The sequence below is a fragment of the Mesoplodon densirostris genome, chromosome 1 (assembly GCF_025265405.1).
Source record: "Mesoplodon densirostris isolate mMesDen1 chromosome 1, mMesDen1 primary haplotype, whole genome shotgun sequence".
Taxonomy (NCBI): Eukaryota; Metazoa; Chordata; class Mammalia; order Artiodactyla; family Ziphiidae; genus Mesoplodon; species Mesoplodon densirostris.
The window spans coordinates 143,135,236-143,207,324 of NC_082661.1; the positions used below are offsets into that span (position 1 = coordinate 143,135,236).

At 40.6% G+C, this 72,089-nt stretch overlaps 2 protein-coding genes, 1 long non-coding RNA gene and 1 pseudogene across 3 annotated transcripts in view; 1 reads left to right on the top strand and 3 right to left on the bottom strand.

Moving 5' to 3' along the window:
- LOC132484397 (uncharacterized) overlaps positions 1-7,849 on the bottom strand; it is an 8,486-nt gene extending 637 nt beyond the window's left edge. Inside the window, exons 1-2 of the long non-coding RNA XR_009531173.1 lie at positions 7,663-7,849; positions 947-1,111 (exon numbers count right to left, since the gene is read on the bottom strand). This is a non-coding gene — a long non-coding RNA (uncharacterized LOC132484397). The remainder of the gene's footprint in view (positions 1-946; positions 1,112-7,662) is intronic.
- Positions 7,850-19,274: 11,425 nt separating this feature from the next.
- SPMAP2L (sperm microtubule associated protein 2 like) lies at positions 19,275-54,836 on the bottom strand. The gene is made up of 6 exons (XM_060097051.1): positions 54,829-54,836; positions 54,043-54,734; positions 36,482-36,512; positions 25,507-25,572; positions 23,029-23,157; positions 19,275-19,648 (listed from the first exon to the last, which is right to left on the bottom strand). Exons 1-6 carry the CDS (start codon positions 54,834-54,836, stop codon positions 19,507-19,509), a joined length of 1,068 nt encoding a protein of 355 aa, XP_059953034.1. The 3' UTR covers positions 19,275-19,506.
- LOC132484402 (small ribosomal subunit protein uS17-like) lies at positions 44,035-44,508 on the top strand (annotated as a pseudogene).
- Positions 54,837-59,594: 4,758 nt separating the features above from the next.
- Positions 59,595-72,089, bottom strand: part of ARL9 (ADP ribosylation factor like GTPase 9) — an 18,323-nt gene continuing 5,828 nt past the window's right edge. The window contains 3 exon segments of the mRNA XM_060097065.1: positions 59,595-59,774; positions 61,069-61,072; positions 71,448-71,619. Of these exon segments, the coding sequence (XP_059953048.1) occupies positions 59,595-59,774; positions 61,069-61,072; positions 71,448-71,619 (356 nt within the window).

The following is a 72,089-nucleotide window of genomic DNA, read 5'->3' on the forward strand; positions in this document are numbered from 1 at the left end:
CTGTGAGGGGCAGCGGGGCATAGAGAACCCCATCAGCCCTGGGCAGCGGAAGCAGGCAAGGAGAAGTGCTTGGAGCAAAGAAGAGCTTATTCCCCCTTCTCCATCAGCGTGGTGCCCTCCACGTGGTGAGCCACCAGGGCCCTGGGACTCCAGCCCACACAATGGAAACCCGGGGGGAGCTAAATACCACAGCTGCAGGCTCCCTGCGGAGTTGAGGGGAGAATGAATAAAGTGCTCATTGGACAACTCACAAAAAAGAAAGTTGATGGGCTCACACACCCCCCTTACCACAGATGCAGGGCCTTACCCATCTTGGACAAAATTACAAACCTTTGGGTTGGTTTCTGAGACCCTTTCATATTCCATTTCTCACCCCAGTCTGCCATGGGAGGCTGTGGTCTTCTCCTTTCCCCCTCCCACCTTGTTTCATCAAAACTTACCTGTCCTGTGTCTCATTCCTTCAGGGTTTGCTCTTTACTGAGTAACCAAGGTCATCTAAGAGCTTCACCAAAGAGCACGTTTACATTTTTTTTTTTTTTTTTTTTGCGGTACGCGGGCCTCCCACCGTTGTGGCGCACAGGCTCCGGACGCGCAGGCACAGCGGCCATGGCTCACGGGCCCAGCCGCTCCGCGGCATATGGGATCCTCCCAGACCGGGGCACAAACCCGTGTCCACTGCATCGGCAGGCGGACTCTCAACCACTGCGCCACCAAGGAAGCCCACGTTTACATTTTAAGACAGGCCTTCAGTGCTTCAGCCTAGAGGAGCATCTGATGTGAGGATTCTGGAGAAGCACTGTGGCATTTTGGGGTAGGAGACTCAATGTATGAAGGTTTCTATCCTTTCCCTCCCCCTGCCATAGTAATATGGTGATAACATTCACCCTCCTCTTAATGATTTGGACCAAACCTTTTCTATTTGATGAAAAACAGTTTTAAATTTCACCTGTTCCGGTGAACTGTGTTCAGAGGTATCCAATGTCTCCAAAGGTGGCCCAAAATGTAATAGCCGGCAACGACTAGGAAGGGAAGTCTTATGCTGTAGTGGCAGGGATGTGACCATCACGACCCCACAGGAGTGCTCCAGAGCTGTCCTCAAAGCTGGTCAAGGCTAAAGGAAGAACAACCAGAGACTGTCAAGGGCACACCTTTTCACTCCACAAATGCTAGGGAGGACATGAGAAAACAACTCAGGCTATCAGACAGTCTAAAATATACTAAGGGAGATAAGGCCTCCATACAAATAAAATACATGGCCAAATAATACTCTGAAATATGGGTTTCTTCCTTTTTCTCTGTAGGGCTCCTTTCCCTTCCTTCCATCCCAGCAGGCTCTGGCCTCATTGCCTTAAGGAAGGGATGTACAAGGGAGAAAACATATAGTTTGAAAGTATTTTTGCTTCTTGTTCCAAAAACTTAAGCCCTTAGGGAATCCTAGGGGTGGGGTGTTGTGGAGAAGATTAAAGAAAGAGAACCTGTGTCATCCCCACACTGGAAAGTGTTTTTAACAGGCGGGAGTCTAGAGGGAAAAATGAGAGGTCGTGGATTCCAGGAGCAGAAAAGACCTGTGCCTGGCTTTGCAGCACAGTCACTACTAGTCACTACTAAGGGAAACAATCCCAGAGAGAAAATGGCTGTGTCGAGGCAGATAGGATCAAAGGCAGCCCTGCCAAAGACTCCCACGTGCCAGTCATGGAGGAAAGCAGCAGAAAGCGGGAGGACCTGCAGGGAATGTGTGGGGAGGGATGACATGTCTAAGCAGTGACCTGCATGGACCATGGTCCAGAGGATCTTCCCCCACAACCACTCAACATCTTGGCACTCGGAGGCTCCTGGAACCCCAGAAAGACGGAAGGCTGTTTTTCCACCAGCTAGGAGGAATAAAGCTTGAGGTCGGAAAGCAAGCTGAGTTGGAGAGAATAAAGACATGTGTTTTTCATAGACCTGAGTTTACACCCATGATTCAAGGCAGAGAAGGTGGTGAGTGGCCAGAGGAGGAAAGATGCAAGTGGCTCCAGGGCTGGAGGAGACTGGGGTCTGATTGTGAGAGCGAGTTTGAATTCTCTAGGATTACGGAGCTTCCACTGCAGAGAGGGGCTTACAGACCTGGTTCACCGCCTGAGCAAAAGCTGTGTGTTCTGATGAAGATAAATGTGTGATTGCTGATCAACAAGATACTAACAATAAAGCATATATGTTTGTTGATGTGGTGAATCCTGTAGTGAGAATTTCTGAGATACAGGGTTTACTTCCTAAATCAATTGAAGAAGATTTGGAACTTTTCCTATAAAGGGTGAAATTTATTCCTCTGAGTAGATTGATTTAAGGTTCATGATAGTCAACCAAATGGGAAAGCTTATTTTGGCAACGGGTGCAAGACAGTCTATTGCTCTCATTTTGTTCTTAATCCTTACGCCCTTGCAAAATAAACAATGCACCTTTAAGCAAAGTAAATAAAGAACCGAAAGCATGTTTTAGCCTGATTTGTGTTGGATGATTCAAGATTTTCCCAAGAATCAGCAATCTTTGTCCACCAATTTAGTTTTTTTCTTTAATTAATAGACTTTATTAATTGGGGGGCAGTTTTACGTTTTCAGACAAATTGAGTGGAAAGTACAGAGTTCCCATATACTTCCTCACCCCTACTCCCCACCCTCCAATTTCTCCTGCTACTAATATCTTGTATTAGTGTGGTACAATGGTTATAATTGATGAGCCAATACTGATAATTATTATTAACTAAAGTCCATTGCTTAGGGTTCACTCCTTGTGTTGTATAGTCTATGGATTTGACAAATGTACAATGATATACATCACCATTACAATATCATGCAGAATAGTTTCATTCCCCTAAAAATCCCCTGTGCTCCATCAATTTATCCTTCCTCCCTTCCCCTCCCAAAGCTGGTGACCACTCCAATTTGCTTTTATCATTAACACAAACAACTCTGGAGAAAATGAGGATCCAATGAATATAAGTACTATTTACATAGGTTTAACTTAAGTCCCCATCTTTATCAGTAGACAAGCTTGTATTTTGTCCATAGCTAAAATAACTGTACTATTTTGAATTCTATTAATAATTGTTTTCAATCAACATTATTTCATAGATCTATTTCTATGTGAACTATTTCTATGTGAACTATTTCATAAATCTATTTCTATGTGAACTCAAGCAGAGTTCACATACTTATCATCTCTGATCTTGTTGTAATTTTAAGGATGAATTACTTATAGTTGCCATGAGTTTGCAGAATTAATTGCCTTACAGTTTTGAGATGTTTGTTCAACTTCTAGCTCTTCTACATAAACAACTGCCATTGAATTGCAATTTGATTCTTTACTCATGAACTAAATGATGTCTTAGCTTTTGTCCACCCTCTTATACAGAGGTCATATTTTACTCAAGGAACAAGTTTTGGGAGATATCTCATAAATCAAGCTCATTTTACCAAAGGAATAAAGAGTATGAGGAATGCATTTGTAGAGTACAAAAGTCTATAACTATTGGAGCACATTTTTACTTTAATGTTGCTTTTAATTTTTAAGCACTATTTGAAATTTTTCCTATAGGGCTATCTCTTAAATTAATAGCATAGTATTAATTTGGTTGATTGGCCTTATTCATACCATTTTATCTAACTTTTATTCTGAACTTTTTGATTTATGGTTGCGTTTTTCAAGCCCTGATTTTAGCAATATCATAACTTGAATAATATTTTTAGAGGATTTATAAAATCTTTCAAATTATAGTAATAGCATATAATAACAATGTAATAAATGCGAAATTTCAAAGAGAATTTCAGATGTCTTCAAATAACCATAGCTCTCCTGACATGGAGGATGAAGAGGATTACAGCTTGCCAGCTAAAGGGGCACTGCCAGGTGCTAGGCAGCAACAGAGAACAGTTTACAAGTCACTTCCTTATGCAGCAAGACAGTATTTCTGTCTCATACTACTATTGTGGGGACCTAGAGCTGATATGAAGATTATTTTAAGCTGAAGACATTTGAGATTCAACAGATGTGGAAAGAAGCCTTCTCAGAGCTTCCCTTATCTGACTAAAAGCAGCAACGTCTGGGAAATGAGGCTGCCATAAATCCCGTCTGGGGTAGTTTTTGGCTGCACTGGGTCTTCGTTGCTGCGCGCGGGCTTTCTCTAGTTGCGGTGTGCGGGCTTCTCACTGCGGGGACTTCTCTTGTTGCGGAGCACGGGCTCTAGGTGCGCGGGCTTCAGTAGTTGTGGCGCACGGGCTTAGTTGCTCCGCAGCATGTGGGATCTTCCCGGACCAGGGCTCGAACCCGTGTGCCTTGCACTGGCAAGTGGATTCTTTTTTTTTTTTTTTTTTGCGGTATGCAGGCCTCTCACTGTTGTGGCCTCTCCCGTTGCGGAGCACAGGCTCCGGACGCACAGGCCCAGCGGCCATGGCTCACGGGCCCAGCCGCTCCGCGGCATGTGGGATCTTCCCAGACCGGGGCACGAACCCGTTTCCCCTGCATCGGCAGGCGGACTCTCAACCACTGCGCCACCAGGGAAGCCCTGGCAAGTGGATTCTTAACCACTGCACCACCAGGGAAGCCCATTACCAACTTTCTTATCTCCCATTTGTTCTCCTAAAAATCCACTTGTCTTTCCTAAAGAAACCTATTTGTCTTCCCATAACACCTTTTTCTTCCCTCCCTTGTCCCTACTAAGTTAGTCTATAAACCTCTAAATTTAACTCTTTAAAGAGCCACTACGGCTTTTGTTGGTTTTCATATACATACGAATAAACCTTTTTCTCCTGTTAATCTCTTGTGTCAGTTTAACTCACAGGCCCACAGACACTAAACCTAACAGAGTAGAGGAAAACTTTTTCCCTTTCTAACATTTTAGATTCACAAAAGTCATATTTGCTTACAATGCATTTCCACAGCTAAATGCAGCCCTCAGCCTGCCCCGCTGGAAGTCATGTGCCTTAAAAACACGAGAAGTTTATTTTGTCCCCTTAAAGCTGCAACTCATTTTATCTGATCATCAAAAAAAAAAAATTTTGTGTGTGGAATATAAGCTGTGTTTTTTTTTTTTTAGAAAATTGAGGTGTAGTTGACACACATTAGTTTTAGGTGCACACATAATTATTTGATATTTGTATACATTGCAAAATGATCACAATAGGTCTAGTTAACATCCAAGTATTTTCTTTTTTTCAACATGAAAAACTTCCAAGGAGCTGGACAACAGCAACTAATTTAAAGAGGTTTCATCCTGGCTGTGCAAGAATCAGTCTGATTCTTGGGCTATGACTTTATTTTCCTTGAGAAGTTACTTTGTGTAAATTGCAGGCAGGCTGTAGCTGTGGTCTGCCATTTCCCATGCAGGACTTACAGCTCGCTGCTGCAGGAAGGCCCAGGGAGAGGCTTTGAAACAGCAATTTTTCAGCTAACTTCTTACATTCATGTAGGTAAATGTAGATGCTGCAGAATCCCAGCCAGCCGGCCTTAGCTGTGACTCTGCAGTGCGTGCTAATGCTGCCTATGATTTTATTCTACAAGAGCCACTCCATGTGTATCAAACCTATGTAGACTAGCTTTTTTTTTTTTTAAAATGGAGTTGTAGGAGTTCTTTTTACATATTTTAGAGATTAACCCCTTATCAGATTAACCCCTTTTCAGATACATGGCTTACAAATATTTTCTCCCATTCATTCTCTAGATTGCCTTTTCACTCAGCTGATTGTTTCCTTTATTGTGCAGAGGCATTTGAGGTTGAGGTCCTTCCACTTGTTTATTTTTGTTTTTGTTGCCTGTCATATAGCCAACATATGGAAAGAACATCAACAGATAAATGGATAAAGAAAATGTAGTATATTCATACAATGGAATACTCTTCAGCCTTAAAAAAAAAAAAGGAAATCCTGCTATATGCAATAACATGGAGGAACCTTGAGGACATTATGCTAGGTGAAATAAGCCAGTTACAGAAAGAAAATTCTGCATAATTCCACTTATATGGGGTATCTAAAACAGGCAAATTCATAGAATTAAAGAGTAGAATGACGGTGTTAGGGGTTAGGGGGAGGGGGAAGTGGGGAGTTGCTAACCAACAGGCATAAATTTTCAGTCCAACAAGATGAATAAGCTCAGGAGACCTGGTGTACGTAACATTGTACCTGTAGTCAACAATGAGGTATTGTACATATAAAATTTGTTAAGAGGGTAGATCTCATGTTAAGTATTCTTACCACAATAAAAAAAATTTTTTTAAATGTTAACCTATTTTAAACTAAAACAGGGAAATGGGCAAAGGAAAACGCAGATACCTTGCCGTGGAACATCTCAGTTGGCTGACGAACGATGGTAAAGGAAGATCTTAATATATGAAGATCTCCCACAGCTTGGAATATTCAGCAGAAGGTCACAATATGGAGAGCCCTCATCTCCTTCTTCTGTGAAAAGACCTCATAATAGTCTACAAAGCCCTGGTTCCTGGCTATTTCTCTGACCTCAGACCTCTCTGTCTACCTCTCTACCCTTTGCTCACTTCACTCTAGAGGGAAGGGCAAAGAGAATTCAGAGATCTCATTAATATCAAAGGAATATATAAAAAAAGCCATTCCATTACGGATCATATTTCTTACAAATGACTCTTAACTGGTGAACCCATACTGTCTCTTTGATCTGTGGAATCTAGAGCCTTCCTACTCAAAGTGGTGGGGTCCACACACCCAGAAGAAACCAACCTTGCTGAAACCTTGATCTTGGACTTCTAGACACCAGAATTGTGAGAAAATAAATTTCTGTTGTTTAAGCCACCCACGCTGTGGTCCTTTGTTATGGCAGCCCTCCGAAAACCAATACATAGCATCAACATCACCTGGGAGCATCTCAGAAGTACTGATTTTCAAGCCCTAACCCAGACCTACTGAATTAGAATCTCTGGGGAATGAAACCCCCAAATCTGTGTTTGAACAAGTCCTCTAAGTGACTCTTGTGCAGCTAAAGTTTGAATAGCACTGATCTGGAGCAGTGCTTCTTCAAGCTGTGTATCAGCATCACCTGGGCAACTTTTGAAAAAGAGCAGTGCCTGGGCCTCACCTTAATATTTTGGTTCAGATGCTTGAGTGTTGGACGGTAAGGGTTTGCATGGGCAGACCTGGTTTAGGTATTTTCTTAAGCTGCCCCGGTTTAGGTATTTTCTTAAGCTGCCCTGTTGACTCTAAGGTATAGCCAGGGCTAAGCTCCCCAGGTCTAGAGCCTGTTGTCATGATGTGGAAACCTGCAGAAGAGATGACTGAGTGTAGGTACTTTGGGTAAAGTGGGGCAGCTTACTAACTGCCTAACCTAAGGAGCTTCACTGGTGGTGTGTGATTTCAAAAAGATACCTTATTCCTTCTCTAGAGTTAATGACACATACCTCTTCCACCTGCAAATTCCCACCTCCTCTCTATGACTGGGTTAGACGGTTAGTTTTATATGTCAGCTTGACTGGCCATGGGTTGTCCAGACCCAACATTTTTTTCTGGGTGTGTCAGTGAGGATGTTTTCAGATGAGATTAACCATTTGAATTGGTGGACTCAGTAGATGGCCCTCCTCCATGTGGATGAACTTCACCCAATCCACTGGGGGCCTGAGTAGAACAAAAAGCAGAAACAGGTGGAATTTCCTTCTTTTTTTCTTACCTCACTGCTAGAGCTCGGACATCTCATCTCATCACGTCAAGCCCCCAGACTGGGATTTATATCATCAGCTCCCCTGGGTCTCAGGCCTTCAGACCCCAAATGAATTACACCACTGGCTTTGCTGGGTCTTCAGCTTGCAGACGGCAGATCATGGGTCTTTCTCAGCCTCCATAATCTTGTGAGCCGATTCCTCATAATAAATCCCATTTAGATAGATAGATAGGATGAAAGAAAAGAAAGAGATAAAAAGTGAGAGAGGAAGAAAGGAAGGAAGGAAGGAAGGGAAGGAGGGAGGGAGGGAGGGAGGGAGGGAGGAAGAAAATCCCCTACTGGTTCTGTTTCTCTGGAGAACCCTGGGCAAGCACAAATGCCAAGGAGGTAAGAGCATCTTATGAGATGGGAGCAGCCTGACACCAGACTGAAAGGGGAAAATTCAGATGTTCTGGACCTAGTGTTACTGTCCTTAGTCTTGCATGTAATTGGGCATGTGCAAGGCTCCTCAAGAACAGCTTAAGGATGTATGGGGCTATTTCTCCTAAGGGATTAGTAAAGCTTATATTCTAAGCTTCCAGGCTTCCTGTTTAGGATTTTATAAACTCCTCCATGCTGAGGTGTAAATGCCTGATTAGGTTTAGTGAGGTACCCTTTCTGCCTGTGTTTGCATTTTAAAAAAGGGATAAGGCCTTACGTTATGAGAAAACAATTCTGGAGGTGGAATTTTATGCACTAGCAAACTGGCAAGAGAAATGGGGGTTGGAATGGAAAATAATGCTACTAATAGCAATAATCACTGAATATTTATCAAGTGCTATGACTATACTTAGAGCACTTCATCCATTGTCTCATTTAATCCTCACAGCAATACTGGAGGTAAATGGGAGAACTTGAACCTAAATCATCTGTGCCTACACAGATCACTGTCTACATTAGCATGACTTTTACCCACTGCCTTCAGTAATAGGTCTTTGGAAACTCTTGCCCAGGAAGATGAAGTTACACACAACTTTTGTTATTGTCATGAAAGTACTCCACTGGTCTCATCAATTCTCAGACTCCTTTGGAAACCCTCACCCTGCTGTGTCTGTCAAGCCCTTGCTCAATCCTAAACAAGCCGAAAACCTATAAATACCCCACCACTGCCCTCTCTTTACTAGATGCTGCTAAAACTCTGTTGAGGTAGGGATCTCCCTTATCTCAGTAAGCTATAAACTCAGCTTTGCTTTGTCCACAAGCTCTTTGGTGGTGCTTTGGGGAGCAGCATTTGACAGCACTATTCTTAGCTCCATTTTGCAAGTGAGGAAATTGAGGCCCAGAGGAGTTAGTTAATTTATCCAAAGACACAGAGCTAGTAAGTGGTGGGTCCAGGGTTCAAATCCTGCCATTCTGATTCCAGAAAGCACATTCCCAGCCACATCTACACTGCCTCCCTGTATTATATGAAATCATATAATACAGTCACTTATTCTTTCTCTACCAGCATCAACCAAGAAAAATCAACACAAACTGTGAAAGAACGTGTGCCTTCAGGCTACCTCTCCTTACTGCCTGTGCTATGTCTCTGCTGTCAAAGGTGGTCATAGGCCAGGACCTCCTCAGACAGGTCCTTAGTTCCTGGAAGGAGGAGTGGGGAGGTAGGTAAGGTGGGAGGCTCGGCTCTGTCAGCGAGCAATGTACTCCTCTGCCTCAATTCATGCAGCTTCTTACTAGACAATCACGGGTCACTTAAAAATCCCAGAGAAGCCAGAACTTAAAATGGCTCCCTGACCTAGGCCATGCTTTAAGCTTTGCTGAAGCCAGGAATGTGGTGCTTTTAAGCTATCCAAGCCCCAGGGCACTCCTGCCTGCTTAGATCATTACAGGAAACGTGGTGTGTTACCTGGGGTCTGTTACTGCTTTCCTTTGATGTCCATCTACCCGAGCCTCAGTCACCCTCTCCCTGTTCACAGAGCAGCTGCCCGCCCACTGCCTTCGTGTCCCTGGTATCCTGGGGTGTATCTGCTCCCCACTTCACACTGAAGTCCAGCTGCTTCTTTCTGCTGCCCTGCTCCCCCAGCCCCCTTTCTCTGTCTCCAGCCTTCTGCCTGCCCTGTCTTGCAATCCAGCCTAGGATGCCCAACATCCTGGCAGTTCCAACAGACCACGCCCTGGCAACAGAGAGCAGGCAGGCAGGCAGGCAGATGCATGCTGCTACGGGTGGGGAAGTTTTCCCACCTGGCAGCACCTCCCAGACTGAGAAGAAAAACCAACACAAACTGTGAAAGAATGCATGCCTTCAGGCTCCCTCTTCTTACTGCCTGTGCTATGTCTCTAAAGGTGGTCATAGGCCAGGACCTCCTCAGATAGGTCCTCAGGAAGCAAAGCCCTCCGAAGGAGGAGGGGAGAGTTAGGGAAGGTGGGAGGCCCGGCTTTGTTAATGACCAGCCCACTCCTCTGCCTCAGTTCATGCAGTTTCTTACTGGCCAATCAGGGGTCACTTAAGTTCAGGTTTGCTGTAGGTTAGCTCACACAAGTTGATAAAGGCACTAAAAACAGCTGATTGAGGGAGAAGTGTGTGCCTGCTCCTTTAGCAGACCCTAACCAAGTACTCGCTCACAAACCCATGAAAATCAGCTGGCTGCAGTCCGAACCCCTTGCTGCCCTCCCTACCACCCACGGCTTCAGTCTCTTACTCCACCAGCTTGTTCACTGTTTCAGTTCCACACTGCTGAATAACAAACCAACCCCAAACAGGAGCTTAAAACCATCGTTTTCCTTCCTGACCTTTCTGTGGGTTGGCCGGGCAGTCCTTCTGCTGGTCCTGCTGGTCCTGCTGGCTCCCTCACATGGATGCATTCAGCAGAGGGCGAGCTGGCCGCTGGGCTCAGAGGGGAGGTCTGGACTTCTCTTGCTATGAGGTCTCTCAAGGAGGCTGGGTTTCTTTCCATGCGGTTCTGGAGCAGCGTGCCAAGAAGGCAAGGCTGCTCGGGGCCTGGACTTGGAAGTCATACAATGTCACTTCTGCCACCTTCTGTTGGTCTAAGCAAGTCACAGGCACCCCAGACTCAAGGAATGGGGAAGTGGACTCCACTTCTTGACAGAAGGATTGTGTTTTCATTGGGACTGCAATGGGTACCACCAGAGGAAGTAAACTCCATTATCCAAAAAGATGTGAGAAGCATCTTAATATCCACTAATACTAATGACTAAGAAAACAAAACCTACTTACCATGTACTGGATACTGTGCTAAGTACAATACTTCACAAGAACCCAGTGAGGTAGGTGTTAGAGATGAACATGTATCTCCCAGTGCTCCCGTTTCCATGTGGAGAGGGAGAATTCCCCAGAGAAGAACTTCCTGGTTTTTGCCCTCACCCACCCCTATTTCCTCCCATGGGACCAGTGACTCCTCCGCTGGTGAATCTAGGAGATGGAGTGCATTTCTCCCTCCTTGAGATCCCAGAGTGTGTTCAGCCTGCTCCGGGGGCAGGTGTGCCTGGTGAATTGAGCCAGAGGCTCAGTTCAGTTCAGGAGGAGGGGGATATTAGAAATCCAATTGGTCCACCAAAGTCACCTTCTCCAAACAGCTTTACCAATTGTGAATGAGTTGTTTTGAACTCCATCTGCCTCAGTTTCTCAATTGTTTCTGAACTCAGGCAGGGAAAGGATGGGTATAATTTACTGGAAACTTCCAAATCTCGACAGCAAACACTATTAGCCCTTTTTCATTGAGAAGTTAAGTAATTTGTACAAGGTTGCACAGCTAATACTTGGTAAGGCCTCATTCCAGACCAACCACCTTGAACCAGAAATGGAATTGCCTTCACCCCCTCTCTCCTAGACTGCAGGAAGCCATGTGATATTTATGCTCCAATTTTTCTTCCTTCAACCAAATCCAGGTTAACAAACAAGTCTTTAACACCTTCTCTGTTCCCACTTGTTCACATCTTGTGTGTCAAGCACTTGCAACCTAGAGGTTGACAGAGGTATCCTGACCTTTGAAAATTTAATTAGAGTTGACTCAAAATCCCTCCCCCACCAGAAGTGTGGGGAAAGTCCTGAGTCCCTCCCATTCCCCTGGATTTGGGGTGGGAGCACCAGTTTATCTTGTTTTACCTTATTTCTAGTGGGTTGTAAATCCACGATCCTATTTCCACCACATTATAAACTACCTCACCATCTTGTATGTGCTGGTTCTTCCCCACACTGTCCCCAGCCATGGAATACAGACACATTTCCTTGATTTCTCCCCTTAAACAGCCCTAACACCGAGTGTGTGGGAGTGAAGCAGACCTGATTGGTGTGCGGCGTTGGGGGAGTTCTGAGTTGCTCAGGGCCGCTCAAGCCTCTGCTGAGACCTGTAACTGTCCATCCTAGCTCCCCTCCTATCCTGCACTTTATTATGTAAAACTTCAAACATATCTAACAGAAGAGAGACTATTGAATGAATAGTCTAGACAATGAACCCTAGGATTCCAGCACTTAGTTTCAACAATCACCAACTCACAACCAAGAGTCGTTTCCTCTATACCCTCATCCATTCCCCTGCTGGGATTATTGCAAAGCAAACTCTAGATATCACTTTATTCACAATTGTCTCAGCTTGCATCTCTAGAAGAACTGCTTTTAAAAGCATAACCACCATACCAATACCCTTCTAAATATAATTAACAGCAATCCTTGAATATCAGCAAATATCAAGTCAGGATTCCCCCTCTCCTGGTCCTCCCCTTACCCCGTAGCTCCAACCACAGCTAACTGAGATGACTTGCACATGTACACCTGCAGCAGATCTCAGGTCTCGACGCTACAACACAGACCCATGTAAGGACTGCCTACCTGAACCCGGCCGACTGCTCCATTGGGCACAGTGGGCCCATTGCCTACAGACCATAACATTTTCAGGAGCTTACAAAAATGTTTTAGTTCTTTTTGGTTTTTTTGTTTTTTTTTTTTGCGGTTTGCGGGCCTCTCACTGCTGTGGCCTCTCCCGTTGCGGAGAACAGGCTCCGGACACGCAGGCTCAGCGGCCATGGCTCACGGGCCCAGCCGCTCCGCGGCATGTGGGATCCTCCCAGACCGGGGCACGAACCCGTGTCCCCTGCATCGGCAGGCAGACTCTCAACCACTGCGCCACCAGGGAAGCCCTAGTTCTTTTTATATAAGAAAAAAAGATGAACTTTTAATTTGAAAAAGTCTTAATATATAATATTTATATGTTCATCTTTATACTAATGCAGTCATAAAATATAATTTTTGATATTATTTTAAGGAAGAAAGGACCCAGAAAAGCAAAAGTGCCTAGGGTCCCTGAAAGTCATAATACAGCCCTGCAGCTGCCATCTCCTTTTAGATGTCTCAAAGGTTTCCTCTAATCTAAGTGTCCTGAACTGAACTCATACTTTTCCACTCTTTTCTTCTGGTCATCTCCCGGTGTTCCCTACGTCAGTGAAGGGCTCACTGTTGTGGAAAAGATCAGTCAAATGAGAACACACCCAGGCTATTTATTCAGAGCCTGCTATGGCCAGGGAGTCAGCCACCATCACTTGCAGTTGGCAGAGACTCAAAGGCAGAGGAGTGGGACAGCTTTAGAGTGGGGGGCGGGAAGGGGACAGGGGACGGAGGCTTTGGGAATACTGCTCGACCCTGTTGGCATGGGGAAGGTGGAGACCACCTAACTAGAAACACGGCATCCTATGTGATTGGCTTGGGGAATATATTTGGCTTTCTCTACTTGGGCCTGAGATGGAAGTGGGGGCAAAAAAATAGGTATCAGTTGGGACCACTGGCCAGATCCTGACCACTCTGGGCTGACTGCTGCAGAGGCTGTGGTTTGGATTCCTGACCCGGTTGCTGCACAGGTGGTGAGTCAGAGTTCTGCTGTCATATGTGGCCTGGCCATTGTCCACTTGTATATTCAGCTCCTCACTATCTATCTTGTTTCATAAGTTAGAAATCAAGGAATTATCTTGAATGCTTTTCTCTCCCCAACCCCATATCCAATCCATCACCAAATCCCGTGAAAATACACCTCCTCAAATATCTCTCAAGGCCTGTCTCTTCCTTGCATCTCCACCATGGTACCACCAAACTATTTTCATCTTTCATCTGATCTACTAAGTAGCCTCCTAACTTGGTCTATCTACCTCCAGTGCCCCCTCCCCAATTTACTTGTAGAAGTAATGTTTTCAAAAGGCAACCATGGTTACATTATCCTCATGCTTAAATTATTTCAACAGCTCCCACTGGTTTTAGTATAAAGACTAAAATCTTCAAGGTGGCCTCCAGGGCCCTGTACAGTCTGGCTTCCATCCGCTGCCTCCTCACTGATCACACAACCCCTTTTTTCTTCCCATCGGAGCCACGCTGGCCTTTCAGTCCCCAACACCTCTACCCATCTGCCACAGGGGATTTACTGCAAGGCTGTGCACAGCTCCTGAGGCAGATGAACAGGGGAGGGCCGCGGTGGGGGCCAGGGCAGCTCCAGGTATCAAAAGTAGGAGGAGAACAGTGAAGTCTCATCAGGGCACCACTACTGGGAACGACCGCCTCCAACTACCCCTGCCTCTGCACCACTCTGCCCATGATCCAAAGCCCCAGAGGACAGTTCAATGAGCTGGCTCAGGTCACATGCCCATCCCTTGGCCAGGGTACCTGGAATAAAAGTCTCAATAAACCTTTATCGATGAAGAGAAATCCCCCAAAGAAAATTGGGAGTTCTTACCAGAAGGAGGAGGAATGGGTGCAGGGTCGCCCCCAAATCAACAAATATCCACTAACCACATTTCCCACTACCTGGACTGATTTCCTGTCCTTTCTTTGTTAGTTAACACTACTTAATTTTTTTTTTTTTTTTTTTTTTTTGCGTTATGTGGGCCTCTCACTGTTGTGGCCTCTCCCGCTGCGGAGCACAGGCTCCGGATGCGCAGGCCCAGCGGCCATGGCTCACGGGCCCAGCCGCTCCGCGGCATATGGGATCCTCCCAGACCGGGGCACGAACCCGTATCCCCTGCATCGGCAGGCGGACTCTCAACCACTGCGCCACCAGGGAGGCCCAACACTACTTAATTTTTAGATTCCAGCCCAACATCCTTTCATTAAAGAATCCTTCCCTCACCTTCCCAAGGGAGTCAAAGTTCTCTATTCCATCATTTTATAGCACTATAACCTCTCCTTCATAGCACTTGCCATTGCTGTATTTTACATTTATTTGTGAATGTTTGAATAACCTCCATGTCTCTCAGTTGGCTAAAGAGCCTATGAGAGCAGAGCTCATATATGTTTGGCTTACTATGATAGCTTCAGTGCCTAGCACAGTGCCTGGCAAAGCAAAGACATCAAACAAACATTCATTTAATGTATGAATCAAGCCATAAAGATATTTCTTTTCCCAGTGATATGAATTATGCCACTCCCCCCTTAGAAGGCAAAAGGAGCTAAATTTTAAACAATTTTTTCCAATTCATACTTTATTACATAATGTTCTTATTTACTCTTTACAATAATGCCACAGGAGCTCACTTTATACATAAAGAAACTGAGGCACAGGGAGTTAGGGAATTTTTATGATCCACGTGGGATACAAACCAAGGTCTGATTCCAAAACTCAAGTTCAAATCTACCATATGGTGTCATATATCAATTTCACCTCAAAAAAAAAAGGTGGTTGAGGTAAAAAATTACATATACTTTAAATTACATAATTATATAATCTATATAGTTATATAAAATTCTTCCTAGTTCCAAAAGAAGCTATTTAGAATTGCTACTAATTATTTTTTTATTTTTTTTGGTGGTACACGGGCCTCCCAGTGTTGTGGCCTCTCCCGTTGCGGAGCATAGGCTCCAGACGCGCAGGCTCAGTGGCCATGGCTCACGGGCCCAGCCACTCCGTGGCATGTGGGATCTTCCCAGACCGGGGCACGAACCCACGTCCCCTGCATCGGCAGGCGGACTCTCAACCACTGAGCCACCAGGGAAGCCCGTAGGAGTGTATTTAATTACACATATTTAAATTTTTTCTTCTGCTATTGGTTCCTAATTTCATCATTGTGGTCAGAGAACAGATTTTGTATGAATTCAATTCTTATAAATTTATTGACATTTGTTTTATGACCTAATATATGATCTATCCTAGAGAATATTCCATGTGTATTTGAGAAGAATGTGTGTTCTGCTTTTGTTGGGTATAGTGTCCTATAAATGTCAATTAGGTATTTTTGGTTTATAGTATTATTCAAGCCTTCTATTTCCTTGTTGATCTTCTGCTTGTTATTCTTTCTATTATTGAAAGTAGAGTATTGAAAAACTCAACTTGTTGAATTATCTATTTCTCTTTTCAATTCTACCAAGTTTTGCTTCATCTATTTTGGGTTCTTGTTGTTAGGTATATATATGTTTATAATTGTTGTAGTTCTCTAATGGATTGACCATTTCATTACTATAAAATGTCCTTCTTTGTCTTAAAATCTAATCGTCCAATATGACACGGGCCCAGCCGCTCCGTGGCACGTGGGATCTTCCCGGACCAGGGCACGAACCAGTGTCCCCTGCATCGGCAGGTGGACTCTCAATGACTGCGCCACCTGGGAAGCCCTTGAGTACGTTTTTTTAATCCATTCTGTCAATCCCTGCCTTTTGATTGGACTGTTCAGTTCATTTGCATTTAATGCAATTACTCATAACATGAAATTTATGCTTGCCATTTTGCTTTTTTCACGTTACATCTTTTTATTCCTCTATTCCTCCATTCCTCCCTTCTTCCATGTTAGATATTTTCTAGTGTACCCTTTAAATTCCTTGTTATTTCTTTTACTATATTTAAAAAATTATTTTCTTAGTTGTTGCCCTGTATATCTTAACTTATAACAATCTAATTCAGATTAATATCACTCCATTCCCTCCCCTCTTTGGGCTGTTTTTTAATACACTGTGTGTCCATCAACACAGATTTATAATTATTGCTTTATGCAGTTGTCTTTTTTTTTGCCCATGCCACATGGCATGTGGGATATTCATTCCCCGATCAGGTATTGAACCTGCGCCCCCTGCGTTGGGAGCATGGAGTCTTAACCACTGGACTGCCAGGGAAGTCCTATGTAGTTGTCTTTTAAATCAGGTAGGAGAATAAAAGGGTTACAAACAGAAAAATACATGTATACTATCTTTTATATTTACCTATGTAGTTAACTCAATTTTATTTCTTCATGTGGATTCAAGTTATTGTCTAGTGTCCTTTCATTTTAGCCTGAAGGACTCCCTTTAGTATTTACTGTAAAGCAGGTCTGCTGGTGATGAATTTTCTCAGTTTTTGTTTAAGTGGAAATGTCTTAATTTTATTTTTGAAGGATGTTTTGTTAGCTAGAGTATTCTTGGATGACAGTATTTTTCTTTAGTGCTTTAAATATGTCATGCCACTGCCTTCTGGCCTCTCTGGTTTCTGATGAGAGGTCACCTGTTAATCTTATTGCAGATCCTTTGCATATGATGAGTCACTTCTCTTGCTGCTTTCAAGATTCTCTCTTTGTCTTTGATGGCGGACAGTTTGATTACGATGTGTCAGGTTGTAGATCTTTTTGAGTATATCACACTTGGAGTTTGTTGAGTTACCTGGATGTGAAGGTTGTTTTTCATCTAAGCTGGGAAGCTTCTGGCCATTGTTTCTTTAAATATTCCTTCTGCCCCTCTATCTCTCTACTCTATTTATGAAATTCCCATTATCAATATGTTAATACCCTTGATGCTGTCTTACAGGGCTTTGAGGCTTTGTTTATTTTATTTCATTCTTTTTTCTTTCTGTTCCTCAGACTTGATCATCTTCACTGACCTATCTTTAAGTTTGCTGATTCTTTCTTCTGACTGCTCAAATCTACTGTTGAGCCCCTCTAGTGAATCCTCTAAAATATATGTCACAAAGTCCAGGCTCATGTAGTACATTTATTGGACAATCCTGTGTGCTTTCATTAAGCACTTGCATTTTCCCCCTCATACAACTCTGAACAAGCTTGGTTATCTGTTTCCAGAGCACAAAAGATCAGAAAAGAGGCTACTTAGAGACTATTCTCCCAATCAAAAGAGAAATGACAGGAAAACTATGAAAAGTGGATATCATAATCTAAAGAGGTCAGACCACTTAGCCTAAGCAATTTGCTTCATACTTAAACACTTTCTGAGAGGTTTACCAAATTAAGTTATTATGTGATAGTTGATGTTCATAATAAGTATCTCAAGCCAATGGAAAAAGGTTACATGTATGTTCAGTATCAAAAGGATCTCCTGGGCCTCCCTGGTGGCGCAGTGGTTAAGAGTCCGCCTGCCGATGCAGGGGATACGGGTTCGTGCCCCGGTCTGGGAGGATCCCATATGCCGCGGAGCGGCTGGGCCCGTGAGCCATGGCCGCTGGGCCTGCGCGTCCGGAGCCTGTGCTCCGCAACGGGAGAGGCCACAACAGTGAGAGGCCCGCATACCGCAAAAAGAAAAAAAAAAAAAAAAAAAAAAAAGGATCTCCTTAGGAAAGCAGGGAAACAAACTTTTAAAAATACAGGAAGTTTTAGCACTCAAGGGGGTTTCACTTATATGAAACGTTAATCTCAGGTGTCTCAAAAATTGGTAACAGATAATTAAAGTATTCTTCTAGTTTATAGATACAGATCTTTACCAGATTTACATGCATATTTTAACTAAATTAACAGATCTTGTTTAATAAACTGACAAATAAGCAAATTTTGTGGAGGAATTGGGCCACTTTTGCTGGATTCTATGATGGCAAAAGACTCAAGTTGTCCAGTTCAACCTATGCCTGAATACAGGAATCTTTTCTAAAATCCATGTATAGTCATCATTCCAGTTTGTGCTTGAACATTTTCAGGGATTTGGGTGGAGTTGGCAGTTGACCTTTCCAAATAAACGCCTCCATTACTGCATAGCTACCAGAAAGATTTTTCTACACTTAGCTGACATCGGCTGCTCTGTAAATTCCTTGTTCTACTTCTAGTTCTAAGTAATTTTACTTTGACTTCCCTTTCCTCTTTCAGATGCTGACCCTTGAAACATAGCTATCACTGCTACTTTAGTGTCTTCTCTAAGCTAAACATGTTATTTCTCTTAACTATTGTTCATATAACATAGCTTCCAGAAGAATCAACATCTCATTCATCACCTCTGAATAGTCTCAAATTTATTTTCAGTTTCTTCAGGTATAACATCGAGAAGTGGACACATATATCTAATGTGTTCTGATTAAAGTAGTGTACAGTAGTACTATCACACTCCACACTTGGTGGAACATGTACACTGTACCTATTCCACTAATGCAACCTAATATTTTTTCCAATAATCTTATCACAATCTTAACTCCCATGTGGAAAGTAACACCTATGCTCTTTTTTTCTTTGGCCATGCTGCATGGCTTATGGCATTTTAGTGCCCCCAGCAGGGATTGAACCCAGGCCCTCGGCAGTGAGAGTGTAAAGTCCTAACCAGTGGACCACCAGGGAATTTCCTAATCTGTCTTTTAAAGACAAGGAGAATTTCAGAATTTAAAGCAGAAGGAAGAGCATTTGCAGTCACAGAGGAGTAAGAGAACATGAATTGAAAAAACCTGTAATGTTTCATTTGCATATTTTTTAATTGGCTGACAATGGTAAGTTTAGTGTGAATTTTAGCTTCACTACAATTTGAGTCAAATGTAATTACTGATGATGATCTTCTGATTACCCACAATTGCTGCAAATATTTGATTTTTCACCCTGATGCTTTGAAACACAAGTAGACTTCTATTTTATGAAATTGCATACACTAAAATTAGAACAGCAATATTGTGACTTTCACCAAATTAGATGAGAATTTATGGAGATTCTCAAGGTACTCTACCTATTTATTAGATACACTTTCTTGAATCTGTTGGGCTGTGCCAGCTTCTGGATCCTTTTGGAAGGTTGGCAAAACAGTGCAGGAGAAGGGATCTCCCAGATTACAGACTCTCTACCACAGCTGTAATAATACTGAATCCTGCAAGTTGTAAAAGAGAAAAGAAGTGAACGAAACAGGCATGAATTCAAATTACCATAGTAATTTCCAACACTGACCCCCACCCCCCAGGTGTAGGGGAGCGGGTATGACAGTTTATCCCTTCACTGCTGAGCTATTTTCTACATAGGGAGAAATCAGAAACAGTTATAAGCCATCAAGTTTTCAGCTGCCTTCTAATATCCTATTCTAAAACAGACAATTTTCTGTAATAAATAAAGTTCATCTTCTAAATAGACCAAAAAATACCCTGATGAAGAGAAAATTTGCTGCTTTTTAAATAAAATATTTTCTTTAGCATCTATATAGACAATTTAAATATTTTTACTAAATTTTTAGTTAATAGGATAAATTACATGACGCTTTTCTTTATGTTAAAGACCTCTGAGCTTAGGAATAAATGCTACTTGATCATGGTTTGTAGATTATTTAATCATTATCAGGTTTTGTTTATTAAGATTTTATTTAAGATAATAATATTGTTCTTCTTATCACTCCTGCCCTTCAATCTTTCCATTATCAAAATATTATCATTAGTGGAAAAAGAAGTGATATTGACTACTTTAACCTGGCGTTAATTTAGATCACAGTCCCACTCCTGCTTCTATTATTTTCCAAAGGACCTCTGCTCCTTTAGGACATTCATAGACATGGTTCTGCGTTCATCTGCCCAGGCTCTGTCTGCTGGTTGCTAATATAAGCCTTGGTCTGGGTTTAAGCCTGTATTTCCCTTGCTTTTGACCACTCAGACTTGAGACCCATCTATACCATCACACATATGCTTTTAAGGGGCTTGAGACTATGCAGCCCTGGCTCTACTGCCTGACAGAGCTGACTCAGCCACTGCCACCCACATACACAGCCAAGATCTGACAGGCAGAGAACCTCCAGCACTTACCTGGGATTTGCCTTTTGCAGGAACTGGCAGTTCAGTTTGGGAATTGGAGACAGAGAAGGAAGAGGTGATTTTGAACAGGGGGGCATTTGGAAGAGATCAGACCCAAGAAAGGAGGGCACAGTGGGTGGAAGGAAGGAGTGAGCAGCACAAAGGTAAGATGCTCTTGGAGAGTAGGGCAAAGGGTAGAAGTCCAAGAAGGAAATAAAATAAACAAAAAAAACAAAAGAAGAAGAAGAAGAAGAAAGATGGGACGACACCAGAGACATAACTCAGTTATTCAACATTCTCTGAGGTGGGAGTGGCTAACACCAAACCATAATACTTATGCCTTACTCTGCCAACAACCAGAAGTACCTGAGTGTTCTAGAAGATGGAGAAAATTATACATATTATGGTGGTTATGAAGATTAAATAAGAGAATATAAGTCATTTTATTAAGTTACAAAGCACTATTCAAATAAAATTTTATTAACTAACTTGTATATTAATTCTAAATTTCATGTGTACATATCTTTTCTGCTTATAGATACTGTATATTAATAGAATGTAGAGCTGCTGCTTTTAGGTGCTTCTCCTGTCTTGTAGTCATTCACACACCCAAGTCTCACCATTCCATCAATGTAGTGGGTACTCAAGTATTATTTTAATATAGAGTACTCTGCATTTTTCTCATTGTAAAAGAGATAAATATTCATTATAGAAACTTTGTAAGAGCAAGAAAAGTTTAAGAGAGAAAAACAAAAAGCATATATTATCCTGCCATTCAGAGACAACAATACTTTGGAAAAATATTTCCTGACTCATACACTCAATACTTATTGAGCACCAGGCACTGTTAGGCACTAAGGAGAGAGCAGAAAGTAAGACAGACACAAGCACTGCTTTCTTGGAGCTTCTTCTCTATGTTGGGAGGAGAATAGCAAAAATTCGGTAGATAGTTGTGATAAGTGCTATGAAAGGCATTGGCTATGCAACAGAGATAGAGGCTTTCCGAGTAGGTTTGTGAGGAGGTGGAATGTTATGTGGAGAAGAGCAGTCAGGAAAGTCCCTCTGAAAAGCTGAGACCTATGCTGAGACTTAAGGACCAGAAAGTTTTAGTCATTGTAAGCATTGCAGGCAGAGGGAGAAATAAGACCTTGAATAAGGTCTTGAGATGGTAAAGATCACGACATGTTTGATGAATAAACATTATTAAAAAAAAAAAGAGGATCATATCATAATACAGTTTCCTATTTAATTTTTTTCACTTAATATTATAGCATAAGCATTTCCAACATATAAAAGAAGCAGCAAACATATAAAAGCAGCAAATTATTACCAATAATGAGAAAAATCAATCCCTAGAAACAGACCCACAAATGACATAGTATAGAATTAGTAGGCAAGGAGATTAAAAAATTGAGCAAGTAGAGATAAGATATAAAAACTACCCAAATTGAACTTCTAGTGATAAAAACTATGACACACGAAATAAAAATTACCCTGGATAGGATTAATAGTATATTATACACTACAGAGAAAAAGGTTAGTGAAAACACAGAGAAATAAAACAGAAAGAGAGGGAAAGAGAACAGATTCAATGAGCTGTAGGACAAATCCAAGCAGCCTAATGTGTAATTGGAGCCCACAGAGAAGAAGTAATAAATACCAATTCTATACATTTTCCAATTGATTCTATGAGGACAGCATTGCCATAAACAAAGACATTACAAAAAACAAAGATATTACAAGAAAACTACAGACCAATATCCCTCATGAACACAGATGCAAAAATTCTAAAATTTTGTTGGAACACAGGCATTCTCGGTTTACATATGTCTATAGCTGCTTTCCCAGAGTTAGGTAGTTGCTGCAGATATTTAATGGCCAACTTTATATCTGGCCCCTTCCAGAAAAAGTTTGCTGACTTTTGACTAAAGTTGTATATTGAAAGAGGAGAGAAATGGCTACCTCATTTATCATGGAAACCAAACTTCAGATAAATAATAGCATCTTCACTTTTTTCTTTACTTTAACCTCCCTCACTGCCTGTACCCATCTTCCCTACACCTCACCATCTTTCCTCAAAGAGCCAACCAGCAGAAAGTCCAGTCATTCAACAAACATGCACCAAAAACAAATTTGCAATGGGCCTCAAAAGTCTTAACATTATTACCTTTAGATGCCCTAATTAACTTACGGTAACCACGCCCATGGGTGGTATACAAAATTCACAGTTTCATGCACAAATAAGTTCATCCACAACAGTGTTATATATGGTACACATCCTTGCATAATACCCTTATTTTATTAAAAAACCAAAATCGTGATAAGCCAAGACACTATAAAATATAATACAAATCTACAACAGCTAAATATTAGATGTTGCTCTGGAAAAGTTTTACTGTAGCATCAGATTGGAAACAGATATAGAATCCCTAATCCTCAATAAATTTTGTGTTCCTGATAACACACAAATACTAACCTGTTAGGTACATATCCATGGGAGACTTCCTTAGGCTGGGCAAGGTTCTCAAGTCTTTTGGTCAGTTGAGCCTTCAAAGCATTCTGGGAAACAGGGCGAATAGGATCTTGATTTCCCCAAAACAGTTTTCTGTTAAAAAGCAGAAAAATATAATGGTAAGAAATTCACTGCTAATTGGCATCTTAGAAATGGCTCTTGATGTCTTCTCTACTAATTTTACTTCAAGAACTATCTCTATTACAAAATTTTACAGTTTCCAGACATCAGAAGCTGAATAAACTACTTATGGAAGTTAAAACAAGAACAAGACTGTTTTATCTACTGTCTTAAAATATGATGACCAAAATTGAACCTATTAGAGATAGTTCTATTTCTGCCAACATGTAATTAACACTGTAATTTATAGTCAGGTCAGCAAAAAATGGGCATGCCACTTATCTACACTGTGCTCCCAGTTTGGGTAAAGCACTGTACCAGGTGGTCAGACCTAATCAACTCCCAAAGGCCCCACCTCCAAATACCATCAAACTGGGGGTTGGGATTTCAACATATAAATTTTAAGGGGACATAAACATTCAGTCTATATCATCTGATAAAGTACTGGTATTCAGGGCCTCCCTGGTGGCGCAAGTGGTTGAGAGTCCGCCTGCCAATGCAGGGGATACGGGTTCGTGCCCCGGTCTGGGAGGATCCCATATGCCGCGGAGCGGCTGGGCCCGTGAGCCATGGCCGCTGGGCCTGTGCGTCCGGAGCCTGCGCGTCCGGAGCCTGTGCTCCGCAACGGGGGAGGCCACAACAGTGAGAGGCCCGCATACCGCAAAAAAAAAAAAAAAAAAAAAAAAAAAAGTACTGGTATTCAAAATATACAAAGAACTCTTAAAATTCAACAATAAGAAAACAACCCAATCAGTGGGCAAAAGATCTGAATAGACACTTTACAAAAGACAATATACAGATGGCAAATAAGCATATGTAATACGCTCATCATCATGTCATTACGGAACTGCAAATTAAAATAATGAGATACCACTACACACCTATTAGAAGGGCTAAAATATAAACCACTGATAACACTGTGGAGCAACAGGAACTTTCATTCATTGCTGGTGGGAATGGTGCAGACACTCTGGAAGACAGTTTTGTAGTTTCTGACAAAGCTAAGATCATATTCTTACCATATGATCCAGTAATTGCACTCCTAGGTATTTACCCAAATGAGGTGAAAACTTGTATCTAAACAAAACCTGCATATGAATATTTATAGCAACTTTATTCAAAACTGCCAAAAATCAGAACCAACCAACATGTCCTTCAGTAGGTGAACAGATAAACTATGGTACATCCAGACTACAGAATATTACTCAATGTTAAAAAGAAATTGCTACTGAAATGAAAGCCATGGAGGAACCCTAAATGCATATTTCTAAGTGAAAGAAGCCTGTCTGAAAAATTTACACGTTGTACAATTCCAACATTATATGGCATTCTGGAAAATTTAAAACTACAGATATAGTTAAAAGATCAGTGGTCACCAGGGGTCTGAAGAAGAGGGAGAGAGGGAAGGGATCTATAAGTGGAGCACAAGTAATTTTTAGGGCACTGAAACTATTCTGTTTAATAATGTAGTAATGAATATATGACATGCATTTGTCAAGACCCATAAAACTGTACAACACAAAAAGTGAACCATAATATAAACTACAGACTTTTGTTAATAATAATGTGTCAATATTCATTCATTAATTGTAACAAATGTATCACATTAATGCAAGATAATAATGTTAATAACAGGGGAAACTAGTGGGTGATAATATAGAAACTTTCTCTGTACTTCTCTGTACATCTGTTGAGTTTTTCTATAAATCTAAAACTGCTTTAAAAAATAAAATCTATTAATTTAAAAAATAAAAAAGCAATAGGAGATCAAAAAAAAAGAAAAAAAAATCAGGCTTCACTCGGGAGCCAAAAAAGAAAAGGGGAAGTCCTGTGAGCAAAAGTGGAAAGACAGTGGGTCCAGCATGCTGGAAATCTAGAAAACAGGTATGCTCTAGGCAGAGGCTTAGAGACAGCAGGACCAGCTGTTAGAAGCAACAAAGTTGAACTTGGAGGATGGACACAGTGTTTCACATGAGTGTGGAATAATGCCCTGGGACAGTGGTTCTCAAACCTGTCTGCGTACTGGAATCATCTGGGGAGCTTTTAACACTCCTGAAGCCTATGCTGCACCCTAGGCCAAATGAGTCAGGATTTCTGGGAACGGGACTCAAGCAACAGTCAGTTTTAAAATTTTCCAGGTTGAATCCAGTGTGTAGTCAAATTTGAGAATCACTGACCTAGGGTTTGCCTTCCATGTGTTGAATCAACTGAGGTGACAATATTGATTCAGTGGATCCAGTTAGTAGACAGGTAAGAATAATACTTACCTATTTAATGTAAGGAATACATCATGACACACAAGACTACATAACATTGCCTTACCTATCTGGGGCTCCCCATTGCTTCTTAGGCCTAGAAAGATCTTGAATTCTCTTCCTAGAAAAAGAACTAACAAATATCAGCTGATTAATTCAAAGAGAATGTTTAACAAATATGATTACATTAGATGGCTCCTACTCAAACAAATCTCATTAGAGGGAGAAAGAAAAACCCATGTCCTATTTAATGTCATTTTTTTTAAATTTTCTTTTTTTTATGTAGCAGGTTCTTATTAGTTATCCATTTTATACATATTAGTGTATATATATCAATCCCAATATCAATGCCACTTTCCCCCCTCGGTGTCCCTAAGTTTGTTCTCTGCATCTGTGTCTCAATTTCTGCCCTGCAAACCAGTTCATCTGTACCATTTTTCTAGGTTCCACATATATACGTTAATATACAACATTTGTTTTTCTCCTTCTGACTTACTTCACTCTGTATGACACTCTCTAGATTCATCTACATGTATACAAATGACCCAACTTCATTCCTTTTTATGGCTGAGTAATATTCCATTGTATATATGTACCACAACTTCTTTATCCATTCATTGTCGATGGGCATTTAGGTTGCTTCCATGACCTGGCTATTGTAAATAGTGCTGCAATGAACATTGTGGTGCATGACTCTTTGAATTATGGTTTTCTCTGGGTTGGGATTGCTAGGTCATATGGTAATTCTATTTTTAGTTTTTTAAGGAACCTCCATATTGTTCTCCATAGTGGCTGTATCAATTTATATTCCCACCAACAGTGCAAGAGGGTTCCCTTTTCTCCACATCCTCTCCAGCATTTGTTGTTTGTAGATTTTCTGATGATGCCCATTCTAATTGGTGTGAGGTGATACCACATTGTAGTTTTGATTTGCATTTCTCTAAAATTAGTGATGTTGAACAGCTTTTCATGTGCTTCTTGGCCATCTGTACATCTTCTTTGGAGAAATGTCTATTTAGGTCTTCTGCCCATTTTGGGATTGGGTTGTTTGTCTTTTTAATATTGAGCCGTGTGAGCTGTTTATATATTTCGGAGATTAATCCTTTGTTGATTCATTTGCAAATATTTTCTCCCATTCTGAGAGTTGTCTTTTCGTCTTGGTTGTAGTTTCCTTTGTTGTGCAAAAGCTTTGAAGTTTCATTAGGTCCCATTTGTTTATTTTTGTTTTTATTTCCATTACTCTAGAAGGTGGATCAAAAAAGATCTTGCAGTGATTTACGTCAAAGACTGTTCTTCCTATGTTTTCCTCTAAGAGTTTTATAGTGTCCAATCTTACAATTAGGTCTCTAATCCATTTTGAGTTTACTTTTGTGTATCGTGTTCCGGGGTGTTCTAATTTCATTCTTCTACATGTAGCTGTCCAGTTTTCCCAGCACCACTTATTGAAGAGACTGTCTTTTCTCCATTGTATATCCTTGCTTCCTTCGTCATAGATTAGTTGACCATAGGTGCATGGGTTTATCTCTGGGCTTTCTATCCTGTTCCATTGATCTATATCTCTGTTTTTGTGCCAGTACCATATTCTCTTGATTACTGTAGCTTTGTAGTATAGTCTGAAGTCAGGGAGTCTGATTCCCCCAGCTCTGTATTTTTCCCTCAAGACTGCTTTGACTATTTGGGGTCTTTTATGTCTCCATACAAATTTTAAGATTTTTTGTTCCAGTTCTGTAAAAAATGCCATTGGTAATTTGATAGGGATTGCAGTGAAGCTGTAGATTGCTTTGGGTAGTATAGTCATTTTCACAATATTGATTCTTCTACTCCAAGAACATGGTATATCTCTCCATCTGTTTGTATCATGTTTAATTTCATTCAGCAGTGTCTTCTAGTTTTCTGCATACAGGTCTTTTGTCTCCTTAGGTAGGTTTATTCCTAGGTGTTTTATTCTTTTTGTTGCAATGGTGAATGGGATTGTTTCCTTAATATCTCTTTCTGATCTTTCATTGTTACTGTATAGGAATGCAACAGATTTCTGTGCATTAATTTTGTATCCTGAAACTTTACCAAATTCATTGATTAGCTCTAGTAGTTTTCTGGTGGCATCTTTAGGATTCTCTATGTATACTATAATAAAATCTGCAAACAGTGACAGTTTTACTTCTTCTTTTCCAATTTGTATTCCTTTTATTACTTTTTCTTCTCTGATTGCTGTGTCTAGGACTTCCAAAACTATGCTGAGTAACAGTGGTGAGAGTGGACATCCTTGTCTTGTTCTGATCTTAAAGGAAATGCTTTCAGTTTTTCACCATTGAGAATGATGTTTGCTGTGGGTTTGTCATATATGGCCTTTATTAGGTTGAGGTAGATTCCCTCTATGCCCACTTTCTGGAGAGTTTTTATCATAAATGGGTGTTGAATTTTGTCAAAAGCTTTTTCTGCATCTATTGAGATGACCATATGGTTTTTCTTCAATTTGTTAATACGGTGTATCACATTGATTGATTTGTGTATATTGAAGAATCCTTGCATGCCTGGGATAAATCCCACTTTATCATGGTGTACAATCTTTTTCATGTGTTGTTGGATTCTGTTTGCTGGTATTTTGTTGAGGATTTTTGCATCTATATTCATCAGTGATACTGGTCTGTAATTCTCTTTTTTTGTAGTATCTTTGTCTGGTTTTGGTATCAGGGTGATGGTGGCTTCATAGAATGAGATTGGGAATGTTCCTTCCTCTGTAATTTTTTGGAAGAGTTTGAGAAGGATGGGTGTTAGCTCTTCTCTAAATGTTTGATAGAATTCACCTGTGAAGCCATCTGGTACAGGACTTTTGTTTGTTGGAAGATTTTTAATCATAGTTTCAATTTCATTACTTGTGATTGGTCTGTTCATATTTTCTATTTCTTCCTGGTTCAGTCTTGGAAGGTTATACCTGTCTAAGAATTTGTCCATTTCTTCCAGGTTGTCCATTTTATTGGCATAGAGTTGCTTGTAGTAGTCTCTTAGGATGCTTTGAATTTCTGTGGTGTCTGTTGTAACTTCTCCTTTTTCATTTGTATTTTTATTGATTTGAGTCCTCTCCTTTCTCTTGATGAGTCTGGCTAAAGGTTTATCAATTTTGTTTATCTTCTCAAAGAACCTGCTTTTAGTTTTATTGATCTTTGCTATTGTTTTCTTTGTTTCTATTTCATTTATTTCTGCTCTGATCTTTATGATTTCTTTCATTCTACTGACTTTGGGTTTTGTGTGTTCTTCTTTCTCTAGTTCCTTTAGGTGTAAGGTTAGATTGTTTATTTGAGATTTTTCTTGTTTCTTGAGGTAGGCTTATATAGCTATAAACTTCCCTCTTAGAACTGCTTTTGCTGCATCCCATAGGTTTTGGATTGTCGTGTTTTCATTGTCATTTGTCTCTAGGTATTTTTTTATTTCCTCTTTGATTTCTTCAGTGATCTCTTGGTTATTTAGTAACATATTGTTTAGCCTCCATGTGTTTGTGTTTTTTCCGTTTCTTCCCCTGTAATTCATTTCTAATCTCATAGTGTTGTCGTCAGAAAAGATGCTTGATATGATTTCAATTTTCTTAAATTTACTGAGGCTTGATTTGTGACCAAAGATGTGATCTATCCTGGAGAATGTTCCATGCGCACTTGAGAAGAAAGTGTAATCTGCTGTTTTGGGATGGAATGTCCTATAAATATCAATTAAATCTATCTGGACTATTGTGTCATTTAAAGCTTGTGTTTCCTTAGTATTTCTGTTTGGATGATCTGTTCATTGGTGTAAGTGAGGTGTTAAAGTCCCCCACTATACTGTGTTACTGTCTAAACCCTCTTTTATAGCTGTTAGCAGTTGCCTTATGTATTGAGGTGGTCCTATGTTGGGTGCATATATAATTGTTATATCTTCTTCTTGGGTTGATCCCTTGATGATTACATGGTGTCCTTCCTTGTCTCTTGTAACATTCTTTATTTTAAAGTCTATTTTATCTGATATGATTATTGCTACTCCAGCTTTCTTTTGATTTCCATATGCATGGAATATCTTTTTCCATCCCCTCACTTTCAGTCTGTATGTGTCCCTAGGTCTGAAGTGGGTCACTTATAGAGAGCATATATATGGGTCTTGTTTTTGTATCCATTCAGCAAGCCTCTGTCTTTTGGTTGGAGCATTTAATCCATTCATGTTTAAGGTAATTATCGATATGTATGTTCCTATTACCATTTTCTTTATTGTTATGGGTTTGTTATTGTAGGTCCTTTTCTCCTCTTTTGTTTCCTGCCTAGAGAAGTTCCTTTAGCATTTGTTGTAGAGCTGGTTTGGTGGTGCTGAATTCTCTTAGCTTTTGCTTCTCTGTAAAGCTTTTGATTTCTCCCTCGAATCTGAATGAGATCCTTGCTGGGTAGAGTAATCTTGGTTGTAGGTTCTTCCCTTTCATCACTTTAAATATGTCATGTGACTCCCTTCTGGCTTGTAAAGTTTCTTCTGAGAAATCAGCTGTTAACTTTATGGGAGTTCCTTTGTATGTTATTTGTTGTTTTTCCCTTGCTGCTTTCAATAATTTGTCTTTAATTTTTGCCATTTTGATTACTATGTGTCTTGGCGTGTTTCTCCTTGGCTTTATCCTGTATGGGACTCGCTGCGCTTCCTGGACTTGGGTGGCTATCTCCTTTCCCATGTTAGGGAAGTTTTCTACTATACTCTCTTCAAATATTTTCTCGGGTCCTTTCTCTCTCGCTTCTCCTTCTGGGACCCCATCATGCGAATATTGTTATGTTTAATGCTGTCACAGAGGTCTCTTAGGCTCTCTTCATTTCTTTTCATTCTTTTTTCTTTATTCTGTTCCGTGGCAGTGAATTCCACCATTATGTCTTCCAGGTCACTTATCCGTTCTTCTGCCTCCGTTATCCTGCTATTGATTCCTTCAAGTGTATTTTTCATTTCAGTTATTGTATTGTTCATCTCTGTTTGTTTGTTCTTTAATTCTTCTAGATCTTTGTTAAACATTTCTTGCATCTTCTCGATCTTTGCATCCATTCTTTTTCTGAAGTCCTGGATCATCTTCACTATCATTATTCTGAATTCTTTTTCTGGAAGGTTGCCTATCTCCACTTCGTTTAGTTGTTTTTCTGAGGTTTTATCTTGTTCCTTCATCTGGTACATTGCCCTCTGCCTTTTCATCTTGTCTATCTTTCTGTGAATGTGGTTTTTCTTCCACAGGCTGCAGGACTGTAGTTCTTCTTACTTCTGCTGTCTGCCCTCTGGTGGATGAGGCTATCTAAGAGGATTGAGCAAGTTTCCTGATGGGAGGGCCTGGTCACCACTGTATTCTTCTTATTGGGCCACAGAACTACATCAAGTTATTTGATTCAAAGTAGATACTTTGTCCTAGAGTATGTAGGCACCATCCTCAAAAAGAATTATATCTGAGCTGTTGCTTCAGCTGTGCCTTCGGGAGGTTGTTCCAGCATTCAGTGAGGCCAGCAGCTTCTCCAAAGTCTGGAACTCCACACTTTAGAGGCCCTCCTTTCCACATGCTCTATTTTATGTGATTTGAAGAGTGCTAAAAAGTGCAAAGTATTCAAAAATATTGTGTACCCAAAATACTCACTTTTAAAATCATTAAAAATACAGTACATAATAAAATGAAGATACTATATATACAATATAACCAAGAGCATACTGTCTCCAGAAGAACCCAGGTAAAATGCGCACTTAATGGCAAAACCCCACAATTTTCCTATTAAGTAATTTAAGTAATTTTGTAAATGGCTTGATGGCATTGGATTCTGAAGAGATTGTATAGATAAATTTCAGACAGAATATCTGGCTTTGAGAAAACTATGAAAGAGGCAAAATATACTCTGGGTACTGCTCATCCCCTGTTCTGGCCTACTCTGCTCCCTTGGACCTTCCCTGACTATTCTGAATCCACCGATAGCAGACAGAGTTTGTGCTCCCCAAGTATCCATGTGATCCTTTACATTTCCCAGCCTCCTTTGCAGTTGTTTGAAGCCATGTGACCAGTTATGTCTACGTTCAGCAGAAGTGCTGGGTATCACTCCAGGGCAATGCACTTAAGAACTAGTGTCCTGGCGGGGGGGATGGGGAGGGATAAATTGGGAGATTGGGATTGACATATATACACTACTATATATAAAATAGATAACTAATAAGAACCTACTGTATAGCACAGGGAACTCTACTCAATACTCTGTAATGACCTACATGGGGAAAGATTCTTAAAACAAAAAAAGTTGATATGTGTGTATGTATAAGTGATTCACTTTGTTGTACAGCAGAAACTAACACAGCATTGTAAATCAACTACACTTCAATAAAAATTTTTTTTAAAAAGAGAGAGAACTAGTGTCCTCCTCCTCCCTCTCTCTTTTCCTGTTGCAGTGACCCTAGAAACTACATATTCTGTATGGCACAGCCAGCTAACTCACACTGGATTGTGACATGAGGGATAAATAAACTTTTATTGCATCTAGTCATTGAGAGTTTTGTACCTTGTTTGTTACTGCAGCATTGCCTATCCTATGCAGACTAATACACCACCTATTTTACTATAGCTCATGTTATAATTATTTATGTACTTGCTTGGAGTTTGAAGGACCCAATAAATAACAACGCTTTTTGCCTACCACAATTAGGAACTAACTGAAAAACAGGCACAGAAGTCAGACAAGTAGAAAAAAAATACTTTCTCTGTTATTGATAAGATGATGTTGAAGAGAGTCCTGTGGATCCCTGACATCCCTGTATTGAACTTGTCCCCCAAGGCTGCAAGTCTCCCCCTTCAGAGGCTAAGTTTGCTATGTGACAGAAAGCAGATCACAAAGATCATTCAGTGTAGATAAGCAGGTCCCAAAGAGAGAGGACCCAGAAGTAACCAGTTCTCTCTCCCAATCCCATCAAACAAATGTCACTTCCACCCCCTTTGGAGTCTAATTATGGGATAAGGAAAGAGGCCAGAATTACTCAAGGAAAGTGCTTCTATGTACAAAAAGGCAGGTGAGAGGAAAAACATTCTCCCTAACACTTGCCTGAGCTCTCTAATAGCTCTAAACTCTTTATGTTAAAACAAGCCCTGGCCCTGCCTGGTGTCAGGTAGGATTCATGCCTGACACAGCACAGGCAAACCCTTACATGAAGTCTTCCTAATTAAATGGTGATTGATGCATCATGAAGCTCCTTTTAGAAAGTGGGAGGAGGCAAGGAGGGATTAACAGGAACTCCCGAGGTTGCACAGTCACAAAACTGGGCCATCCATCCTGAAGATGAAGCTGAAATCTTTCAATCAGTTTATCTATTTCCATGTTACTCTCTGTTTAATTCAACAACTTTTGTTGTCCCTCAGCCTTTAGTAATGACTTATTTGCCCCTTAATGCCTTGCCTTAGCTGTGCTGGCAGAGAAATGCAAGTCAGGATTCTAGGTACACACCCAGGCCACGGTATTAACAATGGAACATTTCCCCTGAGGCCAGTGTGATGGTGGCAGCACTCAATCTTAGAAACATGGAACTTTTGATCCAACCATTCTTCTCATGTAAGAGATTATGATTCCAGTACCAACAATGGATATTCTGTGTTTTCTTATTTTTAAATGAAGTGCTGTTTTCTTATCCTGGAGCAAGTTACTTAATTCTCTCAGCTTTCATTCATTTGTTCAACAAATATTTATTGAGCACTTACTATGTAACAAGTAGTGTTCTAGGACTGAGAGTATATAGGGGAACAAAACAGACAAAATCTTTGCCCTCAAGTCAGGGCGGAAAGACAATAATGAAAAAATAAATACATAGTATATAAGACGGCAATAAGAGCTACAAAGAAAAATAAAGTCAGTAAAGGGGTGAGAAGTATGTAGAGGGGAACCGGGTTGCAATTTTAAATACGGTGGTCAAAGAAGGCATCACTGATCAGCTTATATTTGAACAAGGATAAGGTATATAAACTTTTCAAGAAAAGATCATCCCATTGAAGCAGTGATAGCAAGTGCAAACGCCCTGGGGCAGAAGCATGCCTATATGTCTGAAAAATAACAGGAGGCCAGTGCAGTTAGCCTCATTTGTAAATAAAAATAACTATATCCATCTCGGAGGGTTATGTACCTAGCACATTCTAACCATGGAATGAGTACTCAATAAATGTTAGTTCCTTTTCCCTTTCTCATTCACAGCACCTAGTATGATACCTTGCATGTATAATAGTAAATGCTCAGTAAATGCTAATTGAATTGAATTGAATTGGTATTTAATTGTTTAAAATATAAACTGAGTTTAAGCATCTTATAAGGGAAAATCATGGAACCATCAGTAAACCAGATAAAGTAATACATTTAAGATTGTTTAAACTGTGCTATCACTCAAAGAGTTTGCTAGGTAAAATACAGGTTTGAAGGCAGTAAGAACAGTATACCGTGTCTACACCCTTTTCCCCCAGTGTCATATTCTGGACTCTTCTCACTACCCCCTTTCCTATTGCAACTAACCTATCTGCATTTTGTCCCTCAGGACTACTCTGATGCTTACCTCAAGGGTTCCCAGCCTAAAGTTCCCAAAACCTTAGGAGATCTATGAAGACAATAATGGGAGTCCACAACCTTTAGAACATCTCAGAAAATCAAATGGAATCTGACACCACCCACTAACAGGCTGTTGAGGCTCCCCAAAACACCAAATTTGTTTCTGAACTATATCAACTCCATACATTACTTCACGCTGATAGAAGACTCTGATTAGTACTTTTGCTGTCCTTAATTTTAAAAATTAACAAATATAATGAACAATAACAACAACAAATATTTCCAAACATGAAATCGTGGTGGTGGATTGAGATAACCAAAAGATTCTTTCGTGGTGAAATGTTTGAGATCTGCTATGTAATTGATACAATGCACTCCCTAAGACATGTTACTGTCAGTAAACAATGAAGACACTGTCCATTGCCAGAAGGAAAAAACAAAAACAAAAAAACTACACCCTTACTCAATAAAAGAATGGTTTTGCCATGCAGGTACTGTTTGAGCCCTGCTGAGACAGCCTGAGCCAACTTTCCAGGGCGGGTGGCTAGGTAGAGGAAGAAAGCAAGCCTTAGTGCAGACAGAACATTTTATTATATATTAATTTTTGCAAGCAAGTCAGCTTCTGGCTCCCATCATCACCTCCAAGCCAAGATTTCCCTCCCTACCTTTTCATCAGCTAAACAATAGTCTTTTAATGTATCATTTTACACAAGACAGTTGACAGTTTCCTGGTTTATTCCTATAGATACTTAAATTGGATTGTTACTTCAGTTGGAAATTATCTCATTAACATCTGCTAATCCTATGTGGAGGTCTGACTAATATCTCTCCTTTTCATTCACTTATTGTGCATTATGTCACCATAGCTACATCTGCAATCTACATCTCTTCATCTTAAGGCAGGCTTCCCTTCTCTCTCAGGTATTATATTACCTCACAATGTCTAGTCGTGATCCTGTGCAGAAACAAGAGAATGTGGTCGAAGGATTTTAACTCTTGAAGGCAAATTTTTTTTTAATGAGGATTCCCTTGCTGTTCCATGTCTTCATTGATAATTAGTCTCCTATTGTTTGACAACAGCTAAGAAAGTTTTGGAAATCCTTACCTTAGGTGCCGAGCAATAAATATATGTTTATATAGCAACAATTATGGAAATGATTTCAGGTCTGAATTGATTGGGTAACTCAAATAATTCTCTCTTTCAGTCAAAATGCTCTTTTACACCTGACTATTTTGCTTATATTCAGAAAATATTTTCTTTTATAACAATCAGGTACAGCACATTTGTTTAACAAGATTATTTGAGAGGACTGGGACAGGGATAGAAAATGGAGATAGGACAATTTTCTCACAGAATCAAACCAAATTAAGCAATAAAACAAAAGCAATAAGTAGTATAACAGCAAAAACAAAAACATTTTAAAAACACTCTCTTCACAGTCTTTTTTTAAGTATAAAAACTTACCAGGCGTAAACAACCTCACTATCTAGTAATTGGAGAGTCTGCTCACTCAGCAAACCTTTATTTGAAGTAATCTGGTATTTTAAGTGGATATTCAGTAATACTCAGTAAATGTTAGTTCTACCAGATCTTCTACTCAGCCATCATACAACCTTGGGAAAGTTACATAATTTCTCTTAATTTCATTTTCTCTCAGTAAAATCTAGTTGATTATATCCACCTTATCGACTTCTCAGGATTCTTGTGAGAAAAAAAATCTTTTTAAACATGGAAGTATTACATAAAAATAAGGTAGCAGTATTTAATACCTAAAAGAGGTGAGAAAAAACAACTAGAAAGCATAGTAAATAGAAAATGCAAAATAAGTCTAACTAATAACAATAAATGTAAATGTTAAAAAATAACAATATGAACGGTTTTAACTGACTTATTAAAGGAGTAGATAAAAATAAAATCTGATATTATTTACTTCTCATCTATATGAGCCATTGATATGAACCCTTGGTATTTTCTCTTTAATGATTCTATTCTGTTACCTCTTCTAAGTATATCTTAGCCAAACCAAGAGTAAGCATCTATTTTCAGGAGGCATCTAGTTTATACACTGTATGTACACACACACACATTTTTTTTTCATAGAGGTCACTTTCTTGAAATTTCATTAGCTACTGAATTTAAATTAGAGGCAAGAGGAGACTGGGATACATTAACTTGGAGCTTCACAAAATCTATGACATAAGATTGTCAGTGCAGAATCTCAAGTCCCTTAAACGTTCAGCCCTATTATGTGACACACATAGCATTGAGCAAACAAGTAAGCACTGAGTGAATATAAGAAGAGTTCTCCTAAATGTTCATCTTAATCACTTTATCTCTCTTCTTTCCCTTTTCCCACAGGAATTACCATGAGAAAAGGGCTTTATGACAAAGGGAAAGCATAGGAATCTTCTCAAAACCCCCAAGACAGGCTTTCACTTCAAATGCCCCAGACTGACTGCCCCATTCAGCTAGTAAAGTCTGGGAAAATGGTACTATATCTATAGTCTTACCATTTCCTAACAAAGTCACAGGGACCAGGATCTGCAAAAAGAAAAGTAAAAGCAAAAATTAGATTCAGTAAGAATCAAATAGCCATCACAAATCAATAAACAGAGGAGCTAGGAAAAGTAACTATTTAGGGGAAAGACCAAATTAAATATGTCACACTATTTTACCAAAGTAAACCACAGGTAAATCAAAGATTAAATTAAAAAAAAATTGAATTAGAGCAAAAATAAGAGAATACCTACTTAATCACTGGATTTTAATCTGCATTAAAGGTGACAAAAGAAAAAAAAAGGTGACAAAAGATACAGAGGAAACATACAGATTAAAATATTTAAAACTTAAAACTTCTGTGTGTCAAAAAATAAAACTTAGAGAGAATAAAAACTTGGAGAGGGCTTCCCTGGTGGCGCAGTGGTTGAGAGTCCGCCTTCCGATGCAGGGGACACGGGTTTGTGCCCCGGTCTGGGAGGGTCCCACGTGCCACGGAGCGGCTGGGCCCGTGGGCCATGGCCGCTGAGCCTGCGCGTCCGGAGCCTGCGCTCCGCGGCGGGAGAGGCCACAGCGGTGAGAGGCCCGCGTACCGCAAAAAAAAAAAAAAAAAAAAAAAAAAAAAAAACTTGGAGAAATATTTGGTAAAATGATAAAGGCTTAATAGTCTTAATAACTGAAGAGTATAAAAGGATAGATAAATAAGGAAAACACTAAGGAAGGTGTCAAAAGTTAAATGGACAAAGAAGAAGAATTCATCTATGGAGACACAAAGGGCTAATAATCATAAGGAAAAGTTCAAACTTGCTTGTAATCAAAACAATGCAAATAAAAAATGAGATTTTTAGGGCTTCCCTGGTGGCGCAGTGGTTGAGAGTCCGCCTACCGATGAAGGGGACACGGGTTCATGCCCCAGTCCGGGAAGATCCCATATGCCGTGGAGCGGCTGGGCCCGTGAGCCATGGCCGCTGGGCCTGCACTCCTCAACGAGAGAGGCCACAACAGTGAGAGGCCCACGTATCGGAAAAAAAAAAAAGAGAGAGATTTTTAAAAACTATCAAATGAGCAAAAATTTTTTACAAAGGATAACAATGCAGGGACTTCCCTGGTGGTCCAGTGGTTAAGACTTTGTGCTTCCATTGCAGGGGGCACAGGTTCAGGTTCAATCCCTGGTTGGGGAACTAAGATCCCACAGGCCACAAGGAGCAGCAAAAAAAAAAACCCCACAATGCTGGAAGGGTAAGATGAAATGAGTACTTGCATGCTGCTGGTGGATATTTAAATCAGTACACTTTGTGAAAAATAATTTGGTAGTACGAGTCAGCAATGCTTATACTCCTTAATCCGATTCTACTTCTAAATGTACCCTAAAGAAATAATTCCAACTGTGGGCAAAGATTTATGCACAAAAATGTTAATGGTGGTATCTTTAACAGTAGAAAGCTGGATACACCTGAACTATTCAAAACAGACAAAATGGAAGCAAATTAAAATTCATGTTTAGAGCAACTTCCCCAGTGGCACAGTGGACACGGGTTTGATCCCTGGTCCGGGAAGATCCCACATGCCGTGGAGCAACTAAGTCCACGTGCCACAACTACTGAGCCTGCACTCTAGAGCCCGTAAGCCACAACTACTGAGCCCGTGTGCCACAACTACTGAAGCCTGCGGGCCTAGAGCCCGTGCTCTGCAACAAGAGAAGCCACCGCGATGAGAAGCCCGCGCACAGCAGTGAAGAGTAGCCCCCACTTGCCACAACTAGAGAAAGCCTGCGCACAGCAACGAAGACCCAGTGCAGCCAAAAATAAGTAAAATTAAATCTTAAAAAAAAAAAAATTCATGTTTAGAAGTTTTTTTTTTTACTGTGGGAAAATATAGGCAATCATACAGGCCAAATTATCCAAAGGCCTATTATAACAGGCCTCATTACAACAAATTGTTCCAGACAGTTTCTCCTCGGGAGTTTTTAATCATGTCTGGGAGTCTACCCTCTGGAGTGTTTGGGGTAAAGGAAAGTGGGTGTGCTCTGGCATTAGACAGACATGGCTCAAACCCCAGTTTTGTTACTTACTCAGCTGTACAATCTTGGCCAAATTACTTAACTTCTCTGAGACTCAGTTTCCTCTCCTCAGATAGGAGGATAATGGGTGTAGGTGTGTGTAAAGATTAGTGACAAGTATGTAAAACACCCTGCATATAATAGATGCAGACAGTAGATGAATGGTAGAATTATTAGTTACAACTTTAGTGCATCAATGTAGGAGCACTGTAGGAAACACAGCAATCAGGTATTGATTGAGTTTCTAGTATGTGCAGCCTGGTGCCAAAGTTGAGAGAACAAAATTTATAAGATACGGTTTCTCTTTACGAGGAGTTTACAGCCCACTAGGAGATAGGCTATGACCTTAAAAAAAAAAAAAAAGTAAATGAAAAATTTGAATTCGGCTATTTTCTATTACTCTCCTTTTAAGGCTAAACTGACTCAGACCTAAGGAAGAGGGGAGAGTAGTTTACAAAAATGCCCTTGTACACAGTCATGCTGTCACTCATGAAAGATACAGCACTTGTTTTGTGGACTTTGATGCATCACCAAACTTGGTTTCCAGCTTTATATACACAAGTCAGAGTCAATATAACGCTGAGTCAATCCTAAAATAACTTCTACAAATGCTGGTAATATGAATGAATTATGCTGTTTCCTTTTGCCCTTTCATGCTACAATTTCTCCCACAGGTAGAGCTTTCATGCTTCATTTTAGAAACACATTTTTGATGTTATCTCATCAACTGGCAGGAAGGAATAGCTCTCAGGTGGCCATTGTGTTAGCTAGGTCCCAAACAAAGCAGTATTACAATGGTTTCCAAACTTGTCTGCACATTAGAATCACCTGGAAATCTTTAAAAAATTTTGGGTCCCAGCCCAGTTAAGTCACAACCTCAGGGGGTGGGACAAGCACTGGTATTTTTTGAAGCAAACAGGTTTAGGGAATACTATAATATTGTTTAATGGATAGGATCACTGGCTCTGGAATCAGACTGCCTAGAACCAAATCCTGGCTCTAACCTCTGATCTTGGGCAAGTTTACTAAAGCTCTCCATACCTTAGTTTTCTCACGGTCATGTACCACAAAAGGTTGTTGTCTGAAAGTTAAATAATACGTGTGCAGCACTCTGCATAGTGCCCAAAACACAGTAAATACACAATAAATTGTAGCTATAATCCTAAAAATTTTTAAATTAAGATTAATTAATTTTAAATGCTTAAATTTCTGTAAACAAAAAAAAGTTTAAGTAACTGTTAAGTTTCAGTAATTGAAAAGTTTAAGTATTGGGTTGACCAAAAAGTTCATTTGGGTTTTTCTCCAACATCTTACAGTAAAACCCGAACGAACTTTTTGGCCAAACCAATAATTTACTATTAAAGATTCCACCTATAAAAATTAATATTAATGAAATGAGAACCTAATTGTGATCATGTACTCACATGTATTTTCACTGGTTTCCTTATGTATTTATACCCTCCCCTCATTTCTAAAAGAATTTTAGACTGCTTACATAAACACATACACTAAAATAGGATATTATCTGTTTTAAGATGAAAAATTCAAGGAGAGATAGAAAAGTAGTGGAGGGAGAAGAGAAAGGAAAATAAAATGAAACAAAAGGAAGAATGTATAATTAAAGCCTTGTACAGTTATATCTGAGCATTCTAATTCTATCATTGAAAGCAAAAAACATCAACTTTTCCTAATATTGAAATCTGAAAGAAACTTCTCATGAGGTCTCAATGGTGTTATACACACATAAAATAAATTATAGAACTTGAGAATGAAAAGGTGAAGAGAATCCTATTTTCTCAGTTTTCTTCCTTCTTGAAACTTTACTCTTGATATATGCATTCCATGAAACCATGATAAATTAAAAAAAAATAAGAAGTTTTCAGTAGAGCACCGTAAATGAGTATAAGGAAAGATTTTGTTCCCCAAAATTATTCCTCAGAAATGAGGTTACCTTGCATGCAAGTTCTTATAAAAACTCATCTTATGAGACACTTTCTCAATTACTTTATTTTCCCAACAAAGAAATGAGAAACGAAAACATATCAGCCTGAAACAACTTCAATTAATGCTAAAATAATTATAGAGCTCTCCCTACAATTTAAATTTAAATCAGTATTTAAAAAGAGATATGAGGTAAAGAAATTTAAAACAGATTTAATAATTATTCTTGGGGATATGCTTTTGTAATCCTAAGCGTTTGGATGTTGCTCTAAATAATTTAACATCATTTTAAAAAGCAAAATAGAAATAAAAAACACAAAGAATGGGGGAGTTGTATTGTGCAGATAAAAGTACAGCTACAGAATGAATTTTTTTAAAGTTCTGTTACATTACAGGAATGGGTTCTGATGGCTTGTTACATAATTTCTAGTGACAGCATCAAACACAGGTTCAAAAGGTGCCTATCTTACCCCTAATGATATAATGGAATCTAGGCAAAGAACGAAACCGTCTGGTGAAAGGTGGATGGGGAACTTTACCATGGAGGGGTTGAGCCAACCTCACCTGAACTCACTCATCAATCTTAGAACCACCACAAACGTCAGAGCCTGACACCTTATGCCCCCAAGCATGGCACCACCTGTGAAAAATTCTTGCTTGAAACTATTTTCAGTCTAAGCAAGCCTCTTAATCTATATGCTTTGCAAAAAATAGGGGAGCTACAAGAGCAAGTTAAAGACATCACAGGGCTTCCCTGGTGGTGCAGTGGTGGAGAGTCCGCCTGCCGATGCAGGGGACACGGGTTCGTGCCCCGGTCTGGGAAGATCCCACATGCCGCGGAGCGGCTGGGCCCGTGAGCCGTGGCCGCTGAGCCTGCGCGTCCGGAGCCTGTGCTCCGCAACGGGAGAGGCCACAACAGTGAGACACCCGCGTACCGCAAAAAAAAAAAAAAAAAAAAAAAAAAAGACGTCACAAAGAACAAATTAAATTCAGAATATGGTATATTTTACCTAAAGTTTCTAACAAATGTGCTTGAAAAAGGGAGAGAGGATTAGGGTTAGTGTTAAAGAGTAACAGAGAGACTTCCCTGGTGGTCCAGTGGTTAAGACTCTGTGCTTCCACTGCAGGGGGTGCAGGTTCCATCCATGGTCTGGGAACTAAGATCCCAGGTGCCGCCCAGTGCGGCCAAAAAAAAAAAAAGAAAAAAAGAGTAACAGAGAAGAGACAATGTGTGGCCCTTGTCTGAGGGCTAATTCAAACTAACCAACTGTAAAAATACACTTGTGAGACAATTAAGGAAGCTTAAATATTTAGCGGGTATTAGACGGTATTAAAGAATAATTGTAAATTTTAAGTGTAAATAATGGCATGATAATTATGGGATTTTTAAATTCCTTAGCAATGAGAAAGGCATATAAGATACTTATGGGCAAAATGAAATGGTGTCTAGTATATTCTTTATAACAACTTGTCTGATGAGGCCCATGAGTGATGTTGCACAAACAGATGACAGGTTCCCCAGCAAAGGCAGAATCAGACTAACAAGGCAGCTGCTGGAACTGTGCTGTTAAGTACAATGCCTGGTACAATAAGTATTTGTTCAATAAATTAATAAATTTATCCTTCAAGAAAAAAGAATATTCAGCCATAAAAAGGAACAAAATTGGGTCATTTGTAGAGACGTGGATGGACCTAGAGACTGTCATACGGAGTGAAGTAAGTCAGAAAAACAAATATCATATATTAATGCATATATGTGGAAGCTAGAAAAATAGTACAGATGAACTGGTTTGCAAGGCAGAAATAGAGACAGAGATGTAGAGAACAAACGCATGGACACCAAGGGGGCAGAGCAGGGGGTAGGGGGAATGAATTGGGAGATTGGGACTGACATATATACACTAATATGTGTAAAATAGATAACTAATAAGAATCTGCTGTATGAAAAATAAATAAATTAAATTAAATTAAAAAATCAACCAAATAAAAAAACTTGTCCTACAGGAGGCCCCAAAATGTGTGTGTGTGTGTGTGTGTGTGTGTGTGTGTGTGTGTGTGTGTGGTAGGGAGGGTTGGTAAGAGAATACCGAGATGAAATGAGATTAGCAAAATGTTAATAATTATTAAAACTAAGTGATGGGTATATGGGGGTACACTATAACATTCTCTATTTTGGGTGTGTTTGAAAATTTCTATAATAAAACTCTTAAATTTTCTATCTCAAATAACTTAAGAAATAAAAATGATTTTCCTGGAAAAAGTGTTAAATTACTCAAAAGGTAACTAGTGATGTCAAGCATGAAAGTGAAAAAGTTGAATAAAACTGCTTTTCCATGAAATATAATGTTAGAAATAAGAATATTTCTAAATTATATCATTGATTTTTTTTTTTTTTTTTTTTTTTTGCGGTATGCGGGCCTCTCACTGTTGGGGTCTCTCCCGTTGCGGAGCGCAGGCTCCGGACGCGCAGGCTCAGCGGCCATGGCTCACAGGCCCAGCCACTCCGTGGCATGTGGGATCTTCCCGGACCGGGGCACAAACCCGTGTCTCCTGCATCAGCAGGCGGACTCTCAACCACTGTGCCACCAGGGAAGCCCTATCATTGATTTTAATGTTATTTTAATTTTATAGGTATAACTAAACACCTTTCTAAATAAACATTTGTCTATCTTTCTTTCTAAAAGTTTATCTACTCAAATTGGCTAGAGTTTTTCCAAATTTCCTTATATTCAAGAATATATAGTAATCTCATTTTGGCAACATCCTGCTGTATCAAATTAAGCAGCTGTATTAAAATCCAGATTCTCAGCACTAGAATTCTCATTTCACTAGGAAGGAAACAGACATGCAGCTATGACAAAACCAGAAGTAACCTCCTAGTTTAGTGCCCTTTCCAGTGGCATCAAGCTCCCTCTTCTACTAACTATGTGCTCAAATTGAAATCCCCAGTATGTGGGTGGAGCCACGACTCAGGCACAGCAGTGTTCAAGCATTCACATTTCTTTGGGGGCAGGGGCAGGATTTCAAACATCCAATCCATCCTTGGGGCAGATCTTCCTGAGTACAACTCCAGTATCACTCCCTGTTCCTGAAATATTTCCCAGCTCCTTTTTCCTAGAGAGTAACAGCAGTGCTTCTTTTCTCCATTCTCCATTCTTTTCTCCTGTATAGCCACTGCAGTATTTCACATTCTTTGGATCAAACTAACAGGGCTTTGAATGCTGGTCCCACCACTACATGCCCACAGACAAATGCTGAGTCTCAGATTCCTCATCTGTAAATTGAGGACAAAAATACTTTGCAGAGGGCTTCCCTGGTGGCACAGTGGTTGGGAGTCCGCCTGCCGATGCGGAGGACGTGGGTTCGTGCCCCGGTCCGGGAGGATCCCACATGCCGTGGAGCTGCTGGGCCCGTGAGCCATGGCTGCTGGGCCTGCGCATCTGGAGCCTGTGCTCCGTGACGGGAGAGGCCACGGCGGTGAGAGGCCCGCGTACCACAAAACACCCCCCCAAAACAAACAAACAAACAAAAATACTTTGCAGAACCTTTTTTCAGTCAGCTTGGAAGATGGCGGACATTCAGACTGAGCGTGTCTACAGAAAGCAACTGATCATCTTTCAAAATAAGAAGAGGGTCCTGCTTGGAGAAACTGTCAAGGAGAAGCTCCCGCAATACAACAAGAACATCGGTCTGGGCTTCAAGACACCAAAGGAGGCCACTCAGGGCACTGACATTGACAAGAAATGCCCTTTTACTGGTAATTTCTCCATCTGAGGGAGGATCCTGTCTGGCTTGGTGACCAAGTTGAAGATGCAGAGGGCCACTGTCATCTGCCGAGACTACCGCCACTACACCCGGAAGTACAGTCACTTCGAGAAGCACCACAAGAACATGTCCATGCACCTTTCCCCCTGCTTCAGGGACATCCAGATCGGCGACATTTACACAGTGGGTGAGGGATGGCCCCTGAGTAAGACGGTATGCTTCAATGTGAAGGTCACCAAGGCTGCTGGCACCAAGATGCAATTCCAGAAGTTCTAAGACTGGACCCCTGGCCACTGTGCCAAACAAAATAAAATTATTTTCCCAGTCAAAAAGAAAAAAAAAAAAAACTTTGCAGGGTGATACAAGAATGGGAGATAATTGTACGTAGAGGTAGAGGGTCTGGTTATGGTGGGACTGAAGGCCACATCACTCATCTGGGCTCTAATTACATATTTTGTTATGTTTATGTCTATATTATTTCCCTAAGCTTGTAAACATGTGAGGAAAGACTGCTTTATTTTGTACTCCTCACAGCACATAACATACACAGTTGAATAGATAGAATAGACAGGCCCACTATTTACCAAACACTATAATATCTATTGAGCACTTACAATGTGCCAAGCACTGTGCTGAGCTCCTTCTCCTCATTATCTTCCTTACTTCCCTTGTCACCCATAGCACCTAGCACAGGTAGAAGTGTGGTGGTGAAGTGGAGCAGGGTGTGGGATTGCCTGCCTGGGCCCAATCTCTGCTTTGTTACTGTGTGTGTGGCCTTTGGCAAGTCACTTACCTCCTCTCTGCCTCAGTTTCCTCATCTGCAAAGTGGGGACACAAATAGCACTTACTTCAAAGGGTTGTTTTAAAGATAAACTGAGATGGTGTTAAATACGTAGGACACTCAATGGACATAAGTCGCTGTGAGCTGAATAATGACTGGGTGAATCTAGACCACGTCCATATGAATGACTTTTATGTGGAATTCATCTCGACGTTCTAAGCTTTGGACTAGAGAAGGGTCAAGATGAAGTCCCTGTCCTACCCTCAAGCAGCTCGCCTTTCAGGTGGACAGACAGACAATAAGCAGGTGAACAATTTCAGACGGTGGTGAGTACTGGAAGAAGATAAACTAGCATGATGTTCACTGCGTGGAAGGAAGGGGGCACCTAGTTTAGGGAGACAGGGAAGCGTCTTCGGAGGAAGTGACACTCTACCTGTGGAGATGAAAGACAAGAAAGGGCCAGATATAGGAGAGGGGAGAAAGGGAAATGAGAGAGGAAGAGCATTTCAGACTGAGAAACAGCAAGTGTGAAAGCCCTGAGGTGAAATTAAGAGAAAGGCGCAGCAAGACAGCAGACAGGGTGGCTGGAGGGAAGGGAGCAAGGAAAAGGAGAGCAGGATTTGTGGTGAGGCCAGAACACAATGAGCCCTGGAGGAGTTTGGCTCTTATTATCAGGCCAACAGGAAGGAGCCTCTAAAGGATTCTGAGCAAAATGATGAACAGCATCTCCCTTTAAGAGATAATCAGAACGTTATGGCTGTGTTATGCCCTTTAGATGTTTGTATTTTATTCCGTAGCAAACAAACGACACTGCTCCTGTTGCCACTGGAGCCAACAGTGGGAGGATCTGGCTTGTGCTCCAAGCCATCTGATGGGGAAGGCTGCCATCTGCTGGGAGGAAGCATGATTAAAAAGCTGTTGTACCCTGATGGGGACTGAGGCACTCCTACACAGGGATTCCCGCTGCATGTAGAAGTAGAGCGTTCTGTAACACAATAAGGATGAAATATCAAAGTATAACTACTCTCCACTTGCCCTCTACCCTGCCTCCTTAAGGAGCCCATGTGTGAGCTGCTCAGCCTCAGGTACGAACGGGATACCACTGACCTATAAAGGAAAGGCAGGGAACACCTCTCAGGACAGAACTAGGGGGCACAGGAGGGCAAGAGAGAGGCAAGCTGCAGCTTGAGAGAAAGAGGAAAGGTATTTGTGGGGAACAGCTGTCATGGTGACTGGGACTTGGGAAGAGATGTGTCTCAAGAACATTTCAGCATGATTTGCTCTGCGTTACATGGTATAATTCCCTTGAAGGTACTTCGGTAAGATCTACATTATTTCTCAAAGCTTTCTGAAGTAAAATTTGTGCTTGTTTTAGGTGAACTATGGTTTTGAAGGCCGGTCTTAAAGCAGTCCAGGTCTATGCTGGGTATGACCATGTAAACAAACATTGGGATGTTACTTTTTTTTTTTTTTTTTTTTTTGCGGTAGGCAGGCCTCTCACTGTTGTGGCCTCTCCCATTGCGGAGCACAGGCTCTGGAGGCGCAGGCTCAGCGGCCATGGCTCACGGGCCCAGCCGCTCCACGGCATGTGGGATCTTCCCGGACCAGGGCACGAACCCGTGTCCCCTGCATCGGCAGGCGGACTCTCAACCACTGCGCCACCAGGGAAGTCCTGGGATGTTCTTTGACACGACAGATTAAGCTATATAATCATTACTACTATTCATTCTTCCTCAATCCTCTCCTAGGCACAGCTCCCCACTGCCTTAGCTCAGGGTCATTTGGGCAAGAGATAGGAGAATGTAGGAAAGGGTTTTGCTTGAGGGTGAGAAGGCAGAGGCAGGACGAGGGCAAGCCCTTCCATCTGGTTCAACAACAAAAACTGGGACCTCCATGCAAACTAGAGCTCAAAAATATCACATCACCAAGCTAACTATCAAGCTGTGTCTCCTCTCACACCCTCTCGGTCTGCACTTTTGTGATCTTTTTCTCTTGTTTCAAATATATGTTTCATGTTCATTTTCACCCGATTTCATCTGTGTCAAGATAGCACTGGCAACTGAGTAGGCACTAAGAAAGCTGGGTTTATAACTCATACCATACACCAGGATAAACTCTAAATGGATCAAAGATTTCAATGTTTAAGGAAAGAAAACCCATGGTGAATTCTTTCATCACCTAGAAGTAGAAAGAGACATTTCTAATTATGATTCAATACAGAAGCCATAAAAGAGGTCAGCACTGCCATTTAACTCAGAAAAATGAAGTGACGGTCCTATAGGATACTCCAGTCCACTTTACTTTCTATGCCATGGATGTGTTGAGGATGTGTTTGGCCTCCCCAACCACACTGACAGTCCAAGGATGGGATCCACGTCTTATTCATCTACAGCTCAGTGTCTATGCCCTGAACATAGTAAGTGCTCAGTAAAGTTTAACAGTGACAGTGATGATTAGTGACGACACATTAGTAAGGTGTTAGAATGATGGAACTTACTCTACAATATACATTTTTTAAATGTGCACACAACCAAAACTGCCATGTCTCAGTCATCTCAACACCCTCACAGGACACAAAAGAGTGCCTTAGTATATTCTCAGCAAACATCTTTCATATGAAGGAATGTTTGAGTGAGAGGGGCATGGTGACATGCTGACTAAATATGGCCTAATGTTTACATTATTTTATGTAAATAATATATAAATATACTCGCTGCTTATTGAATTAACATAAAAACGTACTGGAATTTTTAACAAGGAAAATCTAGAAGATAAATTCAGAAGATAGAAGCTTTAAAGTAGTCCTTTCTAAAGCAAAGTCTGAAAACTTTCTATACTGGGACTTCAGGGGGGCTACTGTGGGGCAGCAGAGACAGGCAACGCCCTCTAAAAGGTAGGCTTTCCCACCCTTTAAAAACATGGGCTGAGATCTGAACAGGAATTAACCATGAGATGATCCTAGGAAAACAATAAACATCTAGGGAGAGAAAACCACCCATGCAGATTCTGAAGCAGGAGCAAGTGAGGGATTGGCTTTTTAGGGGAAAAGAAAAGAAGCCAGTGTGACTGAAGCAGAGTGAGCAGGAGGGAGAGTGGTAGGGAGTGAGGTCAGAGAGCCCGTGGAGCTCTAGAGACCCCTACAAAAGGTTTGGGTTTATCCTAAGAGCAATGGGACGCCACAGGAAGGATAATATAGTAAGGGAAAGATGTGATCCAATTTGGTTTTTAAAATATCCCCTCTGGCTCAGGTAGTAAAGACCTGAAAGGGGACAAGAACAGAAGCAGGGAGACTACTCAGGAGGAGACCGTAGAAATCCAGGTGAGAAATGACTGTAAGCGGGATGAGTGGGATGATGACCGTCAATGACTGTAAGTAGCAGAGGAAATGAATGAATTCAGGAAATGGTCTGGAAAGAAAACAAACAGAACTTACATTGGATGCATTGGATTTGAGGGTGAAGAAAAAGGAATCAGGGAGAAATAGATTTTGGCGGGGGGGAAATCTTCAGTCTTCAGTTGGAAGATGGAAGGAGGAACAAGACTGGGAGGAAAATCAAGACTTCTGTCTCAAAGCATATTATATTTGAGGTGCCTACGATACATCCAAATGAAGATGTCCAGTAGGCAGTTGAATACAAAAGTGTGAGACTTTAAAAACATGAGCAGACCAAAGAGTGTATTTTTGGCAGAGTGATCTGGTACACCTTTATAAGGAGGTGACAAATACTTGAGGGAAGAGTGTCCTGGCAGAGGAAAAAGCAAGTGAAATGATCAAGGTGGGAGCAAGGAGGCCCACGAGGCTGGAGAGGCAGGTCAGATCATGTGGGCCTTGTAGGCTTACTTAGGACTTTAGACTACAAACTCTGCAAGATGAGAACCCCCTCTGGAGAGGTGAGAGCAGGAGAGTTGTGTGTAATTTATGTTCTAAGGGATCCCTGTGACTGCCACATGAACCATAAACTGGTGGAAATGATGTGGGGAAGGCATGAATGTGGCAAGAGTGGAAGCTACTGCAGCAGACCAAGCAAGAGAGGATAGTGGCTTACAAAGGTGATGAAGGCTTGGATGTTAAGAATGGTCATTGTCGGGCTTCCCTGGTGGTGCAGTGGTTGGGAATCCGCCTGCCAATGCAGGGGATGCGGGTTCATGCCGTGGTCCGGGAAGATCCCACATGCCGCGGAGTGGCTGGGCCCATGAACCATGGCCGCTGAGCCTGCGCGTCCGGAGCCTGTGCTCCACAACACAAGAGGCCACAACAGTGAGAGGCCCTGAATACAAAAAAAAAAAAAAAGAATGGTCATTGTCATGACATATTTCAAAATTAGGGTTTGCTAATGGCTTGGAGGCAAAGTGTAAGGGAAAAACGGGTGTCAAGAATGACTCCAAGGTTTTTGACCTGAGCACCTGGATGAATGAATTGTGGTGCCATTTGCTAAAATGGGAAACAGTGGAGGAAGAGCAAGTTTGGGGGCAGAAGTAAGAGTTCAGTTATGGATATGTTAAATTTTACATTTCTACTAGATATTCGAGTAGGGTTGTTAAAGAGACAATTGGTTACAAAACTCTGGAGCTCAAGAAAGAAATGGAGGCTGGAGATAATTTGGGAAGTCATCAGCATACAATTAAAGCCACAGAACTGATGACATCATCCAGGGAGCAAGGAAAGTTCTAAAGAATCTGAGAGAACTGAGCCATCGCCCACTTCAACCTAGACGCTGGGAAAAGGCAGATGATCTAGCAAAGGAAACTAAGTCAGGAGCATTCAATGAGGTAGGATGACAATGAAGTGGTATCCCAGAAGTCAAGTAGAGAACGACTTCCAAGAAACAGGGAGTGAATGTGTCAAACAAGTAAGATGAGGATGAAGAATCAGCCATTGAATTTGGCAAGGCAGAGGTCATTGTGACTCAACAAGAGCAACTTCAGCTAAGTAGAGGGGATAAAAGCTTAAGTCGGTTCTCAAGAGAATGGGAAGAGAGGATGGAGACAATAACTCATAAACAACTATTTTGAGGAATTTTCCTCTAAAAAGGAGCAGAGTATAGGAGTGGTACCTGGAGGGGTACATGGGGTTAAGGGAAGGTTTGGCTTCTTCAAGATGGGAGTTATTGCTGAATGTTCATGTGCTCATGGGAATGATCCAGTGGAGAGGGAAATAAAATGATGTGGGAAGGAGAGGGGCTAATTTTAGGGGCAAAGAGCTTAAAGTTAGGTGGAATAGGATTCAACACACAGGTTGAGAGAATGGCCTCTGGTAAGAACAAAGACAGCTTGTCTATTATTATTATTATTATTTTTTTTTTTTTTTTTTTGCGGTACGCGGGCCTCTCACTGCTGTGGCCTCTCCCGTTGTGGAGCACAGCCTCCGGACGCGCAGGCTCAGTGGCCATGGCTCACGGTCCCAGCCGCTCCACAGCATGTGGGATCTTCCCAGACCAGGGCACGAACCCGTGTCCCCTGCATCGGCAGGCGGACTCTCAACCACTGCGCCACCAGGGAAGCCCCAGCTTGTCTATTATTAACAGGAAAAAAGGTAGAGTATATATGTATAGATCCTGGTAGTTTGGTAGGTTCCATGTTAGCAAATGAATTGATTAGGGAAATGCAGTATGACTGCCATACAATCACTGACAGCAATGAAAACACACTTGAAGTTCAAGGTCATGGATTTAAAGATCAGTCAACATAGTTGTTTGTTTTCCCTTGTCATCATTTTTTTTTTTTGCATCTTTTCAAGTGCAGGCAAGAAGTGGATTTAACTAAGCAAGAATGATACAGGGAGAGACAAGGGAGCTAATACTTGCAAGGAAGTGATTCCATTGGTAGGCCATGGACTATAAGGTAAGGAGAGACAGAAGGACATAAGGTAGTAAGTGATATATAATGAACAGTTGATAGCATCAATGGATTAGAGGTCCCTTTGAAGCTGAAGAATTGAGAGGGTACAAGGAGAACTAAGTGAGCTGGAAAGATAGATGTGCTTAGAGATTAGAGTGCTTGAAACAGATTTTGGAAATGATACAGCAATCGACATTATCAAAGGCTAATGCAGTGGGTGTCTAAGATGCAGTGAAGGATCCCATCATTCAAAGTGAAGAGGTCAAAGAACTAAGAAGGCAAATGGATCACCTATACTGAAATATCCACACAAAAAGGTGACAAAAGGGTTGGTGGTGGGAGAAAGACAGTAAACTAGAGCAGTTTCAGTGGAGTGGAGGAGAAAGACACCTAACTAGGTGGGTAGAGGAGAGAATGGCAAGCAAGAAAAAGGAGTCAGTGAGTACAGATAACTCTTTTGACAAGCTCTGCAGTGACCTGCAGAAAAATGGGACTGATGGTGTGAGAAGGAAGGGTCTAAAGAAGACATGGGGTTAAGGGTTATTTCAAGATAGAAGATTCTGCTCAACATCATTAATCATTAGAGAAATGCAAATCAAAACTACAATGAGATATCATCTCACACCAGTCAGAATGGCCATCATCAAAAAATCTACAAACAATACATGCTGGAGAGGGTGTGGAGAAAAGGGAACCCTCTTGCACTGTTGGTGGGAATGTAAGTTGATACAGCCACTATGGAGAACAGTATGGAGGTTCCTTAAAAAACTGAAACTAGAATTACCATACGACCCAGCAATCTCACTACTGGGCATATACCCTGAGAAAACCATAGTCCAAAAAGAGTCATGTACCACAATGTTCATCGCAGCTCTATTTTCAATAGCCAGGACATGGAAGCAACCTAAGTGTCCATCAACAGATGAATGGATAAAGAAGATGTGGCACATATATATACAATGGAATATTACTCAGCCATAAAAAGAAACAAAATTGAATTATTTGTAGCGAGGTGGATGGACCTAGAGTCTGTCATACAAAGTGAAGTAAGTCAGAAAAAGAAAAATAAATACTGTATGCTAACACATATAATATGGAATCTAAAAAACAAACAAAAAAAATGGTCATGAAGAACCTAGGGGCAAGATAGGAATAAAGAAGCAGACCTACTAGAGAATGGACTTGAGGATACGGGGAGGGGGAAGGGTAAGCTGGGACAAAGTGAGAGAGTGGCATGGACATATAGACACTACCAAATGTAAAATAGATAGCTAGTGGGAAGCAGCTGCATAGCACAGGGAGATCAGCTCAGTGCTTTGTGACCACCTAGAGGGATGGGATAGGGAGGGTGGGAGGGAGGGAGACACAAGAGGGAGGAGATATGGAGATATATGTACATGTATAACTGATTCACTTTGTTATAAAGCAGAAACTAACACACTATTGTAAAGCAATTATACTCCAGTAAAGATGTTAAAAAAAAAAAGAAAGAAGATTCTAGAGTATATGTGTATGCTCATGGGTCTGATTCATTAGAAAGAGAGAGACTGATGCTGTTAGGAGAGAGAGGGGATAACTGCAGGAACAAAGGTCTTCAGGAGACAAGAGTGGAATCCAAAGCACAAGTGGAGGCTTTTGCCTCTCATAGAAAGAGGCACAGTTCTTCCCTGAAATATGAGAAAAGGCAGAATCCATGGGTGCAGGTTAGAGTAAGGCAATGGATTAGTGGTAAGAAAATAAGGGAGTTCATGACATCCCTTCTATTTTATCAAGTGTGAGGCAAAGTCTTCAGCTGTTTGGGGTCAAAGGTGTGAAGGCTGGAGTAAAGAAGGCATTTAGTCATCTCACAGATTAGGAGAACTAATTTATTAGGTGAATAAAGTGGGCTTGCTAGGCAGTGCCAAGTGACCATCTGAGATTTGTGGTCATGAAATTGAAATAAAAGCAGTCAGTATGATTGTGTGATTTCGTACAGGAAGAGTCAGCTGCTCAGGTGTAGGCAGAGGGTGGATGGGTGGGCTTAACCAGGGTTGAGGTTTTCCCAGGAGAAGTACGGTGAACAGCCAAAGAGCCAATGGGGAGGTGAAGATGTTGTAAGTAGGCAACTGACATGACAGACAATAGAATCAAGGCTGATAAAGACAAGTCAAGGAGAAAATGAGATGAAACGTGGTCAGCTAAGGAACTGGAAGCCCAATGTGGACAAGGAATTGTTCTGGGTGGAGTCATCAATGAGAGGCCATAAGTGAGCTGTATGTTTATACCCAAGTCCCATCAGCCCTGTTAGCTTGTGAACTTGGTGATGACTGAACATATAGTAAGCACTTAGTAAACATACTGTTTGAATTTTTGCTCAATGAGTGTTTTGTTACTACATCTTTAACAATGTAATAGCATTTATTGAGCACCACCATGTGCTAAACACTGAGAAAACTATCCTCCCTTCAAGGATCCCTCCCCTTAGCTGAGGAAAAAGATAGTGATATAACCCAAAATCTTAAGTGCTATAATAGAGGTATGTTCAAAGTGGCAACCCAGAGGACTGCAATGACTAACTGTAGAGAAGCCTTAAGAAGGGCTTCAAAAAGAAGTGACAGTGATTAATCGAGGACAGCTAGTGACAGTGACTAATCAAGGACAGCTAGGAAGTCCCCCGGTGGACAGAGAGCAGAGTGAAGAGATTGTTTCATCACCAGAGTCTCAATTTCCTATCAGAGCATCTTGAGGTCCAAAGACAGGGCATTGCAAAACAGCAGGTAAATGACACAAGTGTTATCCTCCTTTAGAACAAAATGGGGTACTTCCTTGGTGGCACAGTGGTTAAGAATCCACCTGCCAATGCAGGGGACACGGGTTCAAGCCCTGGTCAGGGAAGATCCCACGTGCCGTGGAGCTACTAAGCCCGTGAGTCACAACTACTGAGCCTGCACTCTAGAGCCCGCATGCCACAACTACTGAACCCTTGTGCTTAGAGCCGGTGCTCCACAACGAGAAGCCACCGCAGTGAGAAGCCCGCGCACGGCAATGAAGAGCAACCCAGCTCGCCGCAACTAGAGAAAGCTCGCGCAGCAGCAAAGACCCAGTGCAGCCAAAAATAAATAAATAAATAAATAATATTAAAAAAAAAAAAAAAAGGTTCCTTGCAGGCAAACCTTCCCATTAGAACCCCCAGAGGGACCCCCAACACCTACCTCTCAGGGAAGATGGCAGAAGCCGTGGTGGGAATCTGGTCAGCAGAGACGGGGAGATCATCACGCCAGCTCTGGGAAGCAACTCGACTTCGTGGGGCTTGTGGGGCTCGCGGGGAGCATGGGGCCCCTGGGGCTTATGAGGCTTGCGGGCCTCACGGGGTGGATGAGGCTTGTACGGTGCACGGGGTTTGGGGGGCCTGTGGGGCTCACAGGGTTGGTAGAGCTCATAGGGCTCGTGGGGCTTGGGGATCTCGTGGGACTCTGCACACCCCTCGGACTCGCCTGGCTGGTCTTGCTCGTCAGCCTCCTCGGCTAACCCCGGCTCCTCGGACTCCCCAGGCTGGTTGTGCATGTCAAATATCCTGACTACAAAGGGTTTCTGGAGGGCTTCGGAGCGAGCGGATACTTCTGCCGTGTCATGCCCGTCGGACAGCCCAGAAGAACCCGAAAACTCCTGGATCTCCACTGGCGGCCCAGAAGCTCCTGCTGGGTGACGGCCGGAGGCTGCTAGCCTTCTAGAAGTTGGGAGAGGATGGGCTGGCGGCCCGCACTCCACGCCCCGCCCCAGCGCGCCCAACCCTGACGCAACGTGGCAGCGGCGCGTCAAGCCCCGCCTCTGGGCCCCTCCCTGCACGTTCTCCCGTTGCCAAGAGGACCCGCCAAGCTGCGGGGGCCCACCTGGGGCCCCGCCCCTTAGAGAGGAGGCAGGTGGAAAAGAGAAAAGGAGAGGGCTCCTGATCAGCTGTTTTTGCTTCCCTTACTTTAAGTCTGTTTCTAAGCGCATACACTTCCATGTAGGATCATTATATCTTCTTGCAGAGTTGACCTCTTTATCATTACGTAATTCCCCTTTTAAAAAATTATTTTTCCAGTTTTATTGAGAAATAACTGACATACATCCCCGTATAAGTTTAAGGTGTACAGCATGATGGTGTGATTTACATGTATTATGAAATGATTACCATGATAAGTTTAGTTAACATCCATCCTCTCATATTGATACAATAAAAAAATTTTTTTTTCTCCTTGTGATGAAAATTCTTAGGATCTACTCTCTTAACAACTTTCCTATAATGCATACAGCAGTGTTAACTAGAGTCATCATGTTGTAGGTTCCATCCCTGGTGTTTATTTATCTTATAACTGGAAGTTTGTATCTTTTGACCACCTTCCTCTAACCGACCCCCTCCCCGCAATCCATATAACCACAAACCTGATTCCTTTTTCTGAGTTTGGTGTTTGTTTAAATTCCACATATCAGTGAGATCATATAGTATTTGTCTTTCTCTGTCTTATTTTGCTTAGCATAATGCCTTCAAGGTCCACCCATGTTGTTGCAAATGATAGGATTTCCTTGTTTTTTAATGGCTGAATAATATTCCATTGTATGCATGTATATACATATATATACATTACAAATTCTTTTATCCATTCACCCATCCATGGACACTTAGGTTGTTTCCATGTCTTCGCTACTGAAAATAATGCTGCTAGGAACATGGTGGTGCAGATATCTTTCTGAGTTAGTGTTTTCATTTCCTTTGGATATATTCTCAGAAGTGGAATTGCTGGATTATATGGTAGTTCTATTTTTGAGGACCCTCCATACTGTTTTCCACAGTGGCTGTACCAATTTACAATCTCATCAATGGTACCAAAGATTCCCTTTTCTCTACATCCAAGCTGGCGTTTGTTATCTTGTCTTTTTTTTGTGTGTGTGGTACGCGGGCCTCTCACCGCTGTGGCCTCTCCCGTTGCGGAGCACAGGCTCTGGACACACAGGCTTAGCGGCCATGGCTCACGGGCCCAGCTGCTCCATGGCATGTGGGATCCTCCCAGACCAGGACACGAACCCATGTCCCCTGCATCGGCAGGTGGACTCTCAACCATTGCGCCACCAGGGAAGCCCTATCTTGTTTTTTTGATGATGGCCATTCAAATAGGCTTGGGGGATACTTCATTGTTTAACTGGCATTTCCCTAATCAGGAGTGATGTTGAGTATCTTTTCATGTACATGTTGGCCATTTATAGATCTTCTTCAGGAAAAATGTCTGTTCAGGTCCTTTGCCGTTTCTTATTTTATTTTTTCTGCTATTCAGTTGTATGAGTTCTTTATATATTTTGAATATTAACCCCTTATCAGATATATGGTTTGCAAATACTTGTCCCATTCCATTGGTTGTTTTCTCATTTTGTTGATGGTTTCTTTTGCTGTGTAGAAGCTTTTTAGTTTGATGTAGTCCCACTTATCTTTTATTTTGTTGCTTGTGCTTTAGCTATAATTCCCCTCTTTATCTTTGATAACTTTCATTATTCTCAAATCTTCTCTGAAATTAATATAGCTACTCCTGCTTTCTTTTGATTAGTGTTATATCTTTCTTCATTCACATAATTTTAATCTATATGTCTCTTTATATTCAAAGTGAGTTTCTTGTAAGCAAGAAGTGAGTTTATGGATCTTTTATTTTTTAATCCACTCTGAAATTTCTGTCTTTTAATTGGTGCATTTAGACCACCGACCTTCAAAGTGATTATTGATTTAGTTGGATTAATAGCTACCATATTTTTACTGTTTTCTATCTGTTGTCCTTGTTCTTTGTTTCTCTTTTTGTCTTCCATTCTGTTTCTACCTTTTGTGATTTTAATTGAGCATTTTATTTGATGTCATTTTCTCTCTTTTCTTGACATATCAGTTATAACTTCTTTTATTTTTTTTTAGTGGTTGTCCTAGAGTTTGCAATATACATTAACAACAAATCCAAGTCTACTTTCAAATAACACTATACCACTTCACAGGTAATGTGAATACCTTATAATAACTAAATAATCCAAATTCCTCCCTCTCATCCCTTGTATCATTGCTGTCATTAACATTTATACACACATATAAGCATACATAGTCAAATATAGTGTTGCTATTATTATTTTGAAGAAACTGTAATCTGTTAGATCAATTAAGAATAAGACAAATGAAAGTTTTAATTTTACCTTCACTTACTCTTTTCCAATATTCTTCCTTTCTTTATGTAGGTCCAAATACCTGACCTATATCATTTTCCTTCTGTCTAAAGAATTTCTTTTTAACATATCTTGCAACACAGAAGTACTGGCAAAAAATTCCCTCAATTTTTGTCTAAGAAATATTTCTCCTTCACTTTTGAAGGATTTCACAGGGTACAGAATTCTAGGCTAACAGTTTTTTTCTCTCAACACTGAATATTTTACTCCACTCTTTTCTTGTTTGCATGGTTTCTGAGAAACCTAATGTACTTCTTATCTTTGATCCTCTATAGGTAAGGTGTTTTTTCCTCTGGCTTCTTTCTAGATTTTTTCTTCATCTTTGATTTTCTGCAGCTTAAAAGTGATATGCCTATCTATATTTTTTTGTTGTTGTTCTTGTTGCTGTTGTTTTTTGTGGGGGAGGGCATTTGTCCTCCTTGGTGTTCTCTGAGCTTCTGGGATCTGTGGTTTGGTGTCCAACATTAAGTTGGAGAAATTCTTAGTCATTGTTTCAAATATTTATTCTGTTCCTTTCTTTTCTCTCTTTCTGGTTTCCCATTACACACATGTTGCAACTTCTGTAGTTGTCCCACAGTCCTTGTATATTCTGTTCTGTTTTTTCTAGTCTTTGTTCTTAGATTTTCAGTTTTGGAGGTTTCTATTGAGATATCCTCAAGCTCAGAGATTTGTTCCTCAGCTATGTCCAGTCTTTTAACAAGCCCACCAAACACATTCGTCATTTCTGTATGGTGCTTGTGGTATCTCTTCTGTATGTTTTGCCTTTTAGTATGTCTTGTAGTTTTTCTTGATAGCCAGGCATGATGTACTGGGTAAAAGGAGCTGCTGTAAACAGGCCTTTAGTAATGTGGTGGTGAGGTGGTGGTGGTGGGGGAGTGTTCTACAGTCCTATGATTAGGTCTTAGTCTTTTAGAGACTAAGTGCCTCTGGACTGCAAACTTAAGTCTTAGTTTTCTGCCCTTTTAGGTGGAACAGAATGTCTAGAGTGGGCTGGAGTTGGGTATTTCCCCCAGGTCAGTTAGGCTCTGGTAATAACCCAGCAGGCTAGGCTCTGGTTAACTAGTTTCCCCTGAGGGCAGGCCCTTGTTAAGAAGGACAGAGTGCTCTGGCATATTTCAAAAATTTTTCCCCTCCCTTGGAAGTACCAGGGGATTTCTCTCCAATATTTATTATGGGAATCTGGTCAAGGTCCTGGAGGTAAATCTCAAATAATTGGGGGCCCCTCCAATGACTGGGTTCCCCTAGAGTTTTTTAACTTTCAGATTACTCCACTTTGAGCAACCAGCAATTCATCAGTCACCCTTCCGTTTTTTCTACCCTGGGGTTCCTACGGGGAGTTTCCCACTATAAGTCTCTGCTCTGGTAAATTGATAATCTCTGTATTCTCCTGTTGCTCCCTCCAATGCTTATTTTTTAGTCTGTTCAGCTTTTTAACTTAGAATGGAGTGGTGGCTTCCAAGCTTCTTACATGCTGGACTCAAAACTGGAAGTCCTTTTTTTTTTTTTAAAAAAAAAAGATCAAGACAGGACACTAAGGTTTGAAGTTGGATTTATATCATGTCTGTAGGTAGAGTTATCACTCTTACAAAATATTTCTAGTAAAGAAAGCTTCTCTATATAAAAAAGCTAAATATCAAGAATTTAAAAAACAAATCCCCATGGTGTTCTTTTAGTGCAATAGTTTCTTAAAAAGAAGGCTTTCCGAAATCTTTCTGCATGCTGTTAATTTATATTTCTATGTGGGTTTGATAGTGCTTACTTTTCTTATTGCCCTATCCTGATATTTCTTTCCCTACAGTGTTAAACGGATCCACTTAAAGTAAAGACACCTGGATTTTTACTTGAAAAGAGAAAAGTTATTAAAATATTTTAATGTAAATCTCATTTCATTGAGAAACTACAAATGGAATGAATGCTTGCTACTGTTCACTTTAATTTGGTTGATTAAAAATCCAAATCCTGGAATTCTCTGGTGGAGCAGTGGTTAAGAATCCACCTGCCAATGCAGGGGACATGGGTTCAAGCCCTGGTCTGGGTAGATCCCACATGCCACGGAGCAATGAAGCCCATGCACCACAACTACTGAGCCTGTGCTCTACAGCCTGCGAGCCACAACTACTGAGCCAATGTGCCACAACTACTGAAGCCCATGCACCTAGAGCCCATGCTCCGCAACAAGAGAAGCCACCGCAATGAGAAGCCCATGCACCACAATGAAAGTAGTCCCCACTCACTGCAACTAGAGAAAGCCTGCATGCAGCAACAAAGACCCAACGCAGCCAAAAATAAATAAAAATTTAAAAAAATCAAAATCCCTCCAAATATATTGTTTTGCCATGATTTTTAAAGTTCAAAATATAGAGATCCTCTTAATCAATTAATATTATCTTATATATGTGTATATGCCATGCATTGAGAACATAGGAAATGCCTTATTTTTTATTGGAAAGTGGAAACTTTTGGCTTCCAGCCTGACACTAAACATTCCCTGGTGACATTCAAATCATGAGCCTCACAGTGGGCCTAGGCCTGATCACTGCACATCTGCAGCCAGCTGTGCAATCAGGTCTCTGGCATCTTGCATGATGGAGGGTATCTCTGAGCCATTCTCAGTCACCTGGGTTCCGAACAAGAACATCTTCCTGTCATTTCCCACCTCAGATAATGCCAAAGCTTCATGGATATCTGTAATGTGATAGGCTGCTTCAAGATCCTTCACCAAGAATGAAAAAAGAATTGAGAAAAAGTTGGTTATTTTGCAATCTTTTTGGACAGATACATTTATTACTCTCATTTATTGCTCTCAATGACCACACCTCCATTCTAATATGGAGGATACTGTAATCCCATTACTATGATCTTAATGATTGTTTGAATATAATGATTTTCATTGGAATTATATCAGCATTTATGAGTTATCATCAAAAAAGTATGTTCTGGAGTGAAGTTAAGTCAATATAATACCTTAATCAATTTCCTAAACAGTGCAGTCAATCTGCTTCTAATTTTGTTTTTCCATTTTTATCTTTATTTTCCTAAGATTATTATTATTTATTTTTATTTTAATTTTATTTTTTTTGTGGTACGCGGGCCTCTCACCGCTGCGGCCTCTCCCATTGCGGAGCACAGGCTCCGGACGCGCAGGCCCAGCGGCCATGGCTCACGGGCCCAGCCGCTCCGCAGCACGCAGGATCCTCCCAGACCGGGGCACGAACCCGTGTCCCCTGCATCGGCAGGCGGACTCTCAACCACTGCGCTACCAGGGAAGCCCTAAGATTATTTTAAATTTGTCTTTAACAATAGAAACTTGATTCATTAATTGGTTTTTGTCCATATCATATTTTATTGATTAAGCATTTGCCAAATGTGAGTTTTCTTTTGCAACCATTATTTCTACTGAACAAAAAATTGGGGATCAAATTTGGGGGATGGAGGGAGACAGAGAAGGGATAAGGGAGGAAGTGAATTTAGAAAATGGCGTGGTGGGTAAAGGAGGCTGAGAGGTGAGGGACAGATGGAGGGAAAGAGGACAAGATGGAGAAGTGGGGAAGGCTTAAAGGACGGAAACCCACTGGGAGAGGCAGAGAGAGGAGAGATTAAAACGAGGAGACAGAAAGCATGTGTTTATGCTGCATGCCAAGGTCAAAATCTCCTTGAGGTCAAAATGCCAAGGTCAAAACATATTTCTTTGCCTCTCACACATCAAGAATTATTTATGCAAATGACCTCTGACATTTCCTCCCCTAAATACATACACAGATTCAGTTATAGTTTTTAAGTCCTTTGCAAAAGTTTAAGTATTTTCACTCCTAAAATTGCATTTGTATTTGGCTTTTTGTTGTTTCACAGTGTTTTCCCATAGCTTTAGGGCATCATCTGGAAATAGTCCAATATTGTGTCATTTTTTTTCTTGTACCAATGTAAACCTATCAAATTCCATAACTGGGAGTCTGTGAGACTTTTCCTGATGTGGTACGATTACCTTTCTGGTCCTCCCAATATATTACCTGTCTGAAACCTGAATTCACTTATTCCTAGAGCCCGCAGTGAATTTTGCAATTGTGTTAATGAATCTAGTAACATGTGGACAATGTCTCAAGTTAAAAAAAAAAAGTCACTGATGGAATTGGAGAGGAAGAAAATAGGAGAAGGAGGGTGTTGCGTGGGAGGAGAGGCTCCTTGTAATGATAAAAGCACATCAGGGATAAATATCAGGTGCATTCAACACTTACATAACTGTGCCTTAATAGAGATCATCACTCAAAGAGTAAAGATAGTAAGTTGACGTTTTAAAAATACTTATGTAATAACTTGAACCAATGAGTCATACAAAAGAATAAATTACTTTGGCCAAGGAGTATCAACCAAGATGCATTAAACTTAAACTAGAATATCCAAACCTTTTATTATTAAATTCAGTAAAAGTTATAAATTTGACACCAAATGGCTCTGTTTATTCAATTTGATGAAGAGATATAAACCACAAAGGAGAGTATTGCTAAATTTGACTATTAAAAATGAAAACCTGGGACTTCCCTGGTGGCACAGTGGTTAAGAATCCGCCTGCCAATGCAGGGGACACAGGTTCGAGCCCTGGTCCAGGAAGATCCCACATGCCATGGAACAACTAAGCCCATGTGCCACAACTACTGAGCCTGCACTCTAGAGCCCATGAGTCACAACTACTGGGCCTGCGTGCCACAGCTACTGAAACCTGCATGCCTAGGGCCCGTGCTTCACAACAAGAGAAGCCACCACAATGAGAAGTCCGAGCACCGCAACAAAGAGTAGCCCCCACTCACCACAACTAGAGAAAGCCTGCGCACAGCAACAAAGACCCAACACAGACAAAAATAAAAATAAGTAAATTTATTTAAAAAATGAAAACCTATGTATTAAAAAGAGAACCATAAACAAAGTAAAATGATAAGCTAATAGATTGCTGGAGAAGATATGTGTAATGCATGTAACAGACAAAAGTTTTTCCAAAGGACATGAAAGACTCCTACAACTCAGAGGAGAGAAGATAAACACCGTAACAGGAATTTGGGGAAAGATATTACAAGATAATTTACAAATGTGAAAATTCATTTCAAAGAATGAAACTAATTTGAAACTGATAACCAGTGAACATCTGAAAAACTGTTCAAGCTCACTAGTAATTAAGGAAATGCAAATTAGAATAATAAGATAAAATTTCATCCCCATGAGACTGGCAAAAATGAAAGTTTGACAAACCAAGTATTGACAAGGATGTGGATCTATAAAAACTGTCATATAGCGCTTCCCTGGTGGCGCAGTGATTGGGAGTCCGCCTGCCGATGCAGGGGACGCGGGCTCGTGCCCTGGTCCGGGAAGATCCCACATGCCGCGGAGCGGCTGGGCCCGTGAGCCATGGCCGCTGAGCCTGCGCGTCTGGAGCCTGTGCTCCGCGACGAGAGAGGCCACAACAGTGAGAGGCCTGCATACCACACACACACGAAAAAAAAACAAAAAACAACTGTCATATACTGCTGGTAGGAAAAATAAACTGGTTCAATACCTTTGGAAAGCAACTTGGTAATATCTAGCAAAATTGAATATGGACAAATCCAAAACCCAGCAATTCCTCATGCACTAGAGAAATATTGGTATACATCAACGAGGAGACACATACATGAAGATTCACTGTAGAACTGATTTTAGCAATAAAACATTGGAAATAAACCAAATATCCAACAAGAAAATGGTAAAGCTGTGGTATATTCATGCAATGGAATACTATACAGCTTACTTAAATGTACCAGGATCCTCTAAATCTTTACAGTTTGTGGTACTTAAGATGCTCATTAAAAAAAAAATCTCCAGCTTTTCTTTTAGAAATAATCTGCTGGACTAGCATCTATGCTGGACTTTAATATAGGCTCCTACTTTTAGATGGTCATTTGTAATTATTTAGTTTACTTCCATAAATATTCACCCATAGAAGTAGTGGAAGAAATGGCAGGAACTGAGCTCTCTTATGACTGGCAAACCTAGCAATTAAGAGAGGGGTTTTAGCATTACAGGCATACCTCAGAGATATTTCAAATTTGGTTCCAGACTACTGCAATAAAATGAATACTGCAGGGCTTCCCTGGTGGCGCAGTGGTTGAGAGTCCGCCTGCCGATGCAGGGGACACGGGTTCGTGCCCCGGTCCGGGAAGATCCCACATGCCGCAGAGTGGCTGGGCCTGTGAGCCATGGCCGCTGAGCCTGTGTGTCCGGAGCCTGTGCTCCGCAATGGGAGAGGCCACAACAGTGAGAGGCCCGCATACCGCAAAAAAAAAAAAAAAAAAAAAAAAGAATACTGCAATAAAGCTAGTCACATGAATTTTTTTGTCTCTCAGTGCATATAAAAGTTATGTTTACACTACTGTAGTCTATTAAGTGTGCAATAGCATTGTCTAAAAAAAGTACATACCTTAATTAAAAAATACCTTACTGCTAAAAAATGCTAGCCATCATCGGAGCCTGCAGCAAGTTGTAATCTTTTTGCAATAGTAACATCAAAGATCACTGATCACAGATTATCATAACAAATATAATAATAATCTTAAAAGTTTGAAATATTGCAAGAATTACCAAAATGCTACACAGAGACATGAAGTGAGAAATGCTTTTGGGAAAATGGTACCTATAGACTTGCTCGATGCAGGGTTGCCACAAACCTTTGATTTGTAAAAAACACAATATCTGCAAAGTGCAATAAAATGAGGTATGCCTGTACAATGCTATAGATGTCTAATACCTTTTTTAAACTTTCTTTATTGTAGTAAAATACACATAAAGAAATTTGCCATATTAACCAATTTTAAGTGTACAGGTAAGTACATTCACATTGTTGTACACCATCCATCTCCAGAACACTTTTCAACTTGTAAAACTGATACTCTGTACCCATTAAACAATAACTTCCCGTTTCTCCCTCCCCCAGGCCCTGGCAACCACTATTCTACTTTTGGTTTCTATGAATTTGACTACTCTAGGGACCTCATAAAAGTGTATTCAGGGATTTCACTGGTGGCACAGTGGTTAAGAATCCGCCTGCCAATGCAGGGGACATGGGTTCGAGCCCTGGCCCGGGAAGATCCCACATGCCATGGAGCAACTAAGCCCATGTGCCACAACTACTAAGCCTGTGCTCTAGAACCCGCGGGCCACAACTACTGAGCCCGTGTGCCACAACTACTGAATCCCACATGCCTAGAGCCTGTGGTCCGCAACAAGAGAAGCCACCGCAATGAGAAGCCCACACACTGCAACAAAGAGTAGCCCCCACTCGCCGCAACTAGAGAAAGCCTGCATGGAGCAACAAAGACCCAATGCAGCCAAAAATAAATAAATAAATAAATATTTTTTTTAAAAACAGTGTAATCATACAGTATTTGGCCTTTTGTGACTGGCTTATTTCACTTAGCATAATGTCTTCAAAGTTCATCTATTTTGTAGCATGTGTCAGAATTTCCTTTTTTAAGGCTGAATAATATCCATTGTATGTATATATCACATTTTGTTTATCCATTCATCTGTGGATGGACATTTGGGTTGCTTCTACCTTTTGGCTACTGTGAATAATTCTGCTATGAATATGGCTGTTCAAATATCTGTTTCAGTTCCTGCTTTCAATTCTATTGGTTATATACCCAGAAGTGTATTGCTGGACTATATGAAAACTCTATTTTTAATTTTTTAAGGAACTGCCATACTGTTTTTCACAGTGGCTCTACCATTTGACATCCCCACCAACACTGCACAAGGGTTCCAATTTCTTCATGAACATTTAATATTTTAATGCATGTGTGTGAAATAAATTCAGGTCAGGCTAATTGATCTAAAACCACTTCTTTATACATATTAAACATGCAAATATTTTGTAGAAATCAATTCAAAAGTCAATAAATGTTTACTGAATTAAATTCAACAGATAGATTGGTTCAAGATGGTGGAGTAGAAGGACGTGTGCTCACTCCTTGCAAGAGGACTGGAATCACAACTAACTGCTGAACAGTCATCGACAGGAAGACACTGGAACTCACCAAAAAAGATACCCCAAGTCTAAAGACAAAGGAGAAGCCACAATGAGATGGTAGGAGGGCGTAATCACAATAAAATCAAATCCCATAACTGCTGGGTGGGTGACTCACAAACTAGAGAACACTTATACCACAGAAGTCCACCCACTGGAGTGAAGGTTCTGAGCCCCACATCAGGCTTCCCAACCTGGGGGTCTAGCAACAGCAGGAGGAATTCCTAGAGAATCAGAATTTGAAGGCTAGCGGGATTTGATTGCAGGACTTTGACAGGACAGGGGGGAAACAGAGACTCCACTCTTGGAGGGCACACTCAAAGTAGTGTGCGCATCAGGACCCACGGGAAGAAGCAGTGGCCCCATAGGAGACTGAACCAGACTTACCTGCTAGTGTTGGAGGGTCTGTGGCAGAAGCGGGGGGTGGCTGTGGCTCACCAAGGGACAAGGACACTGGCAGCAGAAGTTCTGGGAAGTACTACTTGGCGTGAGCCCTCCCAGAGTCTACCATTAGCCCCACCAAAGAGCTGGTAGGCTCCAGTGCTGGGTTGCCTCAGGCCAAAGAACCAACAGGGAGGGAACCCAACCCCACCCATCAGCAGACAAGCTGATTAAAGTTTTACTGAGCTCTGCCCACCACAGCAAGACCCAACCCTACCCACCACCAGTCCCTCCCATCAGGAAGCTTGCACAAACCTCTTAGATAGCCTCATCCATCAGAGGACAGACAGCAGAAGCAAGAGTAACTACAATTCTGCAGCCTGTGGAATGAAACCACATTCACAGAAAGATAGACAAAATGAAAAGGCAGAGGACTATGTCCCAGATGAAGGAACAAGATAAAACCCCAGTAAAACAACTAAAGGAAGTGGGGATAGGCAACCTTCCAGAAGAAGAATTGAGAGTAATGATAGTGAAGATGATCCAGGACCTCGGAAAAACAATGGAGGCAAGGATTGAGAAGATGCAAGAAATGTTTAACAAAGACCTAGAAGAATTAAAGAACAAACAAACAGAGATGACAATACAATAACTGAAATGAAAAATACACTAGAAGGAATCAATAGCAGCATAACTAAAGCAGAAGAATGGATAAGTGACCTGGAAGACAGAATGGTGGAATTCACTGCCATGGAACAGACAAAGAAAAAAGAATGAAAAGAAATGAAGACAGCCTAAGAGACCTCTGGGACAACATTAAATGCAACAACATTCTCATTATAGGGGTCCCAGAAGGAGAAGAAAGAGAGAAAGGGCCTTAGAAAATATTTGAAGAGATTATAGACAAAAACTTCCCTAACATGGGAAAGGAAATAGACACCCAAGTCCAGAAAGTGAAGAGAGTCCCATGCAGGAAAAACCCAAGGAAAAACACATTGAGACACATAGTAATCAAATTGGCAAAAATTAAAGACAAAGAAAAATTATTGAAAGCAACAAGGAAAAAACAACAAATAACATACAAGGGAACTCCCATAAGGTTAACAGCTGATTTCTCAGAAGAAACTTTACAAGCCAGAAGGGAGTCACATGACATATTTAAAGTGATGAAAGGGAAGAACCTACAACCAAGATTACTCTACCCAGCAAGGATCTCATTCAGATTCGAGGGAGAAATCAAAAGCTTTACAGAGAAGCAAAAGCTAAGAGAATTCAGCACCACCAAACCAGCTCTACAACAAATGCTAAAGGAACTTCTCTAGGCAGGAAACAAAAGAGGAGAAAAGGACCTACAATAACAAACCCATAACAATAAAGAAAATGGTAATAGGAACATACATATCGATAATTACCTTAAATGTGAATGGATTAAATGCTCCAACCAAAAGACACAGGTTCGCTGAATGGATACAAAAACAAGACCCATATATATGCTGTCTACAAGAGACAAACTTCAGACCTAGGGACACATACAGACAGAGAGTGAGGGGATGGAAAAAGATTTTCCATGCGAATGGAAATCAAAAGAAACCTGAAGTAGCAATACTCATATAAGATAAAATAGACTTTAAAATAAAGACTGTTACAAGAGACAAGGAAGGACACTACATAATGATCAAGGGATCAATCCAAGAAGAATATATAACAATTATAAATATATATGCACCCAACATAGGAGCACCTCAATACATAAGGCAACTGCTAACAGCCATAAAAGAAGAAATCGACAGTAACACAATAATAGTGGCAGACATTAACACCTCACTTACACCAATGGACAGATCATCCAGACAGAAAATTAATAAGGAAACAGAAGCTTTATATGACACAATAGTCCAGATAGATTTAATTGATATTTATAGGACATTCCATCCAAAAACAGCAGATTACATTTTCTTCTCAAGGGCCCACGGAACATTCTCCAGGATAGATCACATCTTGGGTCACAAATCAAACCTCGGTAAATTTAAGAAAACTGAAATCATATCAAGCATCTTTTCTGACCACAAAGGTAAGAGATTAGAAATGAATTACAGGGAAAAAAAAAAACCTAAAAAACACAAACACATGGAGGCAAACAATACATTACTAAATAACCAAGAGATCACTGAAGAAAGCAAGGAGGAAATATAAAAAAAACCTAGAGACAAATGACAATGAAAACACGACGATCCAAAAACTATGGAATGCAGCACAAGCAGTGCTAAGAGGGAAGTTTATAGAGATACAATCCTACCTCAAGAAACAAGAAAAATCTCAGATAAACAATCTAACCTTACACCTAAAGGAAATAGAGAAAGAAGAACAAACAAAACCCAGAGTTAGCAGAAGGAAAGAAATCATAAAGATCAGAGCAGAAATAAATGAAATAGAAACAAAGAAAACAAGAGCAAAGACAAAGAAAACTAAAAGCTGGTTCTTTGATAAGATAAACAAATTTGATAAACCTTTAGCTAGACTCATCAAGAAAAAGAGGGAGAGGACTCAAATCAATAAAATTAGAAATGAAAAAGAAGTTACAATGGACACTGCAGAAATACAAAGCATCATAAGAAACTACTAAAAGCAACTCTATGCCAATAAAATGGATAACCTGGAAGAAATGGACAAATTCTTAGAAAGGTATAATCTTCCAAGACTGAACCAGGAAGAAATAGAAAATATGAACAGACCAATCACAAGTAATGAAATTGAAACTGTGATTAAAAATCTTCCAACAAACAAAAGTCCTGTACCAGATGGCTTCACAGGTGAATTCTATCAAACATTTAGAGAAGAGCTAACACCCAGCCTTCTCAAACTCTTCCAAAAATTGCAGAGGAAGGAACACTCCCAAACTCATTCTACGAGGCCACCATCAGCCTGACACCAACACCAGACAGAGATACTACAAGAAAGGAAAATTACAGACCAATATCACTGATGCAAAAAACAGAATATGGATGCAAAAATCCTCAACAAAATACTAGCAAACAGAATCCAACAACACATTAAAAGGATCATACACCATGATCAAGTGGGATTTATTGCAGGGATGCAAGGATTCTTCAATATACGCAAATCAATCAATGTGATACACCATATTAACAAACTGAAGGAGAAAAACCATATGGTCATCTCAATAGATGCAGAAAAAGCTTTTGACAAAATTCAATACCCATTTATGATAAAAACTCTCCAGAAAATGGACATAGAGGGAACCTACCTCAACATAATAAAGGCCATATATGACAAACCCACAGCAAACATCATTCTGAATGGTGAAAAACTGAAAGCATTTCCTCTAAAATCAGGAACAAGACAAGGATGTCCACTCTCACCATTATTATTCAGCATAGTTTTGGAAGTCCTAGCCACAGCAATCAGAGAAGAAAAAGAAATAAAAGGAATACAAATTGGAAAAGAAGAAGTAAAACTGTCACTGTTTGCAGATGACATGACACTATACATTGAGAATCCTAAAGATGCCACCAGAAAACTACTAGAGCTAATCAATGAATTTGGTAAAGTTGCAGGATACAAAATTAATGCACAGAAATCTCTTGCATTCCTATACACTAATGATGAAAAATCTGAAAGAGAAATTAAGGAAACACTCTCATTTACCATTGCAACAAAAAGACAAAACACCTAGGAATAAACCTACCTAAGGAGACAAAAGACCTGTATGCAGAACACTATAAGAGACTGATGAAAGAAATCAAAGATGACACAAACAGATGGAGAGATATACCATGTTCTTGGATTGGAAGAACCAATATTGTGAAAATGACTATAGTACACAAAGCAATCTACGGATTCAATGCAATCCCTATCAAATTACCAGTGGCATTTTTTTACAGAACTATAACAAAAAATCTTAAAATCTGTATGGAGACACAAAAGACCCCGAATAGCCAAAGCAGTCGTGAGGGAAAAAAACAGAGCTGGAGGAATCAGACTCCCTGACTTCAGACTATACTACAAAGGTATAGTAATCATATAATATGGTACTGGCACAAAAACAGAAATATAGATCAATGCAACAGGATAGAAAGCCCAGAGATAAACCCATGCACCTATGGTCAACTAATCTATAACAAAGGAGGCAAGGATATACAATGGAGAAAAGACAGTCTCTTCAATAAGTGGTACTAGGAATACTGGACAGCTACATGTAAAAGAATGAAATTAGAACTCTCTCTAACACCATACAGAAAAATAAACTCAAAATGGATTAAAGACCTAAATATAAGACTGGACACTATAAAACTATTAGAGGAAAACATAGGAAGAACACTCTTTGACATAAATCACAGCAAGATCTTTTTTGACCCACCTCCTAGAGTAATGGAAATAAAAACAAAAATAAACAAATGGGACCTACTGAAACTTAAAAGCTTTTGCACAGCAAAGGAGACTATAAACAAAACGAAAAGACAACCCTCAGAATGGGAGAAAATATTTGCAAACGAATCAACGGACAAAGGATTAGTCTCCAAAATATATAAACAGCTCATGTAGCTCAATATTAAAAAAACAAACAACCCAATGCAAAAATGGGCAGAAGACCTAAATAGACATCTCTCCTAAGAGGACATACAGATGGCCAAGAGGCACATGAAAAGCTGCTCAACATCACTAATTATTAGAGAAATGCAAATCAAAACTACAATGAGGTATCACCACACCAGTCAGAATGAGCATCATCAGAAAATCTACAAACAATAAATGCTGGAGAGGGTGTGGAGAATTGGGAACCCTCTTGCACTGTTGATAGGAATGTAAATTGATACAGCCACTATGGAGAACAATATGGAGGTTCCTTAAACTAAAAATAGAATTACCATATGACCTAGCAATCCCACTACTGGGCATATACCCAGAGAAATCCATAATTCAAAAAGACACATGCACCCCAATGTTCATTGCAGCACTATTTACGATAGCCAGGTCATGGAAGCAACCTAAATGGTCATCGACAGATGAATTGATAAAGTAGATAAGGTATATGTATACAATGGGATATTACTCAGCTATAAAAAGGAATGAAATTGGGTCATTTGTAGAGACGTGGATGGACCTAGAGACTGTCATACAGAGTGAACTAAGTCAGAAAGAGAAAAACAAATATCATATATTAATGCATATATGTGGAACCTAGAAAAATGGTACAGATGAACCGGTTTGCAGGGCAGAAGCTGAGACACAGATGTAGAGAACAAATATGTGGACACCAAGTCGGGAAAGTGTCGGGGTGGGGGGTGGGATGAATTGGGAGATCGGGATTGACATATATACACCAATATGTATAAAACAGATAACTAATAAGAACCTGCTCTGTAAAAAATAAATAGATAAAATTAAATTAAAAAAATAAATTCAACGGGTATTTGTTGAATTCCTACTATGTACAAGGCATTATGCTAGGTTTTACAAGGGACACAAAGGTGAATGATAGTCTCTGTTCTCAAGGAATTTACTGCTGTCCCTTGGTATCTGAGGGGGATTGGTTGCAAGACCCCAGCAGACACCAAAATCTGAGGATGCTCAAGCCCCTTACATAAAATGGCATAGTATTTGCAAATAACTTATGCACATTCTCCCATATACTTTAAATCATCTCTAGATTACTTATAATCCCTAATACAATGTAAATGCTATGTAAATAGTTGCCTGTGTGTGGCAAATACAAGTTTTACTTTCTGGAGCTTTCCAGAATCTTTTTTTTCCTGATCCACAGGTGGTTGAATCCACGGATATGGAGGGCTGACTGTATAATCCAATAGATCTAATAGTATAAACTGAACTGAACATAGAACATATTATTGAATATCTTGCTATTAAAAGTAGACATTTCTACTTCTTGTATTAATAATAAAACTATTGAGTACAATTTATATTTGCACAAATTTTTACCTGTTTGCAAACACAACCAGAGGAAGGATTGGATTTGTCCCAATTAGTTGATGAAGGTGCTTCTTGGCTTCAGGTAATCTGTTGTGATCTGCTGAATCTACCACAAAGATTAGCAGCAATCCCTTGGACAGGTACATTTCCCAACAGGAACGGAAAGGTTCGCTGCCACCAACTACAAAGAACAGTAGAGAAGGAAGACACACACACAAACCTCAGAAGAGTCCACTGAAGGGGGAAGGAAAGACACATTTTGAAAATTTCTGAACACTGGATACGTATTCTGATAAAAGACCTCTGTGAGACTCTACCCAATTCTTCGAACAACTTGAGCGATGTTACTGGGGAAATGATTGGTGGGAATATTTACCCTCCACAAGCGGGTCACTCATTCTGGAACACAAAGGACCAGCATAAAGATCTTAAATTTGTACTACAGTGGATGCCTCCTGATCTGTTATACACAGCAGCCATGATGGCCAGTGCCTGTCTGTCAGGTATAACTCAGCGAATGGGAGTAGGATACTAAAATAATTCAGGGTGGTGGGTTAAAACACATATTTCTCTAAAATAAGTTTTAAATGGACTGATTTAAATGTCATTGGCTAGCCTCACTTGCACAACTTTTTTCCTTTGTCAAAATCC

Coding starts and splice junctions, on each gene's coding strand:
- SPMAP2L (XM_060097051.1), bottom strand. Junction 23,158..25,506: donor CAATGGGGAGCCCCAGATAG/GTAAGGCAATGT, acceptor GCTTTTTAACAG/AAAACTGTTTTGGGGAAATC. Junction 19,649..23,028: donor CATGGATATGTACCTAACAG/GTTAGTATTTGT, acceptor TACAACTTGCAG/GATTCAGTATTATTACAGCT.